Genomic DNA, 61,471 nt, shown 5'->3' with positions numbered 1-61,471 from the left:
TTAACTAAATTTACGAACCATGCCAACGCGTTTTTATTACGTCGGGTGTTTGTATGTCCGACGTAAAATGGGTGACGTAGTATCCTAATTTTCCACTAGTGAATCATAGTCATATAGTCTTGGATAGTTATAGATGTCCATACATGAGAAGACAAACATATTCTACCTAGAATAATAGTTAACACATTCTTTTGCTTTTCCTGTTCAATAAAAAATACTTTATTACAATCAACTATTGAAGTGTTTCCACAATTGGGTTTAAAATCAAGATTTTCCACTTTATTCACTACTTAAACCCCTTCAAATTCAAGAAAATTATACATGATAATACACCTAGCAAGTACAACTCTATAAGCCTTATGATCAATTTTTCACGACTCCAACATCTTGGTATTTAGGAGATCCAATATATTTAATAATATGACGTCTTAAATTATTAATACTTGAAATAGCTTTACATGTACACAATTTTTCACAATCATTGCATTTCCGTGTATCCACCCCATCAAGTACTAGACTAATCTTTTCACAATAATTTCATACCTTAGAGGTATTAGGCTTAATTTTCTTAGCATTCTCAGTATCTTGGTCTTGGTCATTAATAATCATACTCTTACTTTCATTACCAATAGCAATAATAAAATGATTGGTAGCAACAATATGCTCTCTTTGTGTTAGATGGAGTTTTCATTGTATCTAAATCATCCCCCATGCTATAAAAAATGTCATCGACATTCATGAATGCAATATTTAAAATTAAACAAGTTTACTCATTTAATTCATAATTTCCACAATGAGATATAAAGCAACAAGCCATGAGATCTTCATTTTCTTCGACAAATGGAACAAAGATGACAAGAGCAACGAAACTCTCATAATGACTAACCATAACATTAAACTTTTTTTAACTATAACTCTGTAAGCAAACACAAATTAAAAGAGTGAAAAACTATTTCTACTATTATATTTTATTATATTATTTTATAACACATTACAAATTTATAAATTGATAATGATTATTGTTCATATATTATTTCATTTATTAATTTAACAAGTCGATCTATAAGCCTATAAGTTAATTTGACTTGGACCCATTTGACATGTCGAATTGAGTAGACCAAATCAAAATGACATAATTCTATTTAAGTCATTTTTTTAAGGTGTAGTTTGACTTTATTTGTAGCTTGGTTGAACTAGTTCATTGAGTCATATTTAAATTGGCAACTCTAAACATTCACATAACAACTCATATTTAGGTACAACCAATCAACGAATTACACATTTTAAACCAAAATAAAAACAAAATATCAAGTTGGAAAATAGCAAAAACCTAATGATAAACTTAAAAAAAGAAACGTACGTCATTACCTCCATATTAAGCACAATCTGGTATTGGACAGCTTAATCAAAAACGTCCCTCCCGGCTTTTTTAATCAAACGTACCCTCCATCCTAACGCACATAGATGTATATATGCATACATATTTGTCTTAATTAATGATTCATCCATTGTAGTGTTACATCCTTTGCAGTGAACATCGATTATGTTGATTGTGTTGTATTATGTCGTGGCTTTGACGTTAGGTGCATTCTTTGGAGTGCTGAAATGGAACAGAATAAGGTACTCAAAGAAAGGAATGCCTCCTGGATCATTGGGTTTGCCTTTCATTGGCGAGACTCTCAACTTTCTCAAATACGGTCCAGATTTCATGAAAGGACGCAAATCAAGGTACGTACCATGCATTCTTGTATAAGATTTTAAAATTTATGGTACATAATAGTTTGTAATCGAATGATATTATAAAATTACTTTATATGGTTAGTATATGACATATTTTTCTTTTAAATTTTATTTTATTTATAAAATGTTAGGCTTCCCAAATATATTTGTTGAATTGTTTTATTCTCCTTTGATGATTCCTTCTTTTTTACGCCATTAAAATAGTTTGGCAGCGATTTTTATTTTTGAATAATTTCTGGACACAATTTCAAGTGTTAATGTGAAAAATGGTGAAAGAATTTTAAGGCAACCAAAACAAAAATCATTTTGTTATTTCCTCCGCTTTCGTTAGGCATAGTAATTCATGGTTATTACTTTACGAGTAAGCGAAGGCACCATATATTTATTCTTGAAGAATTCTAAGAGAAAATAATTATAAATAAAAATTTAAGATTTTAAAATAAGTAACCATATTAATTTTTTTATTGTGAAAAAATGCTTATTGTATATTATAGGTTAACTTATATTTTTATACTTTATCTTGTTTTTATATTTATTTTTATATTTTATTTTAAAATATTCATTTTAATTTTTTATCTTTTAAATTTGGATCAATTTAATATTATTCAAATAATAATATTCTTTTAGTTTTACAAAATGATTTTAAATTACTTTTTTATTGAGGTGAAATTCATCTAGTGGATATCTATTTTTTCTTAATTCGACAAATAAAGTCTTAGATCAAATTGAATACTGTTCAATTTTAACTAATCACTAAATAAATAGTAAACCACTAGGGTTAGCCTAATGGTTGGGTAGGGAGGGGTTGGGGTAGTTAGAAGCATGAGGATCTAAATTCAATTTTCATTGCGGCCATCTTTGTAATCTTTCCTATCTTTACCAAAAGAATATATAATAAAATTTGGTTTGAGGATTTCCAGCATATTATTCTCTGTTCAATAGTCTTGAAAGTGTCATTCCCTTTCTATCATTTTTATCTATAAAAAAAAACATAAAAACTAGTTTTCATTAGATATGTGAAAAGTAAAAAAGAAAATGAAAATGAAAACATTAAGATGATCTGAGATGACTTTTATAGAGAATAAAATAAAGCACTAAGTATGGTTTTTATACTTCTTTTGCAGATATGGAAATCTTTTCAAAACTCACGCATTAGGCTCGCCTATGGTTGTTAGCATGGATCCTAATGTGAATAGATACATACTCACGAATGAAGCAAAAGGCCTAGTTCCTGGCTACCCCGACTCCATGAGGAACATTCTAGGGACTAACATTGCTGAGGTTCATGGTGCTACACATAAACGAATTAGAGGCTCACTATTATCTCTCATTGGTCCAACTTCAGTTAAGGATCGACTTGTGCCAGAAGTTGATGAGTTCATGAGGTCTTACCTTGACAATTGGGATGGTAAAATAATTGATCTTCAAGAAAAAACTGTTGAGGTACGTAATAATCATATAAGTCTTGAGTTTATTAAACCCTACATTGGTCTAATGTTTTGAAACCATTCTTTGATTTATTTTTTTCTATTCAGATGTCATTCTTTATTTCCTTGAAAGCGGTTGTAGAAAATGAGCCAAACTCTTTCCTTGAGTCCTTTAAAGCCACATTTGATAAGATGGCAATAGCAACAATATCCTTGCCAATTAAATTCCCAGGAACCAATTATTATCGGGGACTAAAGGTATCTATGTCTTGAATACTTACATATTTTCAAGGTATTAAGGAATGGTTTAAGACTATAATTACTATTGAATAAAAAAAACTATTATATAATAACACATTTTATATAATGACACAATATTGATCATTAAAAAGTACTTTTACTTATATTATAAATATAACATACGTGAATATATATTGTTAAAAATTGTAAACGTAAGTTATAATAATATATAATATATATTATTATATCTTATTTAAAATTAGCATTATAATTATGTGTAAATATATATCAAATAAATTTAAACATTTTATATTACTATATGTTAAATTTCTTATATTGATTTCAACCTCAACGTATTTAGAGTTTCCAATGTTGTATTGGAATTACATTACTCACATTCATTTGCAACTTTTCATAATATTAAAGATCATTAAAAAAAAAACCTTTAACTGTGGCCGCAATTTAAAACTCAACTACTTTTTCTTTTATTTCACTTAAAGTTCACATTGGAGCACTTTCGTTTATTACAGGCTAGGGAAAAAGCGATTCCAATGCTAAAAGAGCTCTTAGCCAAGAGAAGAGCTTCTTCGGCTACTCATGGTGACATTCTTGATCAACTTATGAGAACTGAGAATGGTGGACACAAACTAGATGATGATGAAATAATTGAGCAAATCATCACAATCTTGTATTCAGGTTATGAAACGGTATCAACTACTACTATGATGGCTATCAAATACCTACATGATAACCCAAGCATTCTTCAGGAAATAAGGGTATGTTATGACTTTCTATCTGATTATCCTCTTTGCTATTAAAACCATGGTTTAAATTTTAAGTACTTGTTTTATGATTTTATCTAATTAAAATATTCCACAGGAAGAACATTTTGCAATCCAACAAAAGAAAATGCCCGAGGAACATATCACTTGGGATGACTACAAGAATATGAGGCTAACTCGTGCGGTATACTTTTATCTACATGGACTATAGTTTTAGAATGAAAAATGAAATGACGACCTTAGAAAATTTCAATTCATTGTATACATACCCCAAATTTTCAAAGGTAGAAAAATATGAAAATATTCTTTTGTGTGCAGGTAATACTTGAAACCATGAGATTGGCTAGTGTTGTTGCTGGAGTGATGAGGAGGACCACTAATGATATAGAATTGAATGGTACGTTTTCAAATTTAAATCAAATCGATTAGTAAGAACTTCAATTAATTTTTTTGACACTTGGATTTTTCAGTTAGCTAATTCTGATTATGTCTATATATCACTTGTTAGGGTTTAACATTCCCAAGGGATGGAGAGTTTATGTATACACAAGGGAGACTAACTTTGATCCTGTACTCTATCAAGAACCTTTTACTTTTAATCCATGGAGATGGCTGCAGGTCAGTTGCTTCATAATAACATATTAAACCTTAAAATTCTTCTTGTGTTATAATGACAACACTTTGACACTGAATATAAAATATGATGTAATGTAGGAGAAAGGGTTGGAGTCTCATAATCACAACATGCTATTTGGAGCAGGAGGTAGGGTGTGTCCTGGAAAGGAATGGGGCATGCTTAAAGTCAGTCTTTTCATTCACTACTTTGTGACTAGATACAGGTATTGCTTTAATATAAATGGTTTTTCCTTTTTCTATAATTTTATATCATAGTTTTTAAATGTTGAATAAAGTTATAAGTTTAAAATTCATTTAGAATAATGATATTCAAATCAAAGGATTGCCCAAGTTGTTATTAAGAAGGCCTCTTAATGTATAATCTTGGTCATAATTGGGGGTGACTAAATAAACTGTGAAATAGTTCAATTTTAATTAATTGTGATCTCTTTTGTGTGTCTCTCAACTTGACTCAATTGGTTAGATAAGATCATTGCAAGGGTTCAACACCCCTTGATTAAACATTTTTTTTCTTATTTTCATGTATCATTTCCCTCCCATTTTCGGATCCTTGAAAGTGATCTTTTTAGCACTCTTTTTATGTATCATTTTTATCTTTTTTATTTTTGGATCCTTGAAAGTGATAAATCTGATACTCCTTTTAGTGTTCAATTAAATTTATAATCTTAATTTGGATAGTTTTCCTCTTAACTAAAAGTATATCTTTTTCTTTTCAGGTGGGAGGAAGCAAAGGGAAACAAAAAGCTTGCAAAATTCCCGAGAGTGTTGGCACCAGATGGATTACGCATAAAGATCACAAAGTACTAGAAAAAAGATATTGATCTTTCATAAATGTTTGATCAATACTATGTCATGAACTTTTACAATAGAAACTTTAACAATAAAATACGAGTGTTGAAATGGTATCTATTAACTAGATATGAACCTCCAGAATGTGAACCTACGGTAAATAAGTGTAACTATTTCAATTGTATTATGAATATTTAATGGTATTTACTATTTATATTTCATCTTAATATTATTATATTATTTATCATTATTTAATTATAATTTTTGTTTATAAATACGTTATCGTTACTACTAAAATTTCTCTTATTGCATTCAATTTTTTATGTGAATTTTGTATAAAAATTCGCAGCAAACGTTGTTCCTATAAAATTTTCATTTTTTACGAAATTTTATCTTTAGGTAAAACTTTTGCGGATAATATGTTTTTGCGAATTTTAAAATTCGAAAGAAATTTGCAAGAAAGTTTCCTATGAATTTTTTTACCAGAAATTCTAAAGAACGGAGGTAATTTTTTTACAATTTCTATTAATAATTTTTTAACTTTCAAATGCTTATAATGATAGATAACCTCTTAAACTCTTAGGTTGTAAATTATAGGTCTAACACTCAACTATACAAAATCAACTTATAAGGTGAGTGTTGTCCCAACTTATATATTTCTTAATTTTTTTATTTCTAATCGATGTGAGACTTAAGAAAAATCTTTTAATTCTTAAACTTATAAATTTATATATATATATATATATATATATATATATATATATATATATATATATATATATATATATTTACTATAGATTAAAATTAGCAGGAAAATCTGCAATAAAAAAGTTACCTATGAAATTTTTCTACCATTTAGTTAAAATTACTTGGGGATTTATTTTAACAAGAAAATCCATAAGAAACAAGATAAAATTTTTACAATATTTTCTATAAATTTTTATCGTGAAAAAAAATTTCTATGATCATTAAAATTGTAACAAAATTTGCAAAAAAAAAAAAAAAAAAAAACCTTTGTAAATTTTTTTTATAAAAAAACTTGTAAGAAACTTTTGTAAATTATTTTTTGCAAATAAATTTGCAAAAAAAAAATTGTAAAATTATTATTGCTAGAAAATTTGCAAAAAAAAAAATTGCGAATATTTTTTTGTAGGAAAATTCATAGGAAAATGACACATTTCTAGTAGTGACATGTTATTAAAAATAAGATAAGAAATTCTTTATTTTGTTCCTTATGTTGTTCTTTCTCTCTATATTGCTTCTACATTACAATTTACAACTTTATGTTGATTTACAACACGTTATTAATATACTAGGTTTTTCTTCATTGGTATTGCAACTTGTAAGACAAAGTTGTAAAAAATTTATTGAAGAAAGTCTACTTAGACTATACCTAGACTTACTTCACACAAGAGGAGGGACCCGTTTACTTTAGGATTAAGTCTACTTAGACTTATTTCATTCAATAACTCATGTTCTATTTAAATTTCAATGATCCAACCGTTGAAATTAAAGTTCTTAATACATAGATCAAGTCTGCAAATTTTAAAAAAATTTGAAAATTATTTGATACTTTATTTCATTAATTTAAATTAACAGATAATCGTAAAATTATTTTATACATTGAATTAAATTAATGAAACGAAATATTAAATGATTTTTAAATATTTATTGAGTCGATTATATATTTTGTCTATTTGGATACTAATTTCTGATATGTTGTGGTCTGCATATTTGGATTCTGATTGGGAATTTGCCTTAATGAGTTGATCATGTATAATGCTTAAATTTTATAAGTCAGTCATGTGCTAATTGCAGGTTACAAGCTATAACTTGTCGAACCAAAAAATCTCATTGAATTTGGGCTTTTAGAATGAATAATCTATACAAAGTTTTATAGGTGAAGATTAAATCATGATTGCAATCAAAAGAAAAAAATCAGATCATGATTGAATTGGATTAAAACACTCAAATGTAATTTGTGCTAAAATATTTTTAAATGAGTTTGAATTAAGCTGATCGTAGTTTTAATACGGTTCGTAGACTATAGTTGGTTGGTCAAAAAGTTCAATTTCAACAAATTCTTAAAATGAAGTTCAAGCCCGCTGAAAGTTTAAAATAAGGTTAAAAATTTTATAATTCATGAGTTTGGGTCAGCTAGTTCTGACTATAGTAATTCAAATTTAATTCGAGCTTTTAAATTAATGTTTGACTTAGTTTATATGGGTTTTTGTAGATTAAGACCACATTGAGACATGGTCAAAGCAAGTTAAATAGACTCGAATTAAATTTGTTTCCACAATTTAAAGCCCAAAAATACATTTTATCAAGTGGGTTCAAATCAGGTGTATACTGAACTCAATGCAGGCCATACGTTATAGCATGTGAGGCTGAAAAAACAAAAACAAAAAGGCAGATGATAAACACACCTCCACTCTTATATAAACACACCCTCTTTTTAAAAAAAAAATATATAAAATATCTAAATTACCTTTAAAAAAAAATTTAAAATTTACACTTCCTTTCCCGCACCCCCTTCCCCTCACCCCCAAACTTCCTGACCTCAAGCTTTCAGGTGACACTCTCCTCGCGCAACCCCAACGACAAAATCGGAATCTACTACGACCGTCTGAACACCTACGTGACCTACCGGAAACAGCAGGTGACGTACCGCACCACCATCCCTCCCTCCTACCAGGGTCACAAGGAAGAGGACGTGTGGTCCCCCTTCGTCTACGGCACCAACGTCCCCGCCTACAACTTACTCGGCCTCAGCCAGGACCAGACCAACGGCAACGTCCCCGTCGTTGTTAAGATTGACGGCAAGGTACGATGGAAGTGGGGTGTGGGTGTGGGGTGCGGAGAATCGGGGTGCGGAGAAAGGAGGTATAAATTTAGAAATTTTATTTTTTTTAAAGATAATTTAGACATTTTATATTTTTTTTTTTAAAAAGAAGGTGCGTTTATACGAGAGTGGAGGTATGTTTATCATCTACCAAACAAAAAACCAAACCATATTCAATTCAAGTTTATAAAATGAGGTCCAAACCCATTAAGAATTTCGTTAATTAGTATAGGTGTTTTGAGGCTAAGTCCAAATCAAGATATAATCAGATCAAGTTAAAAAGTTTTAATTCACGTTTAAAATTTGAATCCAAATCATAAATTTTATTGGACTGAGTAAGTCAAAGACTAAACAGGAAAGTAAATAAAGGAGAAGAAATTAAAATACCGAAAAGTGCAAATCAACTTCTAAAATCCCAAAACTATAACAAGAAAACTCTTTTTTTTTTTTATTTATTATTATTTCCAAAAAGCAAGATAAAATGATTTTAAATTCATTTTTCAACCTCATTTTGTTCAAACAAGTTTTGTTTTCAAATTTAATTTTAGAAACTAAAACCTTAAAACTTACGACCCCTCCAAAACAAGTCTTAAAGTAATTTTTATTGTAGGGAATTGTTAGGATAAGACTGATATAGTTTTTAAAAAAGTTAGTTGAATTGTTTTGTGTCTATATATATATATATATAGCTTAGACTCTTTTTCTTTTGTATCAACTTTTTTTTAATAATACAATTGAAGAAGTTTTTTTCTCCTCACTCTATTCTCTCAGAAGGAGAATTATTTTTTTACATGGTATCAATTAGGCCACGATCCTAGGTCTTTCTAATGACTTTCGCAGAAACTCCGTTTCACCCTCATATCTTGTCCAATGCGATTTCGTTCAAATTAACGGATGATAATTTTCTCACCTGGATGCAACATGCAGAAGCGAAGATCAAGGGTTTTTGCTTGCAAAAACACATTGGCGGAGTGAAATCAATTCCTGCAAAATTCTTGACTACAAATGATGAATTGAAGGGCTTGGTGAATGTTGCATTCAAAAATTATGAGCAACAAGACAATCTATTAAAATCTTGGTTGCTTGAACTATGGATCCACAATTTAAGATCCGTATGGTTGGATGCGTGTGGTCGCATCAGATCTGGCATGCTTTGAAGGTGTATTTTGTATCTCAGACGAGAGCGCGTGTCAAGCAAAAAAAAAATTCAACTTTGCAATGTCAAGAAAAGTGGATCAATCGCCGAGTATCTCATATAGGTGAAACAAATTGTCAAGACCCTAGCTACAATTGGATCGCTGTTATCAGTTGAAGATCACATAGACACAATCTTTGATGGTCTTGGCAAAGAATATGATGGATTCATCACTTCGTGTATCACATGTACTGAAGCATACATTGTTGCAGAGATTGAAGCTCTATTGATGCATCAAGAAGAACGGCTTGAGAGGCATAAGCAACATGAGTTGTCCACTCTTCAAGCAAATTTTGCTTAGAATTAACATAAGAAAGGTAATCTTGTGATCAATCGCGGGCGAGGACGTGGTTAGAATCGTGGAAGAGGCAGATCTGGCCGCTCGAATCAAAATAGCTTTGGGGGAGGTCGTGGACAACAAATTCAATGTCAATTGTGTGGCAAATTAGGACATTTTGTCTATAATTGTTGGTCTCATTTTGTTGAAAATCTACCAGATCTGAAGTCTACTAAGAACAACACATTTGATGCTATTATACAAGAACCTGTCAAACAAGCTATGATAACAACCTCCGCAACTCAATCTTCTCTAGATGACACATGGTACCCAGATACAGGTGCAAAAAATCATTTTACTAATGATTTATCTAATCTAATGATCAAAACTCCTTATATAGGATTAGAGAAGGTAGTAGTTGGTAATGGTAATTGCCTAAGTATTCATAATACTGGCACTTATAAACTCAAAAATCCTTCCAATAACATTGCTTTTACTCTTAATAAGTTGTTACATGTGCCTGATGTCACTAAAAATCTACTAAGTGTTGCTAAATTTGACAAAGAAAACTCATGTTTCTTTGAATTTCATTTCACTGACTGTTTTGTTAAATCCCAGGGCTCTCGGAAGCTTCTGCTACAAGGGAAGCTTAAAGATGGTCTATATGCTTTTGAGAATCTGCAAATTGTTCATCCTAATAATGATTTTCCTATTTCAGCTTTATATTCCTCTACCACATGTAATAGTTTACAAATTTGGCACTTTAGGCTAGGCCATTGTGCAAACAAAATTGTTAAGCATGTCTTAAATCAGTGTAATATCAATAAATGACAATGCTTTTGTTTGTGGTTCTTGTTGCTTAGGCAAAATGCATAAATCTCCATTTTCTATTTTTGAAACTGTTTATACTGAGCCATTATAGTTAGTATATTATGATATTTGGGGACTGTCACCCCTACCTTCAAAAGAAGGATATAGATATTACATTTTGTTTCTTGATGCATATTCAAAATTCTCTTGGGCTTACTTCTTAAAATATAGATCTCAAGCATTAAACTCTTTTCTTGAATTTAAAAAAGATGGCAGAGTTACAATTTCAAAATAAATTGAAAATTCTTCAAACAGATGCTGCAAAAGAATATCAAAGTTTCAGTTCTGTACTCAAAGAGAATTGCATAACTCATAGATTTAGCTGCCCTCACACGCATGAGCAGAATGGTGCTCCTGAGAGGAAACATCGTCACATTACAGAAACGGGTCTCACTTTATTAGTTGAATCTGGTCTGTCATTTGATTATTGGTGTCATGCATTTGCTTGTGCTACATTTGTTATAAATCGCATTCATACACCTGTTCTGAAACTTAAATCTCCATTTGAAGCTTTATTCCATACACTACAAGAAAATTCGGTATTTCAGACGGCAAAAATCCGTGGGAAATGCCCAAAATCCGTGGGTAATGAGGCATTTCCGACGGATTACCAACGGACACTAATCCGTCGGTAAATTGGTCGTCTGAAATTTACCCACGGATTTTTATCCATGGGTAACTTTCCCACGGATTTTCCCACGGATAAATCCGTGGGAAATTACCCGAAAATTATAATTTTTTTTTAATTTTAATAAATTTATTAATGTAACAACCCTCATATTTGGTCTCTCAAGGGTTCTATTTCACGATATTTCATTGTTTAGTGTGTTTTAACCTTACTTGTGCAATTTCTGGGAAACTTCCCAGAAGGTCACCCATCCCTGTACTACTCCAGGTCAAGCACGCTTAATTGTGAAGTTCTTATGAGTAAGCTACCGAAATGTATATGTATGTTGTCAGTATAACTTGTACAAATTAATTCATTTAAGTCATCCTCAAATATACAATCTCATATTTATACTATAATAATAATATATAATAATTTTATATTACAAATAATAATAATTAATAATAATAATAATATATTTAATTATTATTTATTTATATGTACTTACTTTTATAATTAACGTCTACTTATTTTTATTTAAAATTATAATTTAAATTATTTAATTTTATAATTTATAATGCTAATATAATTTAAAAAATTATAAATATTTATTTGATACATACTTATAAATTAAATTTTAATATTTTAAATAAATTATTAATTAATTTAATATATTTATTTACCTTAAATCAAACATTAAAATTCAAAAAATGTATTTATCCTTGTTGTTTTTTTTTTTCAAATTATCAACTATTAATAAAATACTAACTTAAAATCTTATCTAATTATATATAATATTCTCATACCAAATTTAAAATCAGATATTAGTTATACAAAAATATTAAGATCATATAGTAAAACCAGATATTAATTATACAAAAATATTAAGATCATATAGTAAATTATCAATAAGATTTTAGTTAAATAATTTAAAATAACTAATATTTCAATTATATTGTTAATTCACAAATAATTTATTCCAAAACTAATTAACTTTTTATATTAATTATTAGTAAAATTTAGTAACTTTTAATTTAACAATTAATTAGATTGATAAAATTCAACACACGCCATGAGTTACTGAGCGGAATAATTTTATCAAAGAGTTATTTTATAAGTTATCTTAAATCAAACATATAAAATTCAAAAAATGTATTTATCCTTGTTTTATTTTTTAATTATCAACTATTAATAAAATACTAACTTAAAATCTTATCTAATAATATCATAATATTTTCATATCAAATTTAAAACCATTTCTTACATTGTCAACAAATATAAATTTGTCTGAAATATTTCATCAATAATATAGCTTTTCCTACAAAAATTTTCTCATCGAAAATATAAATTTTTCAACAGATTTAATTTTGTTTTATAAGAAATCATCTTCGATTAATATAACATTTTGTATATATGATTTAAGAGTAAAATATTTTTAATTTAACGGTTGAATTTACAAAATTCACATTTAAAATAAAGTTATACGTCATCTTGTAACTGATTTTGCTTAAAAAATAATAGATAATCATACCCTTAACTGATTTTTATTTTATATATTCTAATTTTATTTGTAATAATATGATTATATATTTAAATAATTTAATTTTAATAATTTTTTAAGTACATTTTTGTCTTTTCACTTAAAATATTTGAATTTTCATATTTTAATTTGAATTATTTTTTAAGTATAATTTTGCCTTTTTGTCTTAAATTTTTGAATTTCTATATTGTAATTTAAATAATTTTTTATTTCTATTATTTATTAATTCTTTTCTTTTTTAATGTTTTATAACATTATTAAAATTTTATAATTTTAATCTCTCTAATTTTATCTTACTTTTATTTTATAAATATAATTTGGATTATTCATTTTATAATTAAATTAATTTTTTTAAATTTTTTATGAGTTTACATTCTAAGAATGTATTGAAACTCCTCAATTTTGAATTAAAAAAAAAATTTCACAGAATTTCCCACGGATTTATCCGTGGGAAATTAATCCGTGGGTAATTTCCCACGGACTAATCCGTGGGAAATTACCCACGGATTAGTCCGTGAGAAATTACCCACGGATAAATCCGTGGGAAATCTGTGGAAAATTTTGTGAAAAATTATTTTTTTTAATTCAAAATTTTATTAAATAATTATCTTATTTAAATATATTAAATCAATCATAATTATGTAAATCAAAACAAGTTCATTCATACAAAATAAAATGTCATACATAACAAATAAAATTTAGGAGTTCAATAAATTTAAAAATAACATATAGTACGATCAGTAGTAGAATTATAACATAATGTCTAATAAAGGTATGATTATTGTTCCGGCCACGAGGTGCACTAGGGTTTTTTCCTAGGTCAGACCTCAAAGCCAGAGCATTCAAGAGTGTAATTTGCCTTCTCAACTCCAGGGTTTTTTCTTTTATAGTTTCTTGTTTACGGGCTTTATGTGCCCCGAGAATGTAGGGATTTCCTTAACCGTTTTGATCTGGCTAATATTTGGTGAGGGACAGTGGGACCTTGCCCTTGCTTTCGGGTAGTCCCTGTATGCGAGAGTTGTGTCAGCCCCCGACCGACCATACCCGTACTGAGGGTACAGTCGGGTATTGGCCGAGTTGGTTCTTGTAAGCGAAAGGAATCGGAAATATACCGACCATGTTAAGTAGAGAAACCAAGTCGAATAATAACCGAACCACTCTTAGAGGGGTGATCGGTGAGAGCTACAGTCGGCCTGGCATATCGGCGAGAGCTACAATCGGCCTGACATATTGGCGAGAGCTACAGTCGGCCTGGCATATCGGTGAAAGCTACAGTCGGCCTGACATATCGGCGAGAGCTACAGTAGGCCTGACATACGTAGTAGGCAGGTCGAAATCCGACCTGGACCGTACACTAGCCCTCCAGCGCTGAGCCTATAAGGTAGAAGGGCTTTGCTAGACAGGGGGTCGGCTTAGCCATGGCCGACATGTCCCTCGTGGAGGCCCCTAGTCGGATTTTGTCCTGGACCGTACATTAGCCCTCCATCCTTGAGCGTGCAAGGCGAGAAGGCTTATCCTCAGCCGATACATACAGTTAGATTCTTGTTGAGCACACTTTTATGGCTAAGGCAAGGGACAGACCAAGAAGATTCACTGACTCTTTATCTCAATTCGTGGCTCCTCGGGCTCTGGTAGGGGATGTGAGAAAATTCACCCAGTTAAAAAGCTTCAAATGGAGTAGTTGGTTAACTATCCGACTCAGTCACCTTGGGTCACCGAAATACCGAGTCGAAATTCACCAAAATCAAGTCGCCTAATTTCCGACTATAAATGATGAGAAAATTTTTTGTTACAATGAAATTCGACAATCCGATCGGCGAAATACCAACTCACAAAATGAGTGGAAAATTTTTCGAGTTAAAATGAATCCAACTAATAGCCCCCATGCCCACCATTCCGAGAGTGAAATAAAAAGATGTTCTTCTAGCTAAGATGTGGCGTTTTTGGCCGAGGTGTGGGACATGATAAGCCTACGGGTCAGACAAATGCCGATCTCCCTAGAATGATTTAGTATTTTGGGTGTTCTCTGATGAGTTTTGCTTCCCCCTAGTTCGGATTTTTACCGAGCGATCATGAATTTGTGTCTTCGAGTTATTTTATACTCGCCCAGTCGGATTTTTACCGATCAATCACGAGTTTGGTCTTCGAGTTATTTATACTCGCCCAGTCGGATTTTTACCGATCAATCACGAGTTTGGTCTTCGAGTTATTTATACTCGCCCAGTCGGATTTTTACTGATCAATCACGAGTTTGGTCTTCGAGTTATTTATACTCGCCTAGTTAGATTTTTACCGATCAATCACGAGTTTGTCTTCGAGTTATTTATACTCGCCCAGTCGAATTTTTACCGATTAATCACGAGTTTAGTCTTCGAGTTATTTATACTCGCCCAGTCGGATTTTTACCGATCAATCACGAGTTTGGTCTTCGAGTTATTTATACTCGCCCAGTCGGATTTTTACCGATCAATCACGAGTTTGGTCTTCAAGTTATTTATACTCGTCCAGTCGGATTTTTACCGATCAATCACGAGTTTATGGTGCCTTCAAAATAACACATGTTAGAAATCATATAAGATAAATAAGGGATGATGTTTATTAGGATTCAGGAATTATTGGTTTGCGGTGCCTCATTAAAAACCTTCTCAGCAAAAAAAAACCTTTTCACATTTTTATATGGAATAAAAATCTCTTCGGACGACCCCAGCTTCTCGGCTTTCAGCTGCCCTTTAGTTGATTTGTCCCTCCTCCGTCTTGATGTGACTCAGGGCGAAAGCTCTCACCTCCGACATCGTTTGACAACTCGCTTTCTCTAGCGCGATGTCGAAAGCTCCAGACCTTAAGCCCTTCTGGAACGCGATGACTGCCATCCTTTCATCCAAGGACGCTATCCTCAAGGCGACCTCATTGAACCTTTGCAGAAAGTCCTTCAACGACTCCTCCCGCTGCTGTTTGAGATCGAACAAGTCCGACGTGATCGGTGGTTTCTTCTTGTTAGCGGCGAACTGTGTCATGAAGAGCCGACTAAAGACATCAAAGTCGGTGATTGATCGGTCAGGGAGACCACTAAACCAATCCAGTGCTGCTTTTTTGAGTGTACCCATGAATAGTTTGCAGCGGACTTCCATACTTCCTCCACAAATCAACATTTGAGCGCGGAAATTCGTCAAGTGCTGACTAGGATCCTGAGTTCCATCAAAAGGTTCGACTTGGGGAATCCGATGATCCCTCGGGATGGTCTCGGCCTCTATGGCCTCCGAAAAAGGTCGAAAATCCCTGGGGACTTCCATCATGACATCTTCCTCCACCGTCCTGGCGTTGGCCGTTATCATAGCTTGCATCTCGTCCGCTCGCCTCCTAATCTCCTCGTTTTCTCGTTGAATAGCCTCCTCTCTCTCCCTGGATCGCGCATTCTCCTCCCTCAATCCGTTGATCAATGCCATCATCTCCTCCATGGTAGGGTGTTGTGAGTCGTTGTTGGATGTGCCGCCTCTCGCCATGGTAAAGTGCGGGTTCTCCTGTGTTACTTGGGGCGTAGGAAAAGTTTCACCGTAGCCCCACGGTGGGCGCCAAAATGTTCCGGCCATGAGGTGCACTAGGGTTTTTTCCTAGGTCAGACCTCAAAGCCAGAGCATTCAAGAGTGTAATATGCCTTCTCAACTCTAGGGTTTTTTCTTTTATAGTTTCTTGTTTACGGGCTTTATGGGCCCCGAGAATGTAGGGATTTCCTTAACCGTTTTGATCTGGCTAATATTTGGTGAGGGACAGTGGGACCTTGCCCTTGCTATCGGGTAGTCCCTATATGCGAGAGTTGTGTCGGCCCCCGACCGACCATACCCGTACTGAGGGTACAGTCGGGTATTGGCCGAGTTAGTTCTTGTAAGCGGAAGGAATCGGAAATATACCGACCAGGTTAAGTAGAGAAACCAAGTCAAATAATAACCGAACCACTCTTAGAGGGGTGATCGGTGAGAGCTACAGTCGGCCTGACATATCGGCGAGAGCTACAGTCGGCCTGACACAGTCGGCCTGACATATCGGCGAGAGCTATAATAGGCCTGACATACGTAGTAGGCAGGTCGGAATCCGACCTGGACCGTACAATTATCTATTAATTTTTAGACAAAATCAGTTACAAGATGACGTATATTTCTCTTTATCTATTATATAGATAATCAAACAACTATATATTTAACTATTTTTCTTCTATTCATTTTCTTTGTCTTTATCTCTACTTTCTATATATAGATTCATTGAAGTTTTAAATACTCATATTTATACTCGTTACTTTGTATTTTACTGATTTACTTAAATATAAAATTCAGAAATCAATAAAATGTAAATTTAAGAAATTACTACAACTTAAAGAGAGATTTTTGAATCAATCAGTTATTAGGAACAAAAATAATTATTTAGTGTAATTATTTTAACTTTAATGTTTTAAGTTTTAAATAAAGAAGATTTAATATAGAAAAAATTCCATTAACCCCTACTTGAAGTTTTTCTCAATAACGTCATACATATATCTCTTCTCAAATTTTTAAGTGAGTATTAATTTTCTTATTTATTTATTTAAGTGGCACATACAACTACTTATATATGATAATACTGTTTATATACTATTAAGAGAAAATAATTTATTAATACAAATATCAATAATTAAATGAGATTTGATCTCTTATTTCATTATTTCAACTTTTTTGAAATTTATTTTAAATATCATGCACACTGTGATTTAAAAAAAAATATTAAATTTTAAGTAATAATTTTAAAAATGAATTGAAAAAAATCTTATTTTCAAAATTGAAGATCAATGAAAGTTTTCATCAAAATGACATAGTATTGGATGTAATTTAGAAATAAATGATAGATACATATATATGATTTGCAGAACATAATTTAACTTTTTCCCCCTTATTTAATTAATAACGTTATTTTCAAAGAGATGAGTGATTTTTAAAAATTAAAGAAAAGATGTGTTATTCTTAAATTTGAACGTCATGTGTTGGTATTTTTCAAGATAAGTAACAAAAAACACATTTACGCTAATTAGTTTATAATTTATAATAACCTAAACATATAATTATATAAAGGTAATATAAGTCATACCTCACACACTTTGATTTATATTTATCTTATTTATATTTTGAAAACACCCATATAATAATGAAAATATTATATAGTGCATTGTTGTGTGTATTGATGCGATTAGGATTGGTTGCATTTGAAAAATAATTGGCTTAAATTTTATTTAATAATTTCAGAGGTGGGAAACTCTGTCATAAATTTAAGACGGATTTTAATCCGTGGGAAACTTCGTCAAAAATTTTAGACGGATTTAAATCCGTGGGAAATTCCGTCGAAAATTTCAGACGGATAGAAATTCGTGGGAAATTTCGTCGGAAATTTCCCATGAATTTAAATCCGTGGGAAATTCCGTCAGAAATTTCCCACGGATTTAAATTCGTCGGAAAGTCCGTCGGAAATTCCTTCATGTAAAAATCCTGGGAAATTTCCGACGGATTTTGGTCCGTGGGAAATAATCCGTGGGAAATTTGACTTTTTCTTGTAGTGATATGAAACTAGATTACAGTATATTCAGAAGTTTTGGATGTAGGTGTTATCCATATCTTAGACCTTATAATCAGTATAAAATGGATTATCGGTCTAAACCATGCATCTTTCTAGGTTATAGTTGTAATCATAAGGGTTATAAATGTCTTGATTCAACAGGAAGAATTTATATTATTAAGCATGTTATATTTGATGAATTTGATTTTCCTATGCTTAGTAAAAGACAGGAAGATCTGAATTGTCATCCTACTTCCGGTAATATACATCCTCCTATTATACCTGTTGTTTCTAATTGTAATATGCCTCAAATTGAGGATACTCCTCAACCTACAAGTCCTTTGACCAATACCCTTGCGATTAAGCTTCCTGACAATGTAAGAACTGTTTTAACTAAAAATACACATAATTCCACTGTTGAGACTAATTTTGATACAGGTCCTAGTCTTGGAGCTATGCCCCTTGTCATCAATAATCATCCTATGGTCACAATAGGCAAGGTTGGTATTTTTAAACCAAAGGCCATGGTAGCTAAAATGGAACCTAGTACAGTTAGAGAAGCTCTTCAATCTCCTAAATGGATTCAAGCTATGCACGAAGAACTCAATGCCTTAGTCAAAAATCAAACGTGGGATCGTTCCTTTACCTTCGCATAGAAAACCCGTGGGATCCAAGTGGATTTTTTGGCTCAAACACAATCCTGATAGCAGCATTTCTAAATATAAGGCAAGGCTAGTGGCAAGAGGATTTACCCAGCAACATGGTTTGGATTATCAAGAAACTTTTAGCCCTGTAGTTAAACATATGAATATCAAAGTCATATTATCTATTGAACTATCTAGAGGCTGGTCAATTAGACAAGTGGATATTAATAATGCTTTTTTGAATGGAAATCTAAAGGAAGTGGTCTACATGAAACCACCAGAAGGGTTTCAAAACAATAATCCAAATTTGGTGTGTAGATTAAAGAAGACAATCTATGGATTAAAAGAAGCTCCAAGAGCTTGGTTTGGCAAACTAGCCTTTACACTTGCATCCTTTGGATTTTTTTCAGCTAAATGTGATAATTCATTATTTATACATTTTACTGCTAATAGTATCACATATATGCTTGTGTATGTTGATGACATCCTTATAACAGGAAACAATGTAGACTTTGTGCAACATATTATCTCCAAGTTAAATAAACTTTTTCCCTTAAAAGATCTTGGGAAATTGCACTATTTTTTTGAAATAGAAGTCAAAAGTCTCAATGATGGTAAGTTACTCTTAAGTCAATCCAAATATGCTTCTAACTTGTTGCATAAACTTAAAATGCAGGATGCAAAACCTGTGAAAACTCCTCTTGCTACTGGATGCAAATTCCAGTCTAAGGGAACAGAAGCAACTGAAGATCCAAGCCTGTATCGTTCTGTTGTTGGTGCTCTTCAATATCTCACAATTACTAGGCCTGATCTTGCTTTCACAGTCCACAAACTATGTCAATATATGCACAGGCCATTACAAAGTCACTGGAAGATAGTTAAAAGGGTATTACGATACATAAATGGGACGCGTGATCATGGGTTGCTCTTTGAAAAGTCAAATAATCTGCATATAATATGTTATTGTGACAGTGATTGGGCCTTTGATCAAGATGGTATGAGGTCCGCCTCTGGTTATTGTTTATTCCTTGGAAGCAACGTGATATCTTGGATGGCCAAGAAACAACAAGTAGTGTCAAGGAGCAGCACAGAGGCAGAATATAGAAGCCTTGCAGCTTTGGTAGCAGAAACTTAGTGGCTGAAATCTCTTCTCACAGAGCTTAGAATAAAAGTAATCGTTCCTCCTCTCATTTGGTGTGACAATTTGATAGTTGTTATGCTTACTGCTAAGCCAATTATGCATTCCAAAACAAAGCATTTTGAGTTAGATTTGTGGTTTGTTCGTGAGAAGGTTGCTAGAGGAGAAATAAATGTCAAACATGTGCCAACTCAGTTTCAGATTGCAGATCTCTTAACCAAAGCTCTTTCTAGTAATCAATTTCATACTTTCAGCATCAAACTAAATGTGCACTCTCTTGGAACACTTAGTTTGAGAGGGGGTGTAAGAGATAAGACTGATATAGCTTTTAAAAAAGTTAGTTCAATTGTTTTGCATCCATATATATATATATATATATATATATATATATATATATATATATATATATATATATATATATATATATATATATATATATATGTAGCTTAGACTCTTTCTCTTTTATATCAGCTTTCTTTCAATAATACAATTGAAGAAGTTTCTTTCTCCTTACTTTGTTCTCTCAAAAGGAGAATTATTCCTTTACAGGAATAATATTTTTTTGATTGGTAGGAAAGCAAAAATGAAAAAATAAAAATAAATAGATCCTAAGTTCTAATGCATCCACCATGAGTTGGAGTGACAACTATCATGGGCAAATTTCTCAAACAACGAAATTTTTATGACTAAAAAAGTCATATTTAGCCAACCAATATGCATGAATTATTATATAAAAAATATATTACATACAATGAAAAATAAAATGGATCATTATAAGTATAAAATATGTAAATATAAATCTTTATATATAACTGCACAATTTTAATATTAATTTTAAATAAGATTTAACAATATATATTGTGTATCACTTTAATCTATACCTATATTTTTTTAATAATATATTAACATATATATTGTATCTATAGTGTAGATAAAAGTGACTTGTTAGTGATAGATATCGTGTTACTATAAAATACGTATCACTATATTATTACTAGAATTTCTCATATTATATGCGACTTTTCAAGCGAATTTTGTATTAAAATTCGCAGGAAACATTATTCTTACGAATTTTTTTGTGAAATTTTATCTGCAATATCTTTTTGGATAATATATTTTTGCAAATTTTAAAATTTGCAATAAATTTTCTTGCAAAATTTCTTGCAAAAATAATTCGCAGGAAAGTTTCCTGCAAAAAAAAAATTCACAAGAAACTTTCCTGCGAATTTTTTTGCAAGAAACTCTGCATGAATATTTTTTACGAAAAAAATCAAAGAAATTACTATAAATTCATCTAAAGCATTTGTTTCCACGCCTCCAAAATGTGATACATAATCTTTTAAATTCTAAGATTGTAGATTATAAGCCTAACACTTAACCATAAAAATCAACTTGTAAGGTAAGTGTTGCCCCAACTTATATACTCTTTAATTGATTTATTTTCAATCGATGTGGGACTTGAAGCTTTTTTAAAATATTAAACTTATAAATTTAAATATTTTTTTTATTTTTCCTGCGGATTAAAATTGGTAGGAAAATTCTTAGGAAAAATTATCTGCGAAATTTTTCTACCATTTAGTAAACATTAATTGTAAATTTATTTTTGTTAGAAAATCTGCAAGAAACAAAATAAAATTCTTTCAATATTTCTGCAAATTTTTACCAGGAAAAATAATTTCCATGATCATTAAAATTGTAGCAAAATTTACAAAAATTTCTTGTAGATTATTTTTCATAAAAAAATTTGTAAGAAATATCTGTAAATTATTTTTCGCAAATAAATTTGTAAAAAAAATTTGTGAAATTATTATTGCAAGAAAATTTGTAAAAAAATTTTGTGAATAATTTTTTATAGAATAATTTGCAAAAAAAAAAAAATATTTTTCTAGTAGTGTATTATAATTTTATTGTAGTTGTATCGGATAATGACATTTCATTCTTATGATAATAATTGCTGAATTTTTCCGATGAGACCCATGTCAAGGTGATGCTCCTAAGTAGGTTGTCTAATGGGAAGAGTTGTTGAAAGGGAGTCAAACTCACAAACAATGTTGTATAACCCCTTATCCCCAACAGTATGGAGACCATGGTAGAGGTCAAAGAGTTCAACGTTGACATTGCTAATGATGCTTTAGTGAATAATATTAGGTCTTAATACATCATTAGTCTCTGAAATTTAAAAATTAATTAATTAATTAAGTCTTTGAACTTAAAAAAAACAAACAAAAATTGTTCTTGGGTCATTGATATTTTATATCTTTTGTAATTGATTCTCGTTGGTTAATTTGTGATAGTTTTAAACGCACAAAACTAATAATTTTTTTTGACTGTTTTACTAACTTTATAAACCCAATTACAAATATTGTAAAGGGTCAAGGATTTAATTACAATTTTTTTTATAAAATCCTAATTAACAAATTTTAAAAAGTTAATAACATAGTGATGTATTGACCCAAATAATAATAATAACAATAGTTTTGTTTGTTGTATATACATACGCACACATAAAAAATGTCTTTTACTTTATTTTATATCAATTCATATTTTGATCTCCAATTAAAGAAGTTATGAATTAGGGCTAGTGCACGATATGTGTGTTAGGTATACTTTGGGTTTTTGGTTGAAATGAGTTTATAAAGAACCAAAAATGTGCATAGAATCCGATGGGGAGCTTCCCAATGTGGCGACCCTTAAAATAGGGGCCGCAGAGGCTGAGCAAGCAGCGCCGTTTAACTTTCTTTTTTCTCCTTTTTGGCTCTTTATGCCTTTAAATCTATTTTTAAAATTTTTTTATTTTATGGGTATGCCCTACTTGGACTATCATTTATATGCATATGCATTGGATATGCTTGTTATATTAAACCTTGACTACCAACTCCATATTCAAATTTCATACATTAAAAACTCCATCATTAACAAAAGGGTTTAGTTGGGTGACACAATGAATAGAAAAACTTGGATTCCCATACTCACGTGATGTGGCCTCAAAATCTGGGATGTTGTTTTTTCTTTTGTTAAAAGCTTGTTGCTGCCACCCCACTATCTACTTAAACAACTAGTTTCCTATAATGTTAATTATTTTTGCCACCTTAGGCTGCATACTTACATTATCAGAGAGTCATGGTTTCATATTGCTTTGTTTTGTTTCTTCATTTTTATCCCCCTTTGCTTTTCTCTTTTTTTCTTCTTTTGATGATTGTGGAATGTGGAATAACATTGGTTCAAATTATGTTATGTGTGCTGTTGTTTCAAAGTCTTTTAGGTCACATGATTGCCATCTTTCTTTGCAAATCATGCATGCATGGTAACTTTGAACTAAATCTATGACACCAATTTTATTTATTATGTACGTGTATAAAGGGAACAATGATATATACCTGTTGAATCCGATCATTCGGCTTCATGTAATATATTACCAACTTGTATGCTGAATTGTAAACATTATAAAATAGGATTGTAACTATTAATAACGTAAAATAAAGTGATTTATATATGAGGAAAAAATTGTATAATGATAATACATATATTGTGGGATTATAAGATTTACATGCCTTTTCAATCGATCCACTACATTAAAAACATCAAATTTTATACACTATGTATGTGTGTATGATGGTGCCCACGTTCACCCCACAATCTATATTTATGAATCAATTTCTTTAAAGATTATATACAAAAATAAAAGATACAACTCATATGTAAAATCATCAAGTTTAAGTTTAATTTAATATTTGTGTTCCTTATCTAATAATTATAATTTGATTTCCGTGTTAAATATGGAATTGTGATTAAAAATATTACTTTAATTACTCCTATAAGATGAGTGGCATTTGAATTATACTTTCGTATCAAATAATAATAACAATAATAATAATAAATCATTAGGCTTAAGAGGAAAAGTTAAAAGAGAGAAGAGAACACATGAATATATATGGGAGTCAAATTAATGGAATAATATAAAGAACATTTTAAGTAGAAAATTTCTGTAGATTTAAATTTTTATCCTGTTGAACTTGGTGTGATCAGTATAATCCATCAATAACTCCATCCACTTAACTAAAAAAATCAATCAAAATTAAATCTGCTGAATTTTATGCACATTCGGGCTCATCTATACATAAGAAATGTAAAATTCCATTGGATCCATCAACAAACTGCACCTAATATCTCATTTCGATGAATAGCCGATATATATTATACTGTATATGCTGCAGGGAAAAAAAAGAAGAAGAAGAAGAACAAATAAATTTAAACGAAAAAAGAGAGAGATATAATACTACACGTTAGGGCTTCACTGTCAGTTTCACGTGTACTAAGCATATGACAAAATCATTTGATTATGCACATTTATAAACATATATTAATTTTTAAATAGATTTTCATGTCTAAAGAAATTATTCTTTGACGACTTTTGATCGAAAACACTGCCAAGGAAAAAAAAATGTTTGATGACACACCAAGGATACATATGGTAAAAAAAATATGTGTGATGACACACCAAGGACACATATGGTTTATTAAGAATTTGGACGACTTTTCTCCTTCAAAACTTTTCATTAAAAATAAGAGATATAGAGAGAAAAATGAGCAAAGCACACTGGCTAAGAAAGTAGCATTTCTCAGAAGTTGAGCAATAAACAAACAGCATAATGATATATATGTGCATTGCAGCAAAGGTCCAGAGGTATATAAGATGCCTATGTTCAGTGCAAGAAACACCACCTGACATAGCCCCATTATTCTAATGCATTTCCTTAGACACAGAAGCATCTTAGGTGTGGTGGGGTGGTGCTACTTCTGCAGATTTTCTGATCTCTAGGCATTCAATTTTATCTTATTTTATTCTCCTACGGTGTGAACTGAGCTTTTTAGTTTTAGCTTTGTTTGGGAAAGAAAAGTGACACTCTTGAGTTTGAGTTCAAAGCAAGAAAGCCACAACACACAGTAGAGGGAGGTTGAGTGAAGAGTGCAAAACCCAATGACTCAAACCCAAGGAGAAGAAAAGTTTGGAATTTGAGGCAAATGTTTCATTGTTTCAATGCTCACCTCGAGGCAATCCTTGTACATCTCTTCCTCTTCTCCTTCTTCTTCATTGTTTTGTATCATTCTCCTCCAACTCACACTTCTCTATGGCCTTGCCTTTTCTTCCAACCATGAAGCCTCAACTCTCTTCTCTTGGCTCCATGCTTCTTCTTCTGCATCACCACCCCCTCCATCTTTCTCCAACTGGAACATCCTTGATCCCAATCCATGCAACTGGACATGCATAACATGCTCCTCACTAGCCTTTGTCACTGAAATCAACATACAATCCATCCCTCTTGAGCTTCCCTTACCCTCCAACCTCTCTTCATTTCACTCTCTTCAAAAGCTTGTCATATCTGATGCCAATCTCACTGGAACCATCCCTTCAGACATTGGTGATTGCTCTTCCCTTACTGTCATTGATCTCAGCTCCAACAACCTTATTGGCTCTATTCCTTCAAGCATTGGCAAGCTCCACAACCTTCAGAACTTGTCCTTGAACTCCAACCAGCTCAGTGGAAGGATTCCAGCCGAGTTAAGCAATTGCATTGGCCTAAAAAATCTACTCCTTTTTGATAACCAAATTAGTGGGAGTATCCCACCTGAACTGGGGAAGCTGTCACAACTTGAGTCACTAAGAGCAGGAGGGAACAAAGATATAGTTGGTAAGATTCCTGAAGAGCTTGGAGAATGCAGAAACTTGACTGTGTTGGGTCTGGCTGATACAAGAATATCGGGTTCTTTGCCTGCTTCTTTGGGTAGGCTTAGCAAGCTTCAGACACTTTCCATTTATACTACCATGCTCTCTGGTGAGATTCCACATGAGTTAGGTAACTGTTCTGAACTCGTGGACTTGTTTCTATATGAAAATAGCCTATCAGGGTCAATTCCATCTGAGCTTGGTAAGCTCAAGAAGCTGGAACAGTTGTTTTTATGGCAGAATGGTCTTGTGGGTGCTATCCCAGAAGAGATTGGTAACTGCACAAGTTTGAGAAAAATTGATTTCTCTCTAAATTCTCTGTCTGGGACTATTCCTTTGTCTTTGGGAGGTCTTTTGAAGCTCGAAGAGTTTATGATTAGTGATAACAATGTGTCTGGTTCAATCCCTTCTAGTCTTTCAAATGCTAAAAACCTCCAACAGTTGCAAGTTGACACAAATCAGCTCTCAGGCTTGATTCCACCAGAGCTTGGTGAGTTGTCAAACCTCATGGTGTTCTTTGCTTGGCAGAACCAACTTGAGGGAAGCATTCCCTCCACTTTGGGGAACTGCAGCAACCTTCAAGCACTAGACTTGTCGCGGAATGCACTCACTGGTGGTATTCCTGATGCCATATTCCAGCTCCAAAACCTCACAAAATTGCTTCTGATTTCCAATGACATATCAGGTTTCATACCAAATGCAATAGGCAGTTGCAGCTCTCTGATAAGGTTGAGGCTTGGAATCAATAGGATCACTGGTAGCATTCCCAAAACAATAGGCAACCTCAAGAGCTTGAACTTCTTAGACCTTTCTTCGAACCGCCTTGCTGGTCTGGTGCCTGATGAGATTGGAAGCTGCACTGAACTGCAAATGATAGATTTAAGCAGTAACAACTTAGAAGGCCCTTTGCCTAATACCTTGTCTTCACTGTCTGCAGTTCAGGTATTGGATGCATCTTCCAACAAGTTTTCAGGTCCTATACCAGCAAGTTTAGGTCGTCTTGTTTCTCTGAGTAAGCTGATCCTAAGCAATAACTTGTTTTCTGGACCTATTCCTGCATCACTGAGCTTATGTTCAAATTTACAACTGCTTGATCTTAGTAGCAACAAGCTCAGTGGAAGCATACCGGTCGAGTTAGGCCGCATTGAGTCACTAGAAATTGCTCTCAATCTTAGTTGTAATTCACTCGGTGGAACAATCCCAACTCAGATATCAGCTCTTAACAAGCTTTCCATTTTGGACCTCTCACACAACCAGTTGGAAGGAGATTTGCAGCCTCTTTCAGTGTTAGACAACCTTGTTTCCCTCAATGTTTCTTACAACAAATTTTCTGGCTGTCTTCCAGATAACAAGCTTTTCAGGCAGTTATCATCAAAAGACTTCACTGCAAATCAAGGGCTGTCATGCTTTGTGAAGGATTCTGGCAAGGCAGGTGTGGCATTGAATGGAAATGATGTAAGGAAATCGCGAAGGCTTAAGCTAGCCATTGGATTGTTGATAGCCTTGACAGTAATAATGACTGTTATGGGGATAACTGCTGTGATCAAAGCAAGGAGAACCATTAGAGATGATGATTCCGAGTTGGGGGACTCATGGACTTGGCAATTCATACCATTCCAAAAGCTAAACTTTTCAGTGGAACAAGTAATGAGATGTTTGATTGATAGAAACATAATTGGCAAGGGATGTTCTGGTGTTGTTTATAGAGCTGAAATGGATAATGGTGAAGTCATTGCTGTGAAGAAACTGTGGCCTACAACTATTGATGATGGAGAGGCATTTAAGGAAGAAAAAAGTGGAGTTCGTGACTCATTCTCAGCTGAGGTTAAGGCCCTTGGCTCAATACGTCATAAGAACATTGTCAGATTCTTGGGGTGCTGTTGGAACAGGAAAACAAGATTGCTTATTTTTGATTATATGCCGAATGGAAGTTTGAGTAACCTACTTCATGAGAGAAGTGGAAATTCTCTGGAATGGGAACTTAGGTACAGAATCTTGTTAGGTGCTGCAGAAGGACTTGCATATCTACATCATGACTGTGCCCCTCCTATAGTTCACAGAGATATTAAAGCCAATAACATCCTCATTGGTCTTGAATTTGAGCCTTACATTGCTGACTTTGGCTTGGCTAAACTTGTTGATGATGGTGATTTTGGTCGTTCTTCCAATACAGTTGCTGGTTCCTATGGATATATTGCTCCAGGTTAGTGTGCTTCCGCACCAACTTGATCATATTCATCTTTTGGATTCTTACCTGCAAAAATTGCTTCTAGTATTCTGCACAATTAATTATTATCTTTATCTAATACAATTAGTATCATAATAGAAGGAAAACAAATGTGAAGAAACTATAGCTACTAATTTGTCATAGAACACTTGATTGAAATAGTTGGCTTCATTCTCAGTCACATTTTATATATTTTAGATAATTTGTTTAGCTTGCTAATGGTGACTTTGAATTTGTTTCAGAATATGGCTATATGATGAAGATCACAGAGAAGAGTGACGTTTATAGCTATGGTGTAGTTTTGTTAGAAGTCTTGACAGGTAAGCAACCAATTGATCCAACCATACCAGATGGTCTACATGTTGTTGATTGGGTGAGAAAGAAAAAGGGTCTTGAAGTGCTTGATTCAAGCTTACTCTCTAGACCAGAATCAGAAATAGAGGAAATGATGCAGGCATTGGGAATAGCTTTATTGTGTGTGAATTCATCCCCTGATGAAAGGCCAACAATGAGAGATATTGCTGCAATGCTCAAGGAGATAAAGCATGAAAGGGAGGAATATGCAAAATTTGATGTGCTTCTAAAAGGCTCTCCTGCAAATGGTTCATGTGGGAATAAAAGCTTTGGTGGAGTTGTGCCAACATCTTCTTCATCAGTACCAATCATGCAAACTTTGAAATCAAAAAGCAATAACTCAAGTTTCTCTGTGTCTTCACTGCTTCTTTCATCTTCAAGTGTCAAGTTGGGTTCCAAATGATGAATTGGATATATGATCACAGCTATGGAGAGCAGAAGCTTGTTGTGCTTATCACTTTCTTTGTCAATGATCCTTCTGTTACTTATTGTTCTTTATATGTTTGTAAATTATGTTATAGCTGATGAATTGAAATCAACAAATAGATCCAAAAACTACATGTGTGGCTTTTGGAGTATCATTGATGTGTATCCAAATCAAAATAGCTTGTACTTACTAGTATCCAATTTCAAATTCAGATCATGTCAACACAGCAATAAAATCCAGCCAGTGTTAGAGCTGATCAACTGGTTAAAATTTCACTTGTTTGATTGAATTGAATATTGTCAACTTCTTTATTTGTAAGAGACTCTTAGTATCGTTTCTAAAACAGTGAGAAAGAGCTTTTGTTTCAAGATTGATAATCTTATCCTCTCATAAGTCACATAGCTAATGAAAAACATGGTAAGAAAGAAACTAATCCAGTTATCCTATCCAAGCTAATCCAATTATAGTCGGTTCAGTTTGAAAAACATAGTGGTTAAATTCACTGTTTAAACCAACCATAAGCATTACCCAAGTAATGAAGTAGTTATTTCTTACATTTTTGGAACATAAGTCTGTATAATATTAATGGCTATATTCTATTTTTAGCAAATATCGGTAACTTTGCTTATTGTTAACCAATAACCTAGATAATTGTTGTTAATAGGTTCTAATTGAATTTCTCGTAATATTTCAGGAGATTTTAATAATTATATTTGACAAATTTTGTAGTATTAATATAAAAATATTACAAGATTTTAAGTTCCAGCAAGGGATTTACTGACACGTACTAATATTTTCCTTTTTTATATAATATTTTATTTATTAACATTTAATAAGTGGTGATGTAAATGTAAATACTTGATTTAGTTACTTGTATGATAACATATCAAGAAAGATCAAAATCCACTAATTAAATAAAAAAATTATATAAAAAATAAAATATCAGTACGTCTTAAAAAATCTCTTGGGACTTCAAATCTTGTAATATTTTCATATTAACACTACAAAAGTAGTCAAGTATAATTATTAAAATCTCCTCATAAAATATTACGAGAAATTCAATTAGAACCTATTGACAACAATTATCTAAGTTATTGATTAAAATTTAAAAATAAGGAAAACCACTCGTAACTGCTAAAAGTAAAATACACCCATTAATGTTATCCAGAATTTAAAAAAAAATATAGGAATTAACAACTTCTTCATTACCCAGGGTAATTTTTTTTTTTTTTTTTTTGGTTTAAACAATGAACTTAACCATTAGCTGCGAGAGTAAAGAAAACTTCTCTAATATATATCCGGAAAAAAAATCACAATAAAAAATTAAAAATCATGTAACAACTCATCTCACAATTGGTACAGAACTTGCAATAAAATTTGATTATCTATTTGATTTTTTAGCAAACATGTGATCGATGTAAAATTCTGTCGAACCAAATATGAAACCTTGGTATGTTTTTCTTCATAGATTGAATAATTTTCTTCTTCAATTGTTTGTCAGCATCACTTTCACGAAAAAGTTATCTTTGTTTTGAAGTTTTGTGAGGACTCTTTGTTGGTGTATCAATAATAAGTAATTCTATTAAAATAGGCACATTCTATTTAAGTTTCTCCATTATTTCTATCATATATAGCTTTGTATTTATCCATATAACAAATTGAACACTATATGAATGTTTTGTGAACAAATTTTGTTAGTGTTTTAAGAATTTTAACTTTAGAAATCAAAATATAAGATATGTAATCTACCAAAAAGTGAAAAAGGGTAAGTAGAAAGACTCGAATCTTGACCTTTTAATTGCTTTGGATTTTTGGGGCCAATTGAACAATATTGGCATTGAAGGTCTGCGGTAATTTGGGCCAGTGGGCTTTTTCCTCCCTCTGGACCATTTTTGTTTTGTTATGGCCCATTTTATTCAAAGCATCATTTTTCTTTTCACATTTTCCATTTTTTTTTATCATCGTATTAACTGAAGTATTTACAGGTTTCATTAAAAGTTAGTCTCTTTCGATACCTTGACTACATTAAGGTTATATTTTTTAACAATATATTTTTTTATCAAACACAATACTTGAACTCAAAAGCTTATGAACATCATTTTTTTATCAAACCCTGGTTTTTTTTTTTTTTTTTACACTGGTATTAGTTGATTAAACTAATGTAGTGATAAGAATATTACTACATTCCTTCAATACCTTTTAACACATTTAAACAAATTGGTTATGATGATATCTCTGTCGATTTACATCATACGACATGGTTCGTATTTCTTTTGATATCCCTCTTGTATCCAACTTTCAACATCAAGGTTGAATTGAAAAAACTTTTGCAAAATGTGATATAAAAAAAATTGTGTCTACATGGTGTCTAACCTACATTCACAAATTATGTTAAATAAAAAATTATAAAAACCAAAATAATAACAATTATAATATTTATCTCTTGACTTATATGTTGTTATACCTAACTTTACAAGTTATTGTTTAAGTTTGACATCCTTGAAATAATGATTAAAATTACTTGCAATGTGATGAATGCAATACTTTTGATATGTATTTGGAAATCTCCAACCAAGTGCCTCATTGTCAATAGAGAACTATATACATTGTTGATAATAAAAAATTAAACATATACATTGTTTATTAGTCACATGTTCACCCAAATGAGTCAAAACCCATGACCACACAAGTAACATTTCTCTTTCAACTACAACAAATGTAAAAGGAAGAACATTGTTGTTACTGTCTTGTGTTATGACAATGAGCAATGTACCTTAATATTTACCATATATATGAGTGTCATCAATTTGTATCAAAACTTTACAATAATTAATGCAACGACTCGAAAGTCCAAAATAATTGATAAAATTGACGGTAATGTCAATCATAATGATTTCCACAAAAAAAAAGTCATCATGGCACAAATGGTAAAATGACGTCGAGGAAATTTCTTTCATCTATTGAAGCCATTGGGATAGAAAAATGTATGATTTTTCTCCATCACAAAAAATCTTAACAATTGTTTTTTGTTTAACCATCCAAACATTACTATAAGATATTTTAAACCTAGCCTGTGATGTTATTTTCTCTTGGATGAGGCTAATCTTGATTATCAGGTCTTGGTTGACCATTCCAACATATTATGTATGAGTAAATAATAATATAAATTATGAAAGAAATGCACATTAGAATAATTACCTTGTATAAAAGATGCAATTAATTTAGAATCTAACTTAGTGTAATCCTATGACAAAGACATCTTCAAACAAGTTTGATGTACACCCCACTAAGTCACTTTCCATTTATTGAATTTCTTCGACTTAATGGATCTTACGTACCATCCACATTTGTCATGTGAATTTAGATATCTAACAATCCACTTGGTCTTTTTGGACTCAATCACATAAAAACTTTGATGCATTCTCATGAAATTTTGTTTTATTCTCAAACTCCAACCCAACATATTAATCTTGGTCAATTGACCAAGTACTTAGTACATCCATCCCCAGGATTTCTTGTTGATTTGGATTCCAATTGATGTTAGTGCAGTGAGATAAATTATTCCAAAATTGATTTTTACCTATTTTTATAATAATAAATATTAAAATTTTAATAAAATAGATTTCAAATATATTTTTTTAAACATTTAACATACATTAGTCACAAATTTGATTTTTAAATGTTATCTTCTGTGGATGGATACATAGAAATTGGTTCAACCATTTGACAACAAACAATAACATTTGACTTCACATCGCTATCGAACAATACATGATCATCCATTTCATCTTCATGTGATTCGTTGATGCTTTGATATGACAATGAAACATGATAGTCTTCATCATCATCGACATCTTTGTCTTAATCTCTTGTCATCATTGGTGAGTATTGAATTCTTTGATGAATTGACAAAGTTAAACCTCATCTAATATACATTCCTTTTTTAGCCCATCAAATTTAACACCTTCATACAATTTGATCCATAACATTTGTAAAAAAATTATAATACAAATAAATACTCTATATATTTCAAGTAGAATAAGGTTTTATTCATCGATTTAAATACATGAACTCGAAATCTTTTGATAAAATTCCAAATGTGAGCAATATGCAATCGTTGGGTGTTTGTGTCTATATATATATATATAGAGAGAGAGAGAGGGTTCAAACGACATTGATGTAATTTTTAGTAAATATTACACCGCTCAATAACTTTATATTAAATGTAAATTTTGTACATTCAACCATTGAATTATAACTTTATATCACTTTATATGTTTATATCAAATTTTGTTAAAATTGAACAACTACTTGAAGGTAATCAAAGTGTTCATATTTTATTATATTTTGAAATATATATATTACGTTAATTTTATTTTATAAGAATGAAGTATCAAATCATCTTGGATTAATATAAAATTTTGTATATATGATCTAAGAATAAAGAACTTTCAATCTAACGGTTGGGTTTATAAGATTCACATTTAATATAAAGTTATTGAGTTGTGTAATACTTAGTAAAAGTTAATACCAATATTGTTTGAGTCCTCCTCATATATATATATATATATATATATATATATATATATATATATATATATATATATATATATATATATATATATATATATATATATATATATATATATATATATATACATATATATATATATATATATATAACAAGGGTTGCTACAAAGATTACATGGACTAGTGACCCACTTAAAAAAAATTAAAACAAGGTTGTTGTAGTCCATAGAGATCTCTTTAAAAAAAACATTATAACTAGTCATTAAAAAAAATGTGTATGTCTAATATTCAATATGTAATAAATTTTCTAGTTTCATAAAAGAAATATTTTTTTTTATTTTCATAATTGTTTTAGTGTTTAAATAAATAGTTAATTTTGATAAAATTTTTTATTAGAATTAAAAAAGACTAGTTTTTCATAATAGAAAATATGATAATAAAAAATAAGACTTTTATAATTATAATATAAATTATTTTTAATAGAATTATTAGGAAATGAACAGATAACATAAATTTATATATATATATAGTTAATAGTCTTTATTAGATTAAAATCAATAAATTTTAATTATTAATTTACATTATTATTAATCATATATTTGATTCATATATTGATGTGACTATTAAATTGCTTTCATTAAAGATTTTTAAGAGTTTTTTACTCAAATAATACTATTTTTAAAAATATTTACTCAAATAACAACTGTGCAAATTTATTTCCCAGATTAGCACTATTTACTGTTCACGTTCCAGAACGGGTCGTTTCAGATTAAAAAATAACACATGACGAATGGATCAGAACGGGTCGTTCTGGATTCAAAAAATGCACATAAAAAGTGGAACCAGAACGGGCCGTTCTGAATCCGGAACGGGCCGTTAAAAATTCCGAACAGGCCGTTCTGGCCTACGGATTTAGGTTTTTTTTTTTTTTTCACTTATCAAATATCAAAACTCAGAGACTACCATCAAGTGATTAAATTTATTGAATATTAACATTGTAAATATAACTAAATAAATTTATTAAAATTCAATACAACAATAAAGATCAATGGTGGTAGAAATTGATTATGTTGTTCTGTAATGTCTATATCTGTTTTAATCATGCTGGACTTTGGCCACCCTTGAAAGTTCTCTTGAATTCTAGATTTGGCCACAAAGTTGGACTGGTGTATGTAGACCAATAATCTTCATGTCAGAGCTCTCCAAACTGTCCTTCGTATACTTTTGCAACTTATTGTAAGGTATATATGAGAGATATGTAAGTTTGATAGTTGTGATGTGCATGTAAGCATGAAGCGAGTACATGCGAGCAAGGGATATGAACTTTTTGGAACTTGTCGCAATCACACCACATTACATTTAGTCTTACTGTAAATCTCTCAGTGAGTCATGCGAGCAAGGATATGAACTTTTTGAATCTTGCTGCAATCATACCACATTTCATTTAGCCTTATTGTAAATTTCTCAGCGGGTCAAACTTCTCTCGGATGTTGTGTTTCTTCCAACTTTGTGGGCAAATCTAGAATGCAAAATAACTTTCAAGGGTTGGTTAAAGTCCAGCAGGATTAGAACAGAGATGGACATTAGAGAACAACATAATCGTGTAAAAAATTATTCCTATTGTCACACTCCTAGTCACGCTTTACTGTAAATCTCCCAGCGGGTCATGTGAGCAAGGGATATGAACTTTCTGAAACTTGATGCAATCATACCACATTTCATTTAGCCTTATTGTAAATTTCTGAGCGAGTCAAACTTTTCTCGGATGTTGTGTTTCTTCCAACTTTGTGGTCAAATCTAGAACGTAAAAGAACTTTTTTTAGCGAAAGTTCTCCCATTTCATATTACTCACTTACATTGAATCTTTTTTAACTTGCTTGATATTTTTAATATTTTAGAAAATATTTCATCACTTTACCATGATTAAGGGTTTGTTTTGTTTTAACTTTTTTTATTATCAAAGATTTTTAAAAATAAAATAAGTAATTTTTTTACTGTGTTTATCTAAACTTCATTTTTTAAAATAAGTAGTTTTTTGTGTTTTTTTTTTATAAGCAATTTCTATCTACTTCTTAAAGAATTATTTTTCTTAAAAGCACTTGCTTAGAAACATTTCTTTTAAAGTTTAAACAAATTGACTCTAAGTCTTATAAGTAGATAAATTTATAAGCTTCAAGCACCCACACAACCAACCTATAACAATCCACCATGATCCCTACACTTAACAGAATCATACAATTAGCAATGAAAAGCAACCACAAATACCTAGGATTATTATATTCACATTACCTAGATATATGTACCAATATATATAGAGTTAATCATCCATACACTGCTAGTGTAATATTTTTTACACTAGCAAACAATCAAATCTTTTAAATTATTTTATTTTATTTTTATTTCATTAAATAAGCAACTGACATGACACTATTAAAAGATATGATTAATTGTCAGTGTAAAAAAACTTTACACTAGCAGTGTATAGGTGATTAACTCATATATATATATATATATATATATATATATATATATATAGGCACACACTCACACAAAGTAATCCAATAATTGTGATAAAAATCAATCAAGCAACATCTATATACAATTGGTTACATTGGAGTAACCATACCCAAAACCATCACAACAGCCACCAACATGGCCTTAAAACTTCATAATTCACCTCTATCTAATCTTGTCCTACTTCAATGAAAATCATGATCATCAAAATTCAACCACTACGAAAACATTAAAGGGTAAGCTAGTGTATAAAAGAGTAATCATATAACAAGTATCGAAGAAACACATCTACACTACCAATAATATCAAGTAAACCATTCATAATATTACCTCATGGCTTACTACATTATGTACATCACCACAACCCACATTTCAACTTGACATTCAACATCTTAAAGGTAAAATAACAATATCATCATATACCAAACAAAAATGCCATCCAACAACCAAACCAAGCAACATATGAAAAACATCAATCAACATCACATCATATGCATGGGCCTCAACTAATGTGTCGTCACGCATTTATCTACGTAGATCTCCTACAACACCTAAGCAGTATAAGTGGTTTGATTCTACCAAATCAACCCGATCATTTTCACACCTTACATGCCCACTAAATCAATAGCTAAATTGGGATGTCAATCTCCATCATCTGATTTCTAGGAGGTCACCACTTAAAATAAGAAACTATAGTGCCACCATTAGGTATAATACAACTTGGGTGTGGACCTACCACGATATTGACATGCATTAACCAAGTCACTTGTGGGATTAACTTGCTAATTATCCTCATGATACTACACACCTCTCTAGTTATCGGTTAAGGGTTTTAGGCCTCGACTTCATACTCCAACATTGACTAAGGAATCTAGAGGAGACTCAATAGTCCACTCCAAGAGTTATCACTTAATCAATGAGGGTTTTTCAATAATTGGTCTCCCAAAGCGCCACACCAATATCCATATAATGGAGTATATAACTTTCAAAAAATTCTCTCTCCTAGTCCTAAGTCAATCAACTTGATTAATGTCTATAGCATTCTCAGCATTAACACCTCAACAAGCATAATCTATATGCATTACCATAGGTCAATGGATATAGAAATCTAACATTATTAATCCATAGCATACCAATTCACCTCTATAATTTAACCATACAATCATCTGCATATACCTTCCCTGGTTAATATACATAGAACAATATCACCCATTGACATACAACATGCAATAGATTCACCTAATTTGTCCATGTTCACCATTTTATCATATAAATAACAAGTATCTTAAAAGATTCTGAGCCTAACCCTACACACATTGCGCTCAATGTCATTGAGGCATAGAGCTCTTTACCTCACCCATGCCCGACACCACTCAACCCGCACCTAACGTGAATGAGGTAGGGAACTCTTGAGCCCTCATGATTGACATGGAAAAATCCTATACTCGGCCTCATGCCAACTCGATACTATTCTCTCTCCTCACGTCCAACACCATTTCAACTCGAGGTAATTCTTTCTCCTTACACCTAGTGCCACCAATTTTGCACTCGACATGAGCAAGACAGAGTGCCCCTTATTGAACCACATTTGGGGCCATGAAGGGATGTCAGGTGTGACAGTGAGTCCTACATAATGTAGATGCTTGAATTGGCCCACCTTACTTAGAAAACAAAAATCACCAACATGCATTGCAAAAATCTGAATATAGACATCATCCACAACCCATTTCCAACATAACACAACACATGCAGCAACTTTCATGATATAATCACCAAGATTTTATTCAATAAGCTTCAAACACTCAAAACTCCACCTTTCATCATACGGTCTGAAATTCAACTTATATAACCACATTCTGATGAAAATCGTATAACATGCAATTCAAACAATCCTGTATAAGCAAGGTTCTAGCTTCCTTTACCTTAACTCCAAGCAAGGAGATGAAAAAAGAAGAAAAACTTCGAGCAACACTGAGAAAACTCCATACCAACTCCAACCAACAAGATGCTCAACATAGATTCTTTACATACTCTAGGAGCCTAGAAAGAAGAAGGAAACTTCAGGATTCTAGAGTGTTTCTCTCTAGTTTATCTTAATCTTGAGAATGAATTTATGAAACTCATATCTCAAAAAAATCTTATATACCCTCCCCTCGAAATTAAACTAAATCTTTGTCCAAATAAATCCTCATGTCTAAAGACTTCTCAAGAGTTTTTTAATTTCGAGAGTCTCTCAACACCTCACTTTAGAGCAACTCAACATACAATTATCACTAAAAGATAATAATTAATCAAAAACTTACAGTATTACAGAACTTAAAAAGGGTTAAGTACACTTAACAACTTAAGATACAAAAAATACATGATCGATATTAAAATTATCTAATTCTTTACATAATTCTTTCCTTCATTTATGATATAAATTTAGAAATATTTTTGAAAGTTTTTCTATTAAAAAATATTTTTCATTATTAGTAAAAAAATTGTTTCCGACTTATATTAAAACAAACTTTTAATCATCCTTCGTGCTAATACTGTTTATATATGAAGATACATCTTTTCTTAATTTCTTTTTCTTATTTTTTCATTTCAAAATTTATATTTAAATTGATTTGTTCTAGATATTTTTTATGACCTGTCGTAATTGTTGGGGGAGTATCGACACAACACAACTTATTTGACGGTGGAAAAGAAACCATCTTAGATGACATCACTGAAGAGAGACTTATATGAGAAAAATAAATATATATTTTCCAGAAATTTAAAAGAAAATGTATTAATAAAAAAAATGCAAATAACAATTGCTTTGAAGAATTAAGTCGGATTGATGAATCAAAACTGAAGGAACTCTACCTAAACATGCTGCAAGTTTCTCGAGAAATGATACATTTTTTTGTCTAAGTAAATAAATGTGTTGATACTGACCGAATATTTACTGAAATTGACAATTGGGCCATTGGGCTAGACCAGGTCAATCATGGACCAAATGAAATTTAGCTGAAAAAGTCTAGACTTATCATCTAATTGTTTGAGTTGACTTTGATTGGTTTTGTCTCATTTAACATTTCTAGCAATTAAAAATTTAAAATAATAAACATATTTATTTCGTCTCATTTCAAGGAAAATACCAAGGAGGTTGGCTAATTATTCTTGTCACAACTCATCTAGGAAAAACACAAAATAATAATATTAATTACGATTCGATATAATTTCCATTTTAACTAATAATCCTGGTTGGTGTTCATCTCATATTCTCGTGTCTCTGTAATTTTTTTTTAGTGGATATAAGCAACTTCTATAAAAAAAAATATAATCCTGATGAAGCTGGATACAATTATTATTATGAGCAGATAGATTTTTTCCTCAAATATTTAATATAACTATGTACTTAAGATTCAACTATATATTTTAAGTGATATTTTAAAATAATTAATATATTTATTTAATTTTTATTAAATAAATATTTTAGTTATTTTAGTTTTGTTGGCCTTTGTGATCCCTTTTATATGATCTTTTAAGAGTTAATTTCAGATTATCTTACTAGTCGATTGGTTTGATTTTAAGTAATTTTGAAAAATAACCTTTTTTATTATAAATACAATAATTTTAGAAAGTTTTATAAACACGTTTTCTTTATTAATTTTGGATTATTTTCACTTAAGAAAACTTATTAGTTTCATTGTTCCAATTATTATTGGGAAGAACAGACTTGCACATTAAATGAATAAGTTGTTAAGTACATTACTAACACAAGTCTCAAGTTATTTATTTTTGTAGTTATTGATGGTTTTAAGTTATTTATTTTTGTGAATATACAATTTTTAAATTAAAAGACAAATTATAATTTATAATTGATCATGAAGATGAATCATGATTGGTAAAGATTAACAACAACATATGATAGATTTGAACTAAGACAATTCATTAGGCTATATTAAATTAAGATTCATTACTAGAAAATTATCATTTTCTTGCGAATTTTCTTACAAAAAATATTTGTAATTTTTTTTATAAATTTTCTTGTAATAATAATTTTACAAATTTTTACGAATTTATTTGTGAAAAATAATTTACATATATCTTTTACAAATTTTTTGTTGAAAAATAATCTACAAGAAATTTTTGCAAATTTTGCTACAATTTTAATGATCATAGAAACTTTTTTTCCATGGTAAAAATTTGCAAAAAATGTTGTAAGAATTTTATTTTATTTCTTCCAGATTTTCTTATAAAAATAAATTCATAGATAATGTTTACTAAATGATAGAAAAATTTTGCAGGTAACATTTCTTGTAGATTTTCCTACCAATTTTAATTCGCAGAAAAAATAAAAAAAATTGAAAATTTATAAGTTTAAGAATTAAAAGAAATTAATTAAAAAAATGTTATTTTACTAAATTATTTATAAATATATCATTATAAGTAATTTTAATTTTAAATTTATTTTTAATTAAATTATATATATATATATATATATATAAATTATAAATATGATCAATTAATGATAATGAGTTTTAATTTAATGATAAATTATAAAATTTTAAAATTAAAAATATTTACTTAATAAAATATTATTTTACTAAATTATTTATAAACATTTCATAAAAAATTAAATTAAAAATATTAATAAATTAAATATTTATTTTAATTAAATGTATAAATTAATGATAATAAATTTTAATTTAATAAAAATATTTAAAATAAAATTATATAATAAAAAAATAATTTTTTAGAATATTAAATATTTTAAGAGTTAAAATAATTTATAATAATATATTTTTGTTTTTCAATATAATGAACTAATCATTTTTCTAAAGATATGATCTAATTAATATTTAAAGAAAAATTCAAGTTCCACATCAATTAAAAATAAAACAATTAAAGAATATATAAGTTAGAGCAACACTTACAAATTAATTTGCATGAATGAGTATTAAACTTATAATCTTTAATCTAAGAGTTTAAAAGATTATGTTAAAAAATTTCTTACAAATTTTAAAATTTGAAGAAACATATTATTCACGATAATATTACTAAAAATAAAATTTCATAAAAAAATTCATATAAATAATGTTTACGAATTTTTATACAAAATTCACATTAAAAAAAATTGTATATAATAAAAGAAATTATACTATTAATAATAACAAAATTACATACTCAATATTTAAATTTGAAATCATTGATTAACTAAAACTCAAGACTGTTATGAATCACAAAACTTCTCAAAACATTTATCCTAATTACATATTCAGAATTTAGACGATATATTAAAGTGAAATAATTTGGTACTAATTGATGCACGTACGTTCACCTTATTATCTGCTTGTTCTTCTGTTCTTGGCTTCTTGTCCCTGCGTTTACTATGTCCATTCCAATTAAAATACATTATAAAACTGTTGATTGCTTGATTCAAAATGTGACAGTGAGAAAGCAATATATATATATAAAAGAAGGAATTTTTTAAGGAGAACATGATTAAAAAGGAGTTGGTTAGTTGCACAGCTGGTTCCAGTTCCAGTATTTCTTGCAGATCTATCACCTTTTAGAGAGTGAAATAAAGTGATTAACAAATATGAAACGAACAACGTAGCATATGGACACAACTACAAGATATATATATGTGTGCTTGAGAACGTGAAAACTACGTGCAAAATGAGATACCAAGTGTCTCTCACGCCATGTTTCAACTTTCAAGACCAAAGAAGCATATTCTTAATTGGTGCCAGTTACTGGTTATCTGCATAACTCTCTCATGTGTTTGTTTATTCCATAGTCCACCCTGGCATGGCTTGCCATGACTTTTCAGCCATGCATGCCAGCAAGTCTCCTCACATGTTTATATAAACACATAATTATTATTATTAATAATACTTTAACTTAGGGTTGTTTTCCCCATTTCCATCTTCATGGACCCCATTACCCAAGTGGGACACATCCACCTTCAATCTTGAGGTTAAAATTATATACCTTAGTCTTCATTACCTTTTATTTAAGCAATATCACTTTCTCCATGTGTTTGCTCCCTTCTTATTAATTAACTTTTTAGTTCAAATATTTTTATTTATTTATTTTAATTTCTCTCAATATATATATAAAATGATAATTTATAATCATGACTCGTCTCAAGGTTGAAAAAAAAAGATTAACTATTCTGAGCTTATCATTGACAAAAACACAAAAATAAAAATTTGGTTCTAATTTAAAAAATAATGTCTCTTTAATGTTAGTTTTTCTTCTCTTATTCAACTTTAATTAATTAATAACCATTAGGATTAGTATAGTGGTTGGGTAGGGAATGGTTGAAATAGTTAGAAGCAAGGAGACCTAGGTTCAATCCTTATTACGATCATCTTTGTAATTTTTTTATTTAAAAAAAAACTTTAATTAATTAATCATAAGTTCTAAATTTTTAATACATTCAACATTTAGTTTCTTCTAAAATATTAATGATAATTTCATCATTTTTAAAATTTTTTATAGCAAATATAATTTTTTATATATAAAAGACATAAAATGTAACATCTTAATTTTCTAAAATTATTAAAAGGACATTTTAATTAATTAAATAAGTTTATAAATATTTTAGAGACTTTTAATAATTATGAATATTTTTAATTAAATAATAAATGTTTTTAAAAAAAATTGTATAATATTTATTAGAAAAATATTTTTTTTATAATTGATATATATATATATATATATAATATATATATATATATATATATATTATATATATATATATATATTTCTTTTGTTGGAGAAGTATGAGTTAAGTTATAAAGCTTTATTATGTATTTTTTTTATGTATTATGTATTATTTTTTATATTTGTTTTAATTAAAAGAGAAAAGAGTTGAGTTTTTAATAGAGGATTTAAAAAGGGTGGAGTTAGTTTACGTTTTCCTACACTTACGCTCTCTTCTCTTTGTAATAGAAGAAGCCGGAGAATAAGAAGGAGATCATCCCAAAGCTATACAATCTTTGTCTAGTATTCGTCGAGATAAGGAGGAGTGAACAAAATCTCATTTTTGGCTCTCCACACCTAGAACTCAAGAAATCTAATCATGCAATGTACTGAAACATTCATTAACATCATAAACAACTTGAATTTGACCAGATTATCAACATGCAACCACCAAATAACTAGAATCATCAAATTTACCACTATGTGTTTCAAAACACCAAAACTAACCATACACCCATTTTACCTCAAAATTCAACAATGTAGCCACAAGTTTTAATAAAATCAATAATATTTAACTTCATTAATCATCAATGAAACAAATTCTAACTTTCCTTACCTCAAAATCCTCAAGAATTGGAGAAGAAGAAAGAAGAAAATGAGCTCCTCTGGGAAGCATCACATGACACCTTGGAACACTTAATCAAAGGTCTCTAAGCTAGAATCTCAACACTACAACTTCAATCAACTTCAAGGAAGGAACTAGAGGTCAACTGTGGAATCAAAAGAAAGTAGGGTCACTTATGGTTCTAGAGCTCCTTTCTCTAGACTATCTCTTTAAGTTTCTTTAAGAAATGAACTTATGAAACTCAAGTCCTAATGGAAACCTTATATACCTTCCCCTACAGGTTAAACTTGATCTCTACTCAAAGTAACTCCTAATCAGCTAACTCATAAGAATTCTTAAATTCTTAGAGTTTCTCAATAATTGAATAACAAAATCACCACAACACACAAATCAATAAAATCAAAAAATAATTAATAATAATGTACAGTGTTACAATTCTCCCTAACAATACAAATTTTCACCCCCAAAAATTGATTTACTTGGGAAGAGAAATCGATATTGATCTATATAATCTTTTCCTCCAACTCCTATGTAGTCTCACTAGTGACCACATCCCAAACAATATTTACAAAATCAATGGATTTTCCCCTTAACTCCCACAACTGCAACTAGTTGCTTCACATAGGTCAAATTTTCCTTCACTTGCACATCATCAAATTCCACCGCATTGCTTGAATCATGCACATATTTATTCCTCAACTGGAAGACATGGAATACATCATGTAGGTCATATAGGAATGGTGGCAACACCAACCAATAAGCCACCAAACCTACACAATGAAGGATTTGATAAGGTCCAATACATTTTGGGGTCAATTTCTTGGACTTCATTGCCCTTCCCACTCTAGTAGTGGGTGTCACCTTTAGAAATAAATGTTGATCTCCCTTAGCAAACTATAAAGGCACTCTCCCCTTATCAGCATCAAACTTTTGCCTACTTTGGGAAATCCCCATCCCCTCGTATATCAATTTCACCTTCTTAGTAGTTTATAAGACTAACTCTAGTCCCACCACTATTAACTCTTTATCCTTATGCCAACATAGTGGAGTCTTACACCTCCTACTATACAAAGCCTGAAAATGTATCATTCCAATATTGACATGGAAACTATTGTTGTAGGTGAACTCCACCAATGGCAAGACTTCCTCCCAACTCCCCAAATAGTCTAACACATAAGCCTCTAGCAAATCCTTCGAAGACTAGATAGTCCTATCTAATTGGCCATCTATCTAAGGATGATAAGCAAAACTCAACCTCAACCTTGTCTATATGGCTTTGTGTAGACTCTGCCAAAATTTGGAAGTGAACCTTAAATCTCTAACAAAGATAACATTGGAAGGTACTTCATGCAATTGTATTATCTCTCTAATATACAACTAAGTTAGATTTTCCAAGGACCACTTGATCTACATCTCCCTTGATTAATTAAGGAGGATAACATTTCTTGAACTTAGCCAAGTCCTTACCTTTCTATGATACTACCGGTCTAGTTGCTTCAGTAGCAACCCGATTTGCCTCTATTTAAGCAAAATGAGCATTTTGTTGTTGCATAGCCATAACCGTCATCTCCATGCCCCTATATATCTGGTCATATTGGGGCTTAACCATCCTATACTAAGAACAATAAATCCATGAAGCAACACAATATAACAACTACATAACGCACCATAACAAACCAACATTCACTCAGAAACATAATACGATCACCCCCACAGAGTACCCAAAAGACTTGACTGACTTTAATACCATAAAAATGTAACAACTCACCAAGTCACCACACTTTATAGCTCAACTAATCACAACAAAAAACATAAATGCTACTATCTAGATTTAACATACAAATAGTTATTGGATATACAAGTAATAATATATGTATAGGAATAAAAATCAACTAAAAAATCATAAATGTTCCTTGATTTGAACTACATCATGTCCTTACACATATATTTATATAGTAATCCAAAACAGAAATGTAAATCGAGATTTTCGGTCAAGCAACACTACAACCTAGTCACCAAAAGTAGCACTAATTAGCTACACCACCATCCAACATGACTCTTAACGTAACCTCCTCTTATAGCCTATCTCTGTCTTGTTCCTATATAAATATGATCATCGTAGTCAAACCACAATAAAACATGGAAGGGTAAACTAGTAATCAAAAGAAATCAACAAGGTATAGAAGTGTTAAATTAGCTACACAAGTGAACAATCTAAGTGACTTGACCTTACTAAACAAACAACAACACAAACTTTTTACACCTGTTAGATCAACAACCAATTTGGATAAAAATTCATAACAACATGATTTCTCAAATTTTGTCACTTAAACTAGGAAAGTCTAGTATTCCTATCAAGTTAGGACAACTTAGTTATGAGCCTACCATAATGTTAACATACATAACTAAGTCTCCTATAAGATTAATCTATCGACTATCCTCCAAATACTACACCCCTTCTAGTACTTAGTTAGGGATTTTGAACCCTAACCTTGTACCCTACTTGATTTGATCACTTTGTACACGTATGACTTGACTTGACCCATATACAGATCAACATTGATCTCTTTATAATCAATATAACTCGATTTAACACCTATATTGTGGTTGCTTTATAGACAATATGACTCGACCTTACCTCCACAACACATCAATTAAGGTATTAGAGGAGATTCAACCATCTACTTCAAGATGGATAAGTAGGAATCACTAGTGGAAAAAGGCTTTTAAAATCGGTTATTTTTTATTTTTAAAATCGATTCTGTAACCGATTTTAAAAGAGCCAATTTTAAAAGTTAGACTTTTAAAATCGGTTAAATAACTGATTTTAAAAGTAAACTTTTAAGATCGGTTGTTTTATAACCGATCTTAAAAGTGCTGGTCAAGAAAAAAAATTAAACTGGAACGGGCCGTTCCAAAACTGGAACGGACCGTTCCAAAACTGGAGCGGGCCGTTCCAGATTGTGAAAAGCACGAATTGAAGAACGAAACTCAAAACGGCCCGTTCTCCTTTCAGTACGGGCCGTACTGAAAGGAGAACGGGTTGTTCTCCTTTCAGTACGGGCCGTACTGCAAGGAGAACGGGTCGTTCTCCTTGAAGAACGGGGCGTTCTCCATGCAGTACGGCCCTTACTGAAAGGAGAACGGGTCGTTCTCCATGCAGTACGCCCCGTACTGAAAGGAGAACGGGTCGTTCTCCTTGCAAAAGGGGCCGTTCCAGATTCAAAATTTACCTAAAATGAACCTACAACGAAAATAGAGACAAGAGAACAGCATGAGAAAAAGAAAAGAGATACAAGAAGAGGAAAACGAAAACGATAACGATAACGAAGTTTACCTCTTTAGAAAATGAGAGCGCGAGAGAGATTTAAAAAACGAATGGAGGGAAAGATTAAAGAGAATGAGATTGGAGGGAAATATAAAAGGTTTCTGACGAAACTTTTAAAATCGGTTATTTCAGAATCGATTTTGTATACTATATACAAAATCGGTTATGAAATAACCAATTTTAAAAGTAGCACTTTTAAGATCGGTCATATCTTAAAAGTACTTTTAAGATCAGTTATTTTATAACCGATCTTAAAAGTTATGTCTGATACAACTTTTAAGATCGGTTCTTTTGTAATCGATCTTAAAAGTATTTTTAAGATCGGTTAAATTTGAACTGATCTTAAAAGTGTTCATTTTATTTACAAAATTGCCACCACGTCACTTTTAAGATCAGTTCTTAAAACTTCGATTTTAAATCTAATTTTTGCACTTGTGAATTGAAGTATACTTGAAAAAATTAATATATCTTAAACTTTGAAAATAATGGACAAGTAGGAATGAAACTCTTAAAAATTAATAATTAAAAAACAAGGAAGTAATTAACCGAATCAGAAATCAAATAAAAAATACTATAATAATATAAAGACTGAAAAATTGATTAGTATTTTCTTTTGTCGAGTATATGGTATGGTGTGTTGATGATTCTTTCTCTTATTTTGGTTTTCCGTTTCCATTTGAAAACAAATTATAAAGCAGAATACTTGACACGTATGTAGAAAATTAAGTCAAGAATCCTACGGGGCAATAATATTTTCCTTTTTCGTAAAATGCAAAATATCATAGCACAGATTTTGTCATAGCATTTTCAAGCATATCATCAGAACCTGTCAAGGCTTTTGATAATGTTAAAACACACTACATTAAAGGATAAGAAACAAAATAATATATTTAAACGCAACGGGCTTCTAGCATGTGTTTATCCTAATGTTGAGTCTTTAATTATTATTAACAAGTTTATAACTTTTTTAAAAAAGAAAAAACAAGTTTAAAACTTAATTTAGAAAATTAAAGTGATATCATGTACGGAGCATCATGGGGGTGTGTCCCTCTTCAATAAAAACACAAATATGATCCAATGAAAATGATATTTTGTATGAAAATTGCATAAAAAACAAAAATCATGCAAATAGTTGGAATTAGTGGAAAAAGGGGAAATCAGAAAGAGAGAAAAATATGAAAAAGTAAATGTTTATAATAATAAAATGTTTAATTTTATATACTGTTAAATTAAACAAAATACATTTTAGGTCTATAAAAAATTTGATAAATATAATTTTAAAGTAATTATTTTGTTCCCCTAAAAAAAGTAATTATTTCCTAAAAATTGATATTTTTTTATACCAGAATTAATAGACATAACATACGTAACTATTTAAATTAAATAACCATAAAAACTCTTTACACTCTCAATCAATGTATGTACTGATTGATCAGTAATAAATCTTAAAATTTGAATCATAAAACTTATTAGTACATCACACCAGTCAATAGTCAGTTAACTAACTCAATTATATTCTTATACATTGTTTTGTATATATTAGTAAAAAGAGGCATACAATATTTATTTTTTAAGCTAAATTTCTCATGCGATTGTTACAAGGATTGTTTTTAGTTTACCAAAAATCTTAGTTTCTCATTTTTAATTTATATGCTTAAAAAAATATTATTTTTGGAATTGTTTTCTAATCTATATTCCCCACAAAATTGTTTTTTATGAGTTAAGTAATAACCTAACATTTCAGAGTTAAATAGAAAATTTTATTCTAATAAAGTTATCATATTACCTTTATTTATATATTTAATACAGTAAAAATCATTAATTTATATACCGTGTATGGCACTTGTCTTAAATATTACTTACACTCAAATAATTTAAAATATATTTTTTCTCTCTTATCGTATTTTTCTTTTTCTCGAATGGATGTATACCATTTTCGTTACAAATAACCTTTATAAAAAGAAGGCTTAAATATGTTTTTAATCTCTTAAATTTAGGATAAATATGTTTTTGGTTCCTCAAATTTAAAATTATTATTTTTAGTTCTTGTAATTTCAAAAAATCTTATTTTGATTCTTATATTCAAATTTTGTTAAGAAATTTATCAAACATTATTGCATAAAATCTACCTGTTGATGTCCCTATTAGTAAAAATATCACATTAAATCCGATTGATATTGCATAACTGTCTTAATTAGTCACTTTCAAACATGTTATTGGTGACCTAAGGGATTAAAACAAAATTTTTAAAAATTACAGGACTATAAATAACAGTTTTAAATTTGAGGAACCAAAAACAAATTCATCTTAAATTTGAGGGACTAAAGACATATTTAAGCTTAAAAAGAAATAGCACCAACTAAAACAATTAAGTTAAGAGTGAAAAGCAAAAAACTTTAAAAGATATTATTAAAAATAAAAACTTGAAAATGCATTTGACATAAAAATTTCTATAAAATATAATAGTAGATGAATGACTTAAAGATTACTTTCTTTCTTTCCTCAAAAAATTACTTTCTTTATATTCTTTCAAAGAAAAAAAATTGTAAAATAATTATTGTGAGACCCTTTTCTGACTTTTCCTTTCTTCCATAAGACCTCACCCTCTCCCTCTCATTTTGAACTGAAGCCTCTTTCCTTCAATTCTCTAAAACTCTTTTCTCTCCTTATTTGAACTCAAGGTGGTGGTGCTGAGTTGTGAGGTGTGCTAGCCGGTGTCGGGATCCCCTCTCCTTCCTCTTGCATTCGAAGCTCATTAGTTCTCTTTTCTCCTCCGTTCAAAGCTTCCCAGAACTCGGAATCTTCACCCGAGGTAAGGGAAGCTAGTATTTTCGTTCTTTTTCGCTATTTTTGGGTGTGGATGAGTTCTAGAAACTCGTTGGATGCTTGTAGATGGTTGATTCGTGGCTGGATTAAGAGAAACTTGTTGTTTGGGGTTTTGGGGTGTTGAGAAATTTTGGGGAAAATCCTTGATTTGTTGTTGCATGTTGAAAAAGGTGGTATTTTTGGACTCTTGGATGAATTTGTAGTGATTCGAACCGATTGCATGTGAAGTTTCTGGTTGTTTTGCAGATTGTTTGAAGAGTTTTTCGAAAATGGTTGGCTGCTGCTGAGCTTCGCGCTGAGCGCAGTTCTTCGCGCCTGGGCGCGTGGCCACCAGGAGACCCCATTTGGCCAAGCTCGCTGAGCGCAATGATGAGTGCGCTGAGCGCGCTTGAGAATGTGGGTCTCTGGCTGGCCCGCGCTGGGCGTGACTTGGACCGCGTTGGGCGCGATACCAGTTGTGGCAGGTTTTGGTTCTTCTTTTGGGCGCTGAGTGCGCCCCTTGTCGCGCTGGGCGTGAGACTCCTCAGGAGTCTCTGCCTTGTGGGCGCTGAGCGCAAATTTAAATTGCGCTGGGCGCGAGAACAAGGGAGGTCTCTGCCTTCCCCGCGCTGGGCACGGGTTTTGGTGCGCCGGGCGCATGAGACTCCTTGAGTCTCTACCCGGCCAGTGCTGGGCGCAAGGACTATTGCGCTAAGCGCGAGATAGTCTTGGGTTCTCTGGTTGAGTCCCGCTGGGCGCGCTGGCCCCCTGGTGCTCTCTGGTTGCGCTGCGCTGGGCGCAGCCACGTGTGCACCGGGCGCGGAGAAGGGATGTTCGTGTATGAAATTTTGTGCTGAGTTGAATTGAAATAGAAGGTTATGAAATGATGTATAGCAGATAAAGTTATTTTTGATATTAAATTGTATCTGATGAATGTGTTGAGAAGTGATGTTATGTTGTGGCTGATTTGTTGAACTGTGAGTTGATATGTTGAGATGTATAAGTTATGTTGTGCTGGAATATTGATGTGAGTTGTTGTAGGCCGCAAGGCTGAGTTGTAGGCCGCAAGGCTGAGTTGTTGTAGGCCGCAAGGCTGAGTTGTTGTAGGAGATCTCCGAGTTGATATGCGTGACGACGCATTGTATGCTCATTGATAATCATGTTGAAAAACCGATGAGATGTATGTTGATGAAGTGTTGATAGTTGTAGTTGTTTATATTACTTAAATCTTTCTATATGCTGTTTCTTTTTATGCTAGCTTACCCTTCTGTTGTTTCCATGTGGTTGGACTGCAATGATCATACTATGTATGGGAGCAGAGCAGGGATAGGTGGTGGATAGTGGTGAGTCTGCAGCTGGTAGGCGGAGCTGACTCCTATGGATGTTTTGTTTTGTTTTGTTACGGCTACTTGATATAGTGATTTTGGATGTATTTTGTACTCTACACTCTAACTCTAGTCGGATGTAGGACATTGTATATACTTATATTCTAGACACTATATTTATATACTCGTTCTATCCTGTCTCGAGTTTCCGGTGTACTGTGATGGTGAGTGTAGTGACCTGCCGGGTCGTTACAATTATTTCTATGCTCTTTTAATAATTTAAAATTATTAAAATTAAAGAAAAAATAAAATTATTTATAAAGTTTTTTTAATCATCTTTCAATGTCCTTAAAATATTACTAATTGAAAATAATATTTTTAAAAATATTAAAAAGTATAAAATTGTTAGCGATAAGTAAAAATAAAGATAATTTTTTAAATGTTATGCATATATATTTAATTTCTAAAAACGTTTTTGGGAAGGGAGTATAAAATCTAATAATCTAAATTTCTTTAGTTAAATGAAATATTTCATTCCAGTAAAAAATATTATGTTATCTTAAAATATATAAATATTCTTAAAAATATTTATGATGAATTAAACATATCATTTTAATAATTGATTTCAAACATGAAACAATTTCTCTTCTACCTAAAACATTTTAAAAGAAATATATTCTTAAACTTAATATATAGCATCAATCTTTATTTTTTTTTTATTCATAAGATTTACAATGATCACAATTCCAACTAAGTAACTTTACTTGAAATTTTTTTGTGCTCCCAAGTAAAATCCTTTAGTAGCTTTTATTCATCAATAATCTTTTCAAATATTTTTCTTGATCTCTTATCCCAGTCAAACAATCATTTGATTTTCATTTTCAGATCGAATTTTGATGCTTTAAAAAATAATTATAAATAGTTAAAAATATTTTTTTAATCATACTATATCATAAATCCAAATATACATTTTATATTAAAATATTTATATTTATTTATTATAAATTTTAATTACAGTTTCATGATCATGTACTTGTCAAAGAGAAAATCCTACTAAATAAGTCAACCAAATTCTTAAAAAAGATTTTAATCTTCGAAAGAATATACTCATCAATAATAATCAAAATTAAAACTTTTATTTTTTAAAAGTAGTAAAAATGCAAACAATAATAAAAGAAAAGAAGAACGAGAAGTAAAAAAATGAAATGGGTCAAAAGAGGTAGATGCAAAAATTTCGAAGGAATCGGATCCGTTAATTAATCCCACATTATTACTGAATTAAATCCCATGTCGCAGGATCTCTCTCTCTCTTCTTTCTTTCTTTCTTTCCTTTTTCCCTTTTTTTTTCAAACACCACAGCGTAGCATTCTCCTTATATAACAACACCCTTCACAAACAAACACTAACACAGACACACTCACTTTCTCTCTCTCTCTCTCTCTCACGCACACACTTTCCGTTGAACAGAGTCTTCTTCAATGGCGACCCCGTCTTCTTCTGTGAAGCCCCTTCCTGTGCTGAAGGATGAGCTTGACATCGTGATCCCCACCATCCGCAACCTCGACTTCCTCGAGATGTGGCGTCCCTTCTTTGAGCCCTACCACCTCATCATCGTGCAAGACGGTGACCCCAACAAAACCATCAAGGTTCCTGAGGGCTTTGATTATGAGCTCTACAACCGCAACGATATCAACAGGATCTTGGGTCCTAAAGCCTCCTGCATCTCCTTCAAGGACTCTGCTTGTCGCTGCTTTGGGTACATGGTGTCCAAGAAGAAGTACATCTACACCATCGATGATGACTGCTTCGTAATTACGATTGCCCAGCTCTTGTTTTTTTGATTTTTGCGAGTTTTTTGATGGATTAATTGTGGGTTTTGGGTAAAGGAGGGAGCTTGGGTGGTGGGTTGTGATGGGTCGGGTGGTTTTGTTTTTTCTTTTGGGGTGAATTGGTTTTGATTTGATTTTTGTTGTTGGAGATCCCACGTCGATTTGTGGGGTTTAGTTAAACCCGGATGTGGGATCGTGAGGGTTTTTGTGTGGGGGGTTTTGAAACGGTGCTAGATCTAACGTCGATTTGGTTGATTAAGTGGTTGCTGGGTTTGGATTTGGGTTGTTTGAAGTGAGGTGAGGGAGTCTGGGAATGGGGGATTAAATGGGGATATTTTGGCAAATTTGATGATTTGTTTTACGGGGAATGTGACATTGATTGTTTTGTTATCGGTGGCTGAAATTGAGGAGTTGGATCTGTTGTTTTTCGTTGTTGTACGAGGTGTGAGATTGTTGGAGTGTGTTTGGAGTGGGCTGGTTTTGGAGTGGTTTGATTGTTCGGGAATTGTTCACTTGGATTTGGGTGAATTTGATTCGATTTGATTTGGTTTTTGGTTGTTTGATTTATTTGGTTTGTGCTTTTTTTTTAAAAATTATTTGGATGTGTTTTGCATTGGAATGACTGGGTTTTGGATTTGTAAATTGGCTTGTTTGTTTGGGAACGTTTTAAAGTAATGTTTTATTTGAATTTGGATTGCTTGATGATTTGAAATTGGTCCACTCGGAATTGTTTGGATTTGATTTGATTTTCGATTTAATTGTTTGAATTATTATCTTTTTTATTTATCTGTTTTAGCCCATTTTAATATTTTTTATTACATTTATGAAAGTAAAATTATTAAAACAATGTGATTTCCACTTAAAAGGTTTTCCGAACTTCCAGTTGGATTTTTTATGTTAGGTTTTTCACATAAGTTGATTTTTTAAATTGAACACAACCAGATGCACCGACAAGCTCGGTTGTTACCATAGATTACAAGAAAAAAAACCTAGATCTACCCACTGTTGACATTCATTAGGATTTCTTTTTTCCTTTGCTGAATGATTATGAGATAAATAAAAAAAACAAGTATTTTTTTAAATCATTTTCATCTAATATTTTTAGAACTATTCAACTTCTTTCTTTTTTCTTTTACCTTTTTTTTGGCTTTCATGGACACAATGATTGCTATTCAAATAAAAAGTGAGTTTTCTTGTCTTATTGTCTCTGTTTCCTGTTGTTTTATGAATCTGAGTTTCAAAGAAGGAATGAAATATTGACTGTGGCTTGTTATTGTTGTCAGTAAAGTGTTTCTATGGTACTGAAAAACAACATGTTGATTCTTCTGACACGGTTCAAAGAATGTACTATGTTTAACACAAATTGTATGTATGATTTTCTCAATATTTTCATGTTCAGGTTGCTAAAGACCCCTCTGGAAAGGATATCAATGCTCTTGAGCAGCACATTAAGAATCTCCTATGTCCATCCACTCCATTTTTCTTCAATACCCTCTATGACCCTTACAGAGAAGGTGCTGATTTCGTCCGTGGATACCCTTTCAGTCTTCGTGAGGGTGCCCCCACTGCTGTTTCTCATGGCTTGTGGCTCAACATACCTGATTATGATGCTCCTACACAGCTTGTTAAACCCCTTGAGAGGAACTCCAGGTATGTACTATGTAACTGATTCATTGTGGCCACTAAATAGTTTATAACTTTAGAGTTTAATTTTGATGCATTACATTGTTAATGAATTCCAATTAGATGTTGATGGCCTGGTTTTGTTTGCTAAGTTAATGAGTTTTTTTGTCTTCAGGTATGTTGATGCTGTTCTCACCATTCCTAAAGGAACATTGTTCCCTATGTGTGGCATGAATCTGGCCTTCGACCGTGAGCTCATTGGACCTGCCATGTACTTTGGACTCATGGGTGATGGTCAACCTATTGGACGATACGATGATATGTGGGCTGGATGGTGTGTTAAGGTATGCTAATCATGTGTCCCTTTCTATTCATGTGAGTCAAGAACCACTTGATCTAGTGCTATTCAAGTGGTTTTGGGTTTAGTGCTTGTTTTAATCCTTAGTATATATTTTTCTTATAACCATGTTATTAGTACAAGTATGCATCAACTGATTTGTTAGAAAATTTGATTGATCACTTTTAGTTGGTTCTCTTTTCTGGACCACATTCTTTTTTCATCCACTAGATTTGAATCTGAAACTTTACTAAAGTTTACTGAATTTAGTACCACTTCGACCAACAATTTGTTGGTATCTTTAGTTTATTTACTTTGCTACACTCCACTACTAATTACATAAATGCCACATTGTTTATTATTGAATGAATTTAACTGGAATACATTGACAGTGTAAAAGTTACATGGTGATCCAATCATTAAATGGACACGTAGTTGAAAATTGCTGACTTTTGTAATGATTACTTCAAAAGTTATATCTGAGTGGATTTTTAACTGGTTGACAATATAAAACCCTCCAAAACTAAGTACAAGCCGTGTATGAAAATTAAACTCTTGTTTTATGTCCTAATTTCAACAATTTGTGAAGAAATGACTTCTATATAAATCATCCACATTACTACTACTACTTAAAATTGTTTTCAAAAATGTTGACAACTCTTGTATGAACTTGCAGGTTATCTGTGACCACTTAGGTTTGGGAGTGAAAACTGGGTTACCATACATATGGCACAGCAAAGCAAGCAACCCATTTGTGAATCTGAAAAAAGAGTACAAGGGCATCTTCTGGCAAGAAGAGATCATTCCATTTTTCCAAAGTGCCACCCTTCCAAAAGAGTGCACCTCTGTCCAAAAGTGCTACATTGAACTCTCCAAGCAAGTCAAAGAGAAGCTTGGGGCCGTTGACCCCTACTTCAACAAGCTTGCAGATGCCATGGTCACTTGGATTGAAGCTTGGGATGAACTTAACAATACTTCTGCACCAAATTCTTCAGAACAAGCTAATGGGGTTGCTGCCAAGTGAACCCTTTATGGTTGAGGACTTTAGTTTTCAAGCGGAGTAGTTTCTTGTCATTTTAAATTTACTGTCATCATCGTTATTATATTTGTTATCATTATTATAATTATTATTTTTTCATTATGCAAGATTATAGACCAGTTTATTATTATTATTATTAATATTATTAATGTCGTCATTATTACTATTTATTGTATTTCAGTATAATTTTTCCTCTGCTTAGTGGATGAGTTATTCTAATTTAGTGCCGAGTCTTGAAGGATTGGAATTTTGTATCATTAGTGATTTGGTTGTTAGAAGATGACATCTAGCTGTGGGGATGCTTTTGTTACATTTTCTGTCATTTTTAGTTATGCAGATGTTTTAGTATTTTATTCATTAATTGTTATATTGGTATTCGTTAAATTTCATGAATTTTAAAATGCTATCACCCATGTGTTACAGATTTGTTGACCGCCGACAGATCTAATGTGTGATGTTGATCTGTTTGTTTTATCAAATAAAATTAACTTTAAATGTTCAAATTATTTTATTTTATTTCTAACCTGATTTGTGTACTTTATTCAACTTGGTGTTAGTGGTTTGATATTTTAAGGTTCTTCGTTTTCAAAAAAAAAACGCTAATCACAACTTGGTCTTGGGTTATCAAAATGCAAAAGGTGAAAACATGGTGGGGAAGATAGTGTTATGGCTAATTAAAAACATAAAAAAAAAATAACTACGAAAAATGTTTTTATGTTCTGTATACATTAACTTTCCTTTTCGCATGACAATTCCATCTAATTGTTTATATAGGTTTTCATTCTTCTATTTTGCAGTTTTTGATGTATCTTAATACTTGAAACTTACTTTTTTTTTTCCCTCTTCATATGTTCATACTTGGATATTGATTTTTTTCTTTGTAGATTTAAGCTTTTGAATAAAAGAAGCAACATATTTAAACCTTTGAACTAATAATAGCCTTGTATTGCTTGGGCTTGAAAAACATTAACGTGTGTAAAATTTTAGGACCACTTTAAATTGTTTTGCAAATACGTTATCACATTGGAATTTATAATTTTCAATTACCAACTTTTCTGTCTATATAAGATAGATGACTTTAAATTTAAACAACATTAACGAATAATTTAAAGAGAATAATAAGCATTTTGTTACCAATATGAAAAAAAGAATTATTCTATCAAAGATGAATAAATTAAAGAAACGAGATTTTTAACATTGATTATAAAGTTCTAGAAATAAATTATTTTAAAGTAAAATATTAAAATCAAGACACAATCTTGTTGATATGATATGCCAAATATTAAAACTCCAGCATTAAATTCATTTTAGGATTGATTTAAATTAGAATAGTTCCAAATTTCTTTATAAGAAAAAGAAATATACGTTCAATTTGACAATATTAAAATTAAGAAGCATCATATGAAAATGATAATGTCTCTTAAAAATACTTACCGAAAAACAATGATTCAAAATTAAAATATAGGGTTTTGTTTTTAATAGTAATTATGAAGTTTCACCTTATTATGATTTTTTTTTTTATTTTCAAATATTTATATATGAAAGACTGAAAATAAAAAATAATTTATACAGTATTTCATATAAATATTTGTGTCGAGTGTAGTGGGATCCACACGCAATCTATTGTTTGCTGGTCAACTTAATGATTTGTATGTCTGTACCTTTTAACTTTGCATTGCATTTTGTAATGTGAATCATTTAAATTCAAAAATTTCCATTCCAAGGAATTTTCACGCATTAATCTGCGGTGTCGGTGAGGCATTGTGTCCATTTTTGTTTGGCATCTTAATTAATTTGAATGTCTGCATCTTGTGAATGTTTTGAATTCAAAATTAATGGAAGATAAAGAAATATAAGGGTCACTAAAAAGAGAGGCAAAAAGATAAGATTCATAATGAAGGCAGCGGTTCTGTGATTCCATTTTATTTTGCTTTTGCTTTTAATGTAATATTAATTATTGTTTTATCAATTTGTCCCTTTATAAATTGTTCAACAATAGAAAGTAATGCATTTATTGAGAGTGTACTATTTTAATAAAATTGAATAATAAAGAGGTATATTTATGATTATATTTAATTTATGTGTGAAAATTATGAGGACCCTATTTTCATTTCCCATTTTTACCCTGACACATTTTTCAGCCCCATTCACTCTTCCTCACACAAGACTTTCTTTCCCTCTAAACCCTCATTCATTTTCTCTCAAATTTTCTTGTGGTGAATCTTGGTGACCGTAGGTGCAAGTGGTGTGAGAGCTGATTCCTTGTCTGAGGGTTGATTCCGCAAGCTTGTTCTTCCTCTCCGTTCAAGCTCTTTTTCACTCTTCTTCTTCTCCGTTCAAGTTCCTGGAGCTCGAATTTCTTGATTTGAGGTAAGGGAATCTAGTCCTTTGCTTTGTTTGGCCGAAAACGAGTTCTAAGAACTCTTTGGTGGTAGGGTGTTTGCTGCATTTGAGCTGAGAACGATTGAAATTGCTGATTTGGGGGCCTTTCAGGTTTTTGGGGTTTTTGGAGAAATTTCGGGAAATTCCTTGGATTGTGTTTGCATGTTGAAACTGAGGCATTTTTATTGATATTTGATGAGATTGAGAACTTTTGGCTGGATTGCATGCTGGTTTTCTGTTAAGTTTTGCAGGTTTTGGGCAATTTTCGAACTTGGGGAGAGTTACTGATGAGTTCGCGCTGGGCGCTGTTCTTCGCGTCGGGCGTGCAACCACTAGGAGACTCTGTTTAGGCAAGCCCGCCGGGTGCAAAACTGTGTGCGCCGGGCGAGCTTGCAAATGAGAGTCTCTGGTTGGCCCGCGCCGGGCGAGACTTGGGCTGCGCCGGGCACGATATCAATGGTGACACGTTTGGGGTACTATGGTGCCGCGCTAGGCATGCGTTTGGACTCGCTGGGCGCGGAGGCTCCTTGGGGGTCTCTGCCAAGAGGGCGCTGGGCGCAATGCGAATTGCGCCGGGCGCGAGACCTTGGTAGGTCTCTGCTTTCCCCACGCTGGGCGCGGGTTAGGCCTCGCTGAGCGCATGAGACTCCTTAGAGTCTCTGCCTGACAGGTGCTAGGCGCAATTTGGAATTGTGCCAGGCGCGTGAGAGCCTTGGACTCTCGGGTTGAGTCTCGCCGGGCGCGAGTACTCTAGCGCTGGGCGCGATGGCCCCTAGTGCTCTCGGGTTGAGCTGCGCTGGGCGCGACCTCGAGTGCACCGGGCACGAAAGGAGATATTGAGATATATGATGTTGGCTGTTGAATTGTGCTGAGATTGTTAGTCAATGTTGTTATATGCTGAACTAAGTTGTATTTGATGAACATGCTGTGATGACTAGGTGATAGTACTGAGAAAATGATGTGAGGCTGTAATAGGGATATATTGTTGAGCTGGAATTGATGAATTAAAATGAAAGACTTTATAGTATGGTGGAACTATATAGAGTGTTGGGCTGAATCGTGAAAATAAGTATGTTGAATTGTTGTGTTGTGTTGTGCTGTGTTGTGCTATGCTATGCTCAGTGGTGTGATATTATAGCCGCTAAGTCGGTGCTGTATTTAGCCACATATGTGGTGCTGTGATAGCCGCTAAGTCGGTGATGTTGTTGCCGCTTTGCGGTGCTGTTATAGCCACTTGAGTGGTGTTGTTATTGCTGCTGAGCAGTGCTGATATTACTACATTGCGGTGCTGATATTGTTACGTGTTGTGAGTGGTATAAGCTGTACAGGTGTGCTGATAGCTGTAGCGGTTGTTTATCATATTGATATATATTTGTATGTTGATTTTTAATTACACTAGCTTACCCTTTGTTGTTTCCATGATGTTTGGACTGCAATGATCATACTATGTATGGGAGCAGAGCAGGGATAGGTGGGAGTCTTGTGGTGAGTCTCCGGCAAACCGGTGGAGCTGATCTCTTTTATGATTCTTTTTGTTGTTGAGCTACTTGGGACAGTAGTATATGATTGTATTCCTTTTTGGTACACTTTAACTCTGTTTCAGATTGGATCATGTATATGTATATTCTAGACTCTATATGTATACAATTGTTCTTTTCTGTGTGGTGTTTCTAGTGTGTTGTGCCGTGTGTAGTGACCAACCGGGTCGTTACAAAAATCTTAAACTACATTTATTGTAAGAGGAGAGAGTATTGACTTTATTTTTCTCTTTTCCTTTTTATTTTTGTTAATTTATTTGAAATATTTTTTTATCCTTTTTAATTTAGAAACCATTTTGCATACATGTTATTCTCTCACTTAATGTCAAATAAATAAATATGTCATTTTACATCAATCAGCTAATTTACTATTTAATCCTACAAAAAACTCTTGACTCAATTAGTTAACTTATAAGCTTTTAGTTTTTCAATTCCTAACTCATAACTTATAAACTTTCAGTTAGCTTATAAGTCGACTTAAAGCTTATTAATTAGGTCTACCAAACACAACATTTGTAATAACCTATGCTTCCCTCTTTTTATTCCACTAGTAAGAAAAAAAAGGTACTGTGTTCTATAAAAGAAGAGAAAAAAAAATTCTTATGATAACTAGTGGGATACTTATTTTTTATTTATTGAAATTACAATGACAACATTAGAGTTCAAACCTAGACTCTTGTGCATATCACTCACCAATAACTAGGCCAATCTTAGTAGTTATTTGAGAACACTAAGTAATAACATAATTTGAATACATGTATTAAGGATAAAATGGATAAAATAATTGTGAGTACTAATGTGGACTTGTCCTCTTTATTATCGATACACATTAGTGGGTGAAATTATGAACATTATTTTTATTGGAAAGCTTATGTACTATATTTCTTCATTTTTTGGGTAATTAAATGTTTAGATTATGACAAAACAAAAATGCAAAGTCAACCATCAAACTCTTAAAAAATTTTCAGCAAGATTACGAATCATTTATCTCGTATGAACACAAATTTACATAAAAAGATATAAAATAAAAAGAAAATAATTGGTTCACCATTGGAAGATCACTATATATATCTTTAGTAACATATAATTCAACATCTTTCTTACTATTATATATATATATATATATATATAGAGGAGGGTTCAAACGACACTGGTGTAACTTTTACTAAGTGTTACATCGCTCAATAACTTTATATTAAATGTAAATTTTGAAAATTCAACCGTTAGATTGAAAGTTCATATCTCTTAGATCATATATGTCAAATTTTGTTAAAATTGAACAACAACTTGAAGGTAATCAAAGTGTTCATATTTTAGTATATTTTGAAATGTATATATTACGTCAATTTTGTTTTATAAGAATGAAGTATCAAATCATCTTAGATTAATATAAAATTTGATATATATGATCTAAGAGATATGAACTTTCAATGTAACGGTTGAATATTCAAAATTCAAGTTTAATATAAAGTTATTGAGCGGTGTAACACTTAGTAAAAGTTACACTGGTGTCGTTTGAACCATCCTCATATATATATATATATATATATATAATTAAATATACAAAAGATAAATTATTATGTACAATATTTTTTCAATATTCATAATAATTATTTTAAAAATCATATCTAGAATAAATCCAAATCAATTAATTGGGTAAACTTTTATGTTAATTATGCATAAAAAAAATTAAACTCTTTCATATTGTTCAACCGGTTTTGGTGGAGTGTTACGTGATGCATATGGTAGGTGGTTAATGAGCTTCTTTGGATATGGGGTTGGATGATAACCTTAAAGCGAGGTTGTTGACAATTTGGAACGAGATGTGGGTAGCTTGCAACCTATGGTTATAAAGTGTAACACTCCAAAATTTAA

The 61,471-nt window shown here is 31.4% G+C and overlaps 4 protein-coding genes and 1 long non-coding RNA gene across 5 annotated transcripts; all 5 read left to right on the top strand.

The window, feature by feature from the left end:
- The first annotated feature begins 1,351 nt into the window (after positions 1-1,351).
- LOC109794729 (cytochrome P450 85A) lies at positions 1,352-5,807 on the top strand. The gene is made up of 9 exons (XM_083067157.1): positions 1,352-1,728; positions 2,865-3,183; positions 3,276-3,425; positions 3,938-4,183; positions 4,287-4,373; positions 4,508-4,586; positions 4,698-4,807; positions 4,904-5,028; positions 5,542-5,807. Exons 1-9 carry the CDS (start codon positions 1,544-1,546, stop codon positions 5,630-5,632), a joined length of 1,392 nt encoding a protein of 463 aa, XP_082923283.1. The 5' UTR covers positions 1,352-1,543; the 3' UTR covers positions 5,633-5,807.
- Positions 5,808-8,562: 2,755 nt separating this feature from the next.
- LOC145953270 (uncharacterized) lies at positions 8,563-10,821 on the top strand. The gene is made up of 2 exons (XR_014430810.1): positions 8,563-10,271; positions 10,550-10,821. It is a non-coding gene; the product is annotated as an uncharacterized LOC145953270 (long non-coding RNA).
- An 8,000-nt stretch (positions 10,822-18,821) lies between these two features.
- On the top strand, positions 18,822-20,298 carry LOC109810748 (secreted RxLR effector protein 161). Its single transcript, XM_020355945.1, has 2 exons — positions 18,822-19,019; positions 19,840-20,298. Exons 1-2 carry the CDS (start codon positions 18,822-18,824, stop codon positions 20,296-20,298), a joined length of 657 nt encoding a protein of 218 aa, XP_020211534.1.
- A 4,379-nt stretch (positions 20,299-24,677) lies between these two features.
- LOC109797958 (Leucine-rich repeat receptor-like protein kinase family protein) lies at positions 24,678-29,401 on the top strand. The gene is made up of 2 exons (XM_020358140.3): positions 24,678-28,229; positions 28,496-29,401. Exons 1-2 carry the CDS (start codon positions 25,340-25,342, stop codon positions 29,008-29,010), a joined length of 3,405 nt encoding a protein of 1,134 aa, XP_020213729.1. The 5' UTR covers positions 24,678-25,339; the 3' UTR covers positions 29,011-29,401.
- A 22,813-nt stretch (positions 29,402-52,214) lies between these two features.
- LOC109796708 (putative UDP-arabinopyranose mutase 2) lies at positions 52,215-55,842 on the top strand. The gene is made up of 4 exons (XM_020356467.3): positions 52,215-52,656; positions 54,077-54,327; positions 54,476-54,644; positions 55,314-55,842. Exons 1-4 carry the CDS (start codon positions 52,327-52,329, stop codon positions 55,659-55,661), a joined length of 1,098 nt encoding a protein of 365 aa, XP_020212056.1. The 5' UTR covers positions 52,215-52,326; the 3' UTR covers positions 55,662-55,842.
- The last annotated feature ends 5,629 nt before the right edge of the window (positions 55,843-61,471 follow it).

This window comes from Cajanus cajan, chromosome 11 (assembly GCF_000230855.2).
Source record: "Cajanus cajan strain Asha chromosome 11, NIPB_CcT2T_4, whole genome shotgun sequence".
NCBI classification, from domain to species: domain Eukaryota; kingdom Viridiplantae; phylum Streptophyta; class Magnoliopsida; order Fabales; family Fabaceae; genus Cajanus; species Cajanus cajan.
Note: the sequence above shows the minus strand (reverse complement) of the source record. Positions and strands in the feature narration are given on the sequence as shown.

Bases quoted from the DNA above. Each gene is read 5' to 3' on its own strand.
- LOC109794729 (XM_083067157.1), top strand. From the start codon at position 1,544: ATGTTGATTGTGTTGTATTATGTCGTGGCTTTGACGTTAGGTGCATTC. The intron at 3,426-3,937 runs GTATCTATGTCT...CGTTTATTACAG, and splicing joins ATTATTATCGGGGACTAAAG to GCTAGGGAAAAAGCGATTCC. The intron at 4,374-4,507 runs GTATACTTTTAT...TTTTGTGTGCAG, and splicing joins ATATGAGGCTAACTCGTGCG to GTAATACTTGAAACCATGAG.
- LOC109810748 (XM_020355945.1), top strand. From the start codon at position 18,822: ATGCCTCAAATTGAGGATACTCCTCAACCTACAAGTCCTTTGACCAAT. The intron at 19,020-19,839 runs GTTGGTATTTTT...CTTAAAATGCAG, and splicing joins CTATGGTCACAATAGGCAAG to GATGCAAAACCTGTGAAAAC.
- LOC109797958 (XM_020358140.3), top strand. From the start codon at position 25,340: ATGCTCACCTCGAGGCAATCCTTGTACATCTCTTCCTCTTCTCCTTCT. The intron at 28,230-28,495 runs GTTAGTGTGCTT...AATTTGTTTCAG, and splicing joins CTATGGATATATTGCTCCAG to AATATGGCTATATGATGAAG.
- LOC109796708 (XM_020356467.3), top strand. From the start codon at position 52,327: ATGGCGACCCCGTCTTCTTCTGTGAAGCCCCTTCCTGTGCTGAAGGAT. The intron at 52,657-54,076 runs GTAATTACGATT...TTTCATGTTCAG, and splicing joins CCATCGATGATGACTGCTTC to GTTGCTAAAGACCCCTCTGG. The intron at 54,645-55,313 runs GTATGCTAATCA...ATGAACTTGCAG, and splicing joins GGGCTGGATGGTGTGTTAAG to GTTATCTGTGACCACTTAGG.